Here is a 72,089-nt window from a genome sequence, read left to right on the forward strand (position 1 = left end):
CAACAAAATGCCATTGACCCACAAACTCAACAACGTTTTGGGTGAGAGGGTTCCAGGTTTCCATTACCCTTTGAGTGAAGAAGTGCTTCCTGACATCACCCCTGAACAGTCTAGCTCTGATTATATGGTTATGTCCCATTCTTCTGGACTCTGCTACCTGAGGAGATAAGGTAGATAGAAACTATTAAATCTTTTAATCAACTTAAACACCTCCATTAGATCACCCCTAATCTTCTATGCTTGAAGGACTACAATCCTATGCTATGCAACTTGTCTTTATAATTTGATCCTTTTAACCTTGACCTGCCCCACATACGCAAGTCAGCCCCGGCAGCTGATCCTGCCACCTAACAGGTATCAGCGAGCAACCTCCAGGCCTCATGATTTTCTGCAGCTTCCTTCCATACAGTCAGTCAATGGGATTCAAATAAGGTTTGGAAATTAAAATTGCACAGGCCTCATTACTGAAGCAACAGGTGAGCTCCTTACTCATGTGAAACAGGGTTTCTGGTAAAGTCATGGCTTTCGGGTAGGGCAGCTCCCCAGAAATTCCTTGCCAGATTGTTTTTATTGATTATTTTTTTTTCCACTTTTTAAAAAAGGGGCCTGTCTTCAGGCTTGGTGATATTTGAGCAATGTACGTCTGAACAGAGGTGCGCAAGGATTGCCAGGAATTGGTCCTTAGGCCTTTTGGCATATTCAGGATGAGCTGCTGGTGCCTGTCACACCTCCACAGGTAGATAACCTGACAGGAATACCCGAGTTTGGGCCTCACCAGAACCAGCCCTCAGGTTAAGTGCTGGGGTGGGGTGTTGGAGTGGGCTTCTGGGGAAACAATTGTGACCTAGGGATGGAGGGCAGGGCTATTACTATTGCTTCCCCTGGCTCCATCTGAAGGTTTTTCTTTAAAAAGAAAAGTTTTGAATAAAACCTACCTTTCATTGGCCATGGGGCCCACCAAAGAAGTTTGAACAGGGATGGCCCGAAGACTGCTCTTCCGCTAATACTAAACTAATGTTGACACGGGGTCCTACAGCGGTTATTAGGTCCCTCATGAACCTAGACAAGCGGCCTAATTCCTGCTTTAGGCAACCACCCAAGACACCTAAAAAAAACGTCCGACAAATTTAGCAGCCAGCCAAACTAGACTTGACAAATTTGGGTGGACATATTTCTGGAAGTGTTATCACATGACCTCTTTCCTCCAACTACCCCGGCCCCACACTCCTGCCATTGGTCACCCAACACAAATATCCTCATAGCGAACCACCCTTCCACATCAATCAAGAAGCAAATGGACTTCGTTACCTGATAGGATGATCCTTGACTCAATCTAACAGCACTTTCTCGCCATGTCAAATATTTTTATAACTAATAAAAGTGCTCAAAGAAGATTTTCAGAAAATACAATTTTTTAATCACCCCTATGATTTTTCTCCCGGGTTGCTAGTGGCAGTATCCTGGAGATCAACCTTTAATTCCTGAGACTCCAGGGAAATCCTGGAGGGTTGCCAACCTTAGGCCGAATGCCTGCATTGATGGTGTACAGGCCATTCCACTGCTAAATTGATTTATTTTGTGCACATTTCCTGCCTGAGAAACAGGCCCAACAGCCAACACAGAGTAAATCCTACTCCAAAATATTCTTGTTAAAAGTTCTGACACAGAAAAAATTTAATGCAACATTTTCCACAGCAGTAGTCATTAGTAAAATAATTATTAAAGGGATGACACTGTAATTGTAACATTCAGTATGGAAGTAGATGAGATCCTTGAATTTGATTGAGGCAATTAGGGAAATTTGCTCAATTACCTAATGAAGCAACTGACACATCCTATTATTAATTGAACTGTGGCTGTATGTAAGTCTAATGTCTTAGTTTGATGGGCTATAATTGGTCATATTATAGAAAGCTGAACTGTGATTGAACTGCATTACAGGATTTTATGTGATGATTTATTTAGTTCATAGATGATTGTAATTAAGGTTGAGGAGCACCAGAAGGAAAGGGTTGGATGAATCCTTTGCTATCAACTTAGAAATGGGACCAGAGAAAAAGCATGACTTAAATGGAATGAGTTTATTCCTAATTTGTAATGATCTACTCGCTAATATTACCTCTGTTAATCTGTTAGCGGAATACATTTGATTATGAGTCACTGCTCTGCTTGATTGTTCAAGTGGTAAATTGCCCCACGTTGTGTTAATCTAAGCCACACAGGCCGGAAAGAGCCCAGGCTCAATCCTGCTGATCTCAGCCAAGCCAAGGCAATTGGTCTCAGAGCCACCTTCCACCCCCCACCCTCTGTAAACTTCAGCTCATCTAAAACTCTGCTGCCCATATCCTAATGCAAACCAAGTCCCATTCACCCATTAACCCAGTGCTCACTGACCTATATTAGTTCCCGGTCTACCAACACCTAAAACTTAAAATTCTCAACCTCAAGTTCCAATTCCTCCATGGCCTCGACTCTTCCTATGTCTATAACCTCTTACAGCCCTACAACCCTTTGAGATCTCTGCATTCTTTCAATTCTGGCCTCCAGTGCATCCCTGATTTTCTTTGCCCCACCATGCCTTCAGCTGTCTAGATTCTAAGTTCTGAAATTCCCTCCCTAAATCCCTTTGCCTTTCTAACTCTCTCCTCCTTAGAAGCACCTTAAAACATACCTTTGATCAAGCTTTTGATCACCTTCCCTAATATTGCATTACGTGAGTCAGTGTCAAACTTTTGTCGAATTGCACTCCTGAGAAGCACCTCGGGATGTTTTACTATGTAAAGATGCTACATTGAAACAAGTTGTTGTTGCTGTAAGAATGAGAGTTCATAGTATTGCTGCTGATATCCCATAATCTCCACCTTTGCGTTGGGGGAGGAGAAGAAAATTGGCCCTTTCATCTTAACAGTTTTGCATTGTGGGCCAGTGCCCAGCATAATAATTAAGGATGTGACTCCCAATTCATTCCATGCAGGCCTCCTGCAGTCCACAGAAAATGGAAGCTTTTGTCCCTTCAGTCCTGGTTGGATTTGCACTCAAGTGCCAGAGCTGAACAAAGAACACAGTTTAGTACTTCTCAATAGCAGCAGTCCTAAGTCAAAGTTTATGGTCCATGTCTAAAGCTTTCTTAATTTAAAAGCTTTAAATGTCAGCTATGGCTCAGTGGGCCCCACTCTCACCTTGGAGTCAGAAAATCATAGGTTCCAATCCCACACCAGAGACTTGGCTCAATAGTTGAGGCTGACACTGTCTTGCAGTGTTGAAGGAATGCTGCACTGTCAGAGGTGATGCCTCCCAGATAAGATGTTAAACTGAAGCCCAGCTGTCCTCTCATACGAATGTAAAAGATCCCATAGCATAATTTTGAAGAGCAAGGGATTCCTTCCTGGTTCCCTGGCCAATATTTATCCCTCAGCCCCTGTGCTGGCATCCTTCCATCTATGAAAGATGTTGGACACGCAGCAAACAATCCATCTAGGTGGAGTGTCTTCTCTTGGTGCACCTTTGCTGATGGTTGTGAAGGCCAATCCTTGAGAGGTAGGTTCTGGCACAAGTGCCACACATAAAGCTGACTCTGTGAGTTGTTGTTTTCGGCATTGGCGGCTGTTGTCAAGCTGCTCTAGCACTGAACCAACATGACTAAGAACCAGATATCTGGTTCACTTTGCATTGAAGTTTGTGGGAGCTTGTTGTGCTGCTGCATTTCCTACATTGCAACAGTGACCACACTTCAAAAGTACTTAATTGGCTGTAAAGTGCTTTGGGACATTCTGAGGTTGTGAAAGGCACTATATAAATACAAGACTCTCTTCCTAATTACACTTAGCAACTGTAACTACAGAAGATATTGCAGAATAGGTAGCCGTTCCCTTTCCATGAGGCTCATGGACTTCTCTTTCCTTTCAAATCTGTATTTTGTTCTAATTTTACATCCTCAAAACAATTTTTCATTGCCATGTCCAATTCAAAGCCATTCAGAGCAGTTATACATAATCAATATCTCAATGTAGAAATCGATCCAAAGTAAATTGTCTCCCAGTCTTGTGAATAGATTCTTTAGTGCGCCAATTCATTGAAAGGCTGCTTCAAATTCTATGAGGCCTTCGTGGTTGAAACATATCTTTTGTCATCTTGATGCAGTCATTTCAAATGATTCATAGTGTTAGAGACAGGAGACCCACTTTACACACCCATAATGGCCATTGTTATTATAGATGTCTGCAAGCAGTTAGTGTAGCTGCACAGTAACTATCGATGGACTAAAAAAGAAAAAGGTACCATTCACAACCTTGGGTCATCCCAAAGTGCTTTACAACCAATGGAGTACATTTTAAATGTTGTCACTGTTGTAATATAGGTAACACAGCAGCCAATGTACACAGTGAAAAAATCCACAAACTGCAAGGTGATAACAAAAACAACTTGCATTTTATATATAGCCTTTATGTAGTAAAACGTCAGAGGGTGTTTCACTGAAGTGTTAACAAGCAAAGTTTGACACCGAGCCACATATTTGGACAGATGACCAAAAGCTTGGTCAAAGAGGTAGATTTTAAGGAGCATCTTAAATGAGGAGACAGAGGTAGAGAGGTTTATGAAGGGAATTCCAGAACTTCGGACCTAAGCAGCTGAAGACATGGCCAATGGTGGTGCAGCAATTCAAATCAGGGAGGTGCAAAAGGCCAGACGTGGAGAAGTGCAGAGATCTTGGAGGTTTGTTTGGTGGAGGAGGTTATAGAGATAGGGAGGAGTGAGGCCAAGAAGGGATTTGAAAATAACGATGAGAATTTTAAAATTGATGCATTGCAGGACTGGGGACCAATGTAAGTCAGTGAGTATAGGGGCAATGCTTCTGCTAAGCTGGGCATGGCAGCCTGGAAGGTACCATGCAGGCAGGCCTTGTTCTATGTTAAGCACCAAGTGTGTGCTGCCACACATAAAGATGTAAAGATACCGTGCATTGAAAAAGCTGGCCACACACAGCAACAACATTTTAAAGGGAACATTGGCGATGGGTGAACAGTTTGGATATGGACAGCAGAGTTTTGGATGAGCTTACGTTTACAATAGGTGATAGGTGCAAGATGGCAGGCCAGCCAGGAAGGCATTAGAGTATAAAGGTATCAAAGTCATGGAGGAGAGTTTCAGCAGAAGATGGGCTGAGGCACGAGTGATATTACGGACTTGGAAGTAGGCAGTCTTGATGATGGTGTGGATGTGTGGTTGATAGTTCATTTCAGGGTCAAGTAGGACACTAAGGTTGTGAACAATCTGGTTTGACCTCAGACAGGGATGGAGTCAGTGGCTAGAACAGAGAGTTTGTGGCAAGCTTCAGTCTTCTGAATACATAGTTAGAGGAAATTTCTGCTCAACCAGTACTGGATATCAGACAAATCACTGTGACAAATCAGGGACAGTGGAGGGGTTGAGTCCAGATAATCTGCTTTTAGTGATGTTGGTTGAGGGATAAATGTTGACCAGGACACCAGCGAGAACTCCTCGGCTCTTCTTTGAAATTATGCAGTAGGATCTTTACTTGCACCTGAGAGGGCAGATGTGGTCTCATTTTAATATCTCATCCAAAAGACAGCACCTCACTTCTACACTAGCTTTTGTGTTTAAATCCATAACCTTCCTGATTCAGAGCCAAGAGCAATACCACTGAGCTATAGCTTCAGTGAAAGTGTTAGGTGATATTTGCAAGAATTTCCTGTAAAAACAAATACCTATGAGAATAAATAACTGACTCTTAAATATCCATTGTAAGGCTGTCGGGCAATGCTTCTCATATAAGTTTTTGCCCAGGGATTCTGTTAGAGATTAAGATTAAGAAATAGTTAAGAACTCCATTTACACGTACTCAGGAAAATTTTAACTCACTGTCCTGTTCATATTCACTGTCAAGTTTCATGGTTCACAGTTCGTAGTCACTGCCCACATTAACACTCAGCGATAGCCCACTTACGCTCACTTGCCAAAAATTTCCTCAATGGTTTTCCCAATCGCATAATGTTGGGGAAGATTGGCAGAAACCCCCTGAACAGACGAGTAAAAGGGGTTTCCACCAAACTTACAACAGCCAATCAAGAGAACCCAACAGGAAAGTCCAGCCAACTGTTCAGTTCAATGTGGCAAAGATTGCTTGGAGGTGCCAGAGGGCAGTTGTCACCAGTACAAATGCATTCCAGTGCTTTCAGAAGGAAAGTGGAAAAAGATACAAAGGGGGAAGAACCGTTTGCTCGAAGCAACCATATGACACCAGAGGAAAGGCCATATTTTCCGATATGCCCCAATGATTGGTGAACCCCCAGGCAGCTACTTTTGTAAATAAATTATTTGTGCACAACATTCATGAGCACCCAGGGAAGGAAACTAATGGGCTTCAAATTGCTCCCACTCCATGACAGCCTCAATTTGTGTTATCCATTGAAAACAATTTGGTGGTACAGTTGAACCTGAGAAATTGTGTTCCTTGAGAAATATCATGCCAAGCAAGAACTCCTATATTGTTCATTATATTAAAAAAAGACTTTTTATTATGTATTGACTTTTAAGAAAGAAAGTACTTACATTTATATTGCGCCTTTCATGACCTCAGGGCATCCCAAAGCACTTCAGTCAATGAAATTGTTTTTCAAGTGCAGTCACTGATGTAATATAAAAAATTAAGCAGACAATTTGTGCACAGCAAGGCTCCACAAACACCAATTTGCTTTTGTGATGTTGGTTGCAGGATAAATATTGGCCAGGACACTGGAGATAACTCCCCGCTCTTCTTTGAAATAGTGTCATGGGATCTTTTACATCGACCTGAGAGGGCAGACAGGGATAAAATTGATTTAAAGTTTCATCCAAAAGACAGTACCTCCAACAGTGCAGCACCAGCCTAAATTTTATAATCTAGTGACTGGTGTGGGGCTTGAAACCACAACCTGCTGTTTCAGAGGCAGGAATGCTACCAACTACGCCCTAGCAGATAGTGCCCACATGGGGCAATGACTGGTGCACAACCCATTCACACATGTGCAGCAGGCATGTAACAAAAGCTGTGGTGGCACATGAACTGTGATAGAGCAAACCATTGGCATGCTGAAACGATGCTTCCACTGCCTGGAACACTCTGGAGGAGCCCTCTGGTACTCAGCAGAGCAGATGTCAAGATTCGTCATGGTCTACTGTATGCTGCACATCATGATAGGACAGCTCTTTCTACCAGCTACACAGTGAGCAACTCAGGAACATAAGAAGGAAGGAAAGCTGAGGAATAGAGGAGGCAACCTAAACCTTTTTGGTTGTGCTGTCCATGAAGAACTCATCAAATGTGATACCTGTAACTGTAACACCTATTCCCCATTTGCCAACAGTCCCATACCTTACTCTCCCTCTGTCACTGACCATCACAGCATCTACTTGACCACAAGACAAAAATAAAAGGCACCCAAAATAAACATTCCAAAACAAATTTATAAATGAAATCATTGCATAAAAGTCAACTAATCACCCTTGTGCATTCCCTTAGGACCTGACTTCCATGTGCCTTTGCCTGTCCTAGTGCTCCAATGCAGTGCTACCCCAGTGGCTGCAGAATGGCTGGTGGAAAAATGCTGACTTTCAGTTGAAGAGACTGAAGGTGGCATTGGAGGATGGCTTCGAGCAGCTTTGGGCATAGAAGGCCCAGCTGCAGACGGCTTCATCTCAGCCTGGACCCCTAGCAGTCTGGGCTGACTGGCTGATGGAAAACAGCAAAGGCAATAGCAGTTTCTTGTGGGTCAGAGAACGAATGCTGCCATCCTGAGAAAGGATAGTAGGTTCATGCTCCATGAAGTCCCTGCCACTATCCCGGGGCAGACATCAGCAATTCCAGTAATCTGTTGGGAAAGCTGTAATTCATAGACATGATGGCAGCAATCTGAGCTTGCATGACTTCAGCCTGAGCTTCCACTGTAGCACTCAGACTTCTGGTAGAAGCTGTTTGTGCAGCCATGGAAGCTGAGGCATTGGGGCCATCAGACGTTATATCCTGGTCCACAGATGTACAAATGGAGTTGGCCACCACTTCCATGCTGGAAAAGATGGGCTGCAAGCTCTGTGAAAAGCCCTGTGTTAATTTGATGCTGGACTCCTCCATGCTCTTTGACATTGACCGCAAGCTTTCTGGCTTCTCCATGCACAAAACCAACTGCTTCCTCTGTAGGCTGTTCCATCACTCATTAGTCGTCTGGTGAGCTGGCACCTGCGTTACTCTTGCCCCCTGCCCTGGCTGAAGACCATTCGTGCCTGGTGTCTTCCCACATGCAGATCTCACCTCTATATTTTTTTAATCATTTCTGGGATGTGAGCATCTTTGGCAAGGCCAGCATTTGCTGCCCATCCCTAGTTGCCCTTGAGAAGGTGATGCTGAGCCACCTTCTTGAACTGCTACAGTCCATCTCACATAGGTACTTCAGCAGTGCTGTTTGGAAGGGAGTTTGGCCCAGTGTGTGACTTGGAAGGGAAATTGCAGGTGGTGGTGTTCACATGCATCTACTGCCCTTGTCCTTCTAGGTGGTAGAGGCCATGGGTTTGAAAGGTGCTGTCGAAGGAGCCTTGGTGATTTTCTGCCGTGCATCTTGTAGATGTCACTGTGTGCTGCCACTGTGTGCTGGTGATGGAGGGAGTGAATGTTTAAGCTAGTAGGCAGATGCTGATCAAATGGGCTGCTTTGTCCCAGATGGTGTTGAGCTTCTTGACTGTTGTTGGGGCTGCACTCATCCAGGTAAGTGGAGATGATTCCATCACACTCCTGACTTGTATCTTATAGATGGTGGACAGGCTTTGGGAGTCAGGAGATGAGTCACTCGCCACAGAATTTCCAGTCTCTGACCTGTGCTTATAGTCACAGTATTTATATGGCCGGTGCACGTAAATTTCTGATCAGTGATTTTGATGGTGGGATATTATGTGATGGTAATGCTGTTGGATTTCACAGGGAGATGGTTAGATTTTCTCTCATTGGAGATGGTCATTTCCTGGTACTTGTGTAGAATGAATGCCATTTGCCACTTAGCAGCCCAAGCCTGAACATTGTCCAGATCTTGCTGCATATGGACACAGACTGCTTCAGTATCTGAGTAGTCATGAATGGTACTGAACATTGTGCAATCATCAGCAAACATCCCCACTTCTGGCCTTATGATGGAGGGAAGGTCATTGATGAAGCAGCTCAAGATTGTTCGGCCTAGGACACTACCCTGAGGAACTCCTGCAGCGATGTCCTGGGGTTGAGATGATTGACCTCCAACAACCACAACCAGCTTCCTTTGTGCTAAGTATAACTCCAAGCGGTGGAGAATTTTCCCCCGATACCCATTTTCTTCAATTTTTCTAGTGCTCCTTGATGCCACACTTAGTCAAATGCTGCCTGATGTCAAGGGCACTCACTCTCACCTCACCTCTTTAATTCAGCTCTTTTATTTGTTTGGACCAAGGCTGTAATGAGGTCAGGAGCTGAGTGGCCCTGGTGGAACCCAAACTGAGCATCAGTGAGCAGGTTATTACTGAACAAGTGTCGCTTGATAGCACTGTTGACGATACCTTCCAACACTCTACTGATGATCGAGAGTAGACTGATAGGGCAGTAACTGACCAGATTGGATTTGTCCTGCTTTTTGTAGACAGGACATACCTGGGCAATTTTCTACATTGTCAAGTAGATGCCAGTGTTGTAGTTGTACTGGAACAGCTTGGCTAGGAGCACAGCTAGTTCTGGAGTACATCTTCAGTACCACATCTTCATCTTCAGCTGGGATGTTGTTAGGGCACATAGTCTTTGCTGTGTGCAGTGCTTACAGCCGTTTCTTGACATCACGTGAAGTGAATCAAATTGGCTGAAGACTGGCAAATGTGATGATGGGCACCTCAGGAGGTGGCCGAGATGGATTATCCACTTGGCACTTCTGGCTTATCCTCTAAATTACGTTCAGTGCTAGTATCTGAGTTCACAGCTGTGATTGTGAAATCAGCACTCTCTTCTTGCTGTTGCTTCACTGCCTGTCCAGTCTTGGAAGGAAAAAGGAACAAGGGTAAAATTGTGATGCAGGGAGGAGGAGGAAATAAAAGATGCATATTTACACCACTTGCAGCTTGTAAATCAGAAGAGATTGTGGGATGACGGGGAGGTGGGATGTGAGAAAGAAGATTAGATATGAGGGTATCATCAACTTTGACTTCAGCTCCTCCACTGGCCAGGCCTCAGCAATGGGTTCCCCAATAATGGCCAGCACTGTCTCCTCCATGGGAGTCAGGACATGCAGGCACACTTGTCCCTCTCCACTTAGTTCCTGCTGCATCCGGTTGTGCACCGTCTTGCCCTGCAAGAGTGTCGTGCGATATGTTTGGGTGATGTAGCTGTCATGGTCAAATAATGGGCAGTGTGTGCAAACTGTGAGATGTGGGTGTGAGGCTTGCAGCGTTGATAAGTTTATGAGGGTGCAGTGGAGCATAAGATTGTCAGGTATGAGTCCTGATTGATAAAGATTGAGTGATTGGAGTGTGGTGCATTGAGCAGTGTGTGGGGCTACTGGTGCAGTTGGTACGATATGACATTTAAAGATGAATTCACTGACCTTGACCACTTGTGTGCGGTCAATGCGCTTCTTGTGGCACTGCATCTTGGTCCTTGGGGCTTGACTTCTGGCCTTGACCTCCATGCTATCTGCTCTCACTGCCTTCTGAGCTTGTGTCTGGAGGGCCTCTTGGCCCCCTGTGGATAAAGGACATCTCTCTTCCTTTGCACCTCCTCCACCAAGGCTTCCAGTGTAGCATCTGAAAACCTTGGAGCCTGCTCTCTACTATATTGTGCCATTAATTCATGTTTTCCAGGTCAGACTCAGGTCACAAAGAACTCCCAGCACCTACTCCAGCCACAATGCACCTCCCCTTTAAGAGGTGCAGACTAGCTTTAACTGGTACTAGCCACTCACGATATTGGCCTCCCAGCTCAGGCATCCAGCCAGTCAATAGCGCGGTTAGTGCTGGCCGGACGGTGCAATCATTTAAAACAGCAGATAACACAAGGTTAACGTGCTTCCTGAGTTGCAGTCAATGGAAACAGGTTAATTGTGCACCCTGATCCCTGCACCCGATTTCAGGGGCTCCCTAATTTAACCCCCACTATCTTTTGGGCACTAAATTTGTGGCAGGGTTGAACTTTAAAATTGATGGAGAATAAAATCCCTCAGTCGGTTATAGTATGGAAAAGATGGTCCACTGTTTAACCTTCCACCCATTGTTAGTGGCACTATGAAAGAAATGTGCCTAGTACGATGCCATTACCATTCATGTTTTAGATCCTTGTTTATTCTAAGAGATCGTCTGTGGTGTTATTCAGAGTGAATAAGAGAATACACTAAAATGTAACACTAAAAGTGTAATGTCGGAAATGACAGGAATTAAGAAATTCATGGAGTGAACTATATTCACGTGTTTTAAACATTAAAGGTAAATATGTTTTTATTATTAGAGTGTATGAGTATCTCTTGGGACTGGAGTGTGGTTTAGTCTAAGATATGTGAGGCAGAGATTGAAACAGAAGCAGCAAGCTGTTGTTTATTCTCTGTTTTACTTTCATTTTCCCTTTGCTAGCATGTGTGTTCTGCAGCAGCCTGTAGAGTATGCAATGCACAATGTAATTGCAATTTCAAAACACAACAACACTACAATTATCACATTGCTGTTTGTGGGAGCTTGCTGTGTGCATCTTGACTGCCACATTTCCTATATTACAACAGTGACTACACTTCTAAAAGTACTTAATTGGCTGTAAAGCGCTTTGAGACATCCTGTGGTCATGAAAAGTGCTATATAAGTGCAAGTTTTTTTTTTCTTTTCTCCCAGGAGATTACATGGCTCCGACTTGGGGGTGGGGGGTGGAGGGGGGGGTGGGGGGGTGCCTTTATTATGAGGAATAAGGCATCACACCTATGTGGGACTGGCTCAATGAACCAGTAGATCTTTTCCTACCCATCATTTTGCTATGTTCTGGACTCAACAATATGGGCACCATCCATTGGCACCCTTAATCTCAGATTCATATATAAAAGGAGTGGAGATACTACAGTTTCTCTGGTAAATGATTATTTAGACATAGAACTCACAAAAGCAATGCATAAAATAGATTTTTCTATTTAGGTACATTCAATCTACAGGGTCAGTCTCATGCTGGTACAAGTGCTTGTAGGCATTTGAACATTTAAGCCTCTGTGACATGGAAAGAAAGCCAATGAACATATTTTAAAGAAACTTTTCAGAGCCTGAAGACATAAATCTGATTCTTAATCACAGAAAGGACATTATTATTCTTGGGAGGCTGTGGTGGTGAGCAGTGAAGATGTAACAAGAGATTAGAAATCCTAGAATGTTGCAACTCAGAAACAGGCCATCTGTCCATCAAATCTGTTTTTCTCCACATTAGCCACCTCCTCTAATTCCATTCTCCTTGCTCATTTTAATATTCCTCTTTTTCAAACAGCTATCAAATCACCTTTTAAAGGAATTTATCAACTCTATTTTAACAATGGTTTGTGGCAGAGTTTTAAATGCAGAACAAAGCAGCCCAGCCACCACCTTAAATGCCCACCGCCTCCATCACCAACTCTGCCATGGTTGCACTGTGTACCATCTACAGGATGCACAGCAGCAACTCACCAAGGCTTCTTCAACAGCACCTTACAAAACCATGACCTCATTGAAGGACAAGGGCAGCACCCATACATGGGAACACCATCACCTTCAAATTTCCGTCCAAGTCACACACAGTCCCGACTTAGACCTACATCACCATTCCTTCATCGCCAGTAGTAACGGGTAAAGTCCTGCTACCCAGCCCGAGCCTGACGGAACCCAATGGCATGTGTCGGGTTTGGGTCAGGTCGGGTTGCACTTCCGGGTCTGGCATTTGGGCTCAGGTCAGGTCGGGCTGGATCGGACACCCTCTATCACCACCTCAGGTAAGTGACTCTCATGTTAATTTACTTTTTGGACTTTAAAGGTGGTTTTCTTACAGTTATTTGAAGCTTGTGCAGGTAAGGAACAAAGTGAAAAACGGAAGGTAAGTTAACTGATGGTCAGGTTGGGTGCGGGAAAAAAAATGGAAGGACTTGGGCCGGGGCGGGCTAGGGCTTGGATGGGGTTCTGTCGGGCTCATTTGCAGATCCGAGTAGGCCTTTAGTAACAGGACAGTAAGGCAACTGACCCCATTTGGAGGCAGTTACTGCATTTTTAATGCCAGGTAAGGGCAGTAAAAGTTGACCCCCATCTGTTTTAATGAACAGGCTGATATTGCCAAGAAAGCTCTTTATATTTTGACTTATTGAATAAATAATGTTTTTGCTGCTTTAGGACTTCAGAGTGGTGTGTATATACACATTGAGTTATTAGTACTGTGTCACTCTTTCCCCTTTATGAGTTATGGCTTATTTGAAGGCACATGAGGGAAATAACCACAGGACTCCTTAACATCTGCTGAAATCTCTCGCTTGGCCTTTTCCTGAGACTGTTTCCCTATCACAGAGTACCAATCTCCCCTCTGTCCTTGCTCCATGCCACCTAGAAAAAACAGAGAAATGCCATAGTCAGACCAATGCCCTCCTTCTCCTATTCCTGTATCATCATTCATCATGACCATATTTGGTATCGCTGTTCATCCACCTACTGCAGAACTGATCTGCTCCACAAGAGCCTCCTCCCACCCTAATTCATCTAGCAATATCAGCATAATCTTCTATTACTTTATCCCTCATGTACCTCATAAAATCATAGAATCATAGAATGATTACAGCACAGAAGGAGGCCATTTGGCCCATCATGTCCGTGCCAGCTCTCTGCAAGAGCAGCTCCCCTGGTGCCACTACATCACCCTTTCCCCATGGCCCTGCAATTTCTTTCTCTTCAGATAATTATCCAATTCCCTTTCACATCCTTCCTGAAGTGTGGCGCCCAGAATTGGACACAATACCCCAATTAAGGCCGAACCAATGTCTTCTAAAGGTTCACTATAACTTCCTTTCTTTTGTACTCTGTGCCTCTATTTATAAAGCTCAAGATCCTGCATGCTTTATTAGCCACTTTCTCAACTTCCTCTGCCACCTTCGACAATTTGTGTACATACATTCCCAGGTCACTCTGCTCCTGCACCCTTTTTAGAATTGTAACCTTGAACTTATATCGTCTCTCCTCATTCTTCCTCGCAAACTGTATCAATTCATACATCTCTGCATTACATTTCATCTGCCGCGTGTTCGCTGATTCCACCAGCCTGTCTATGTCCTCTTGAAGTGTATCATTATGTTCCTTACAGTTCACAATACTTCAAAGCTTTGTGTCATCTGCAAATTTTGAAATTGTGTCCTGCACACCCAAGTCTAGGTCATTAATATATATCAAGTAAAGCAATGATCCTAATACTGACCCGTGGGGAACTTTCCTCCAGTCCCAAAACAACCGTTCACCACTACTCTCTGTTCCTTGTCACTCTGCCAACTTTGTATCCATGCTGTTATTGTCCCTTTTATTCCATGGGCTTTGACTTTGCTGACGAGCCTGTTACGTGACAATTTATCACATGCCTGTTGGAAGTCCATGTACACCACATCAATCGCAATACCCTCATCAACGCTCTCTGTCACCTCATCCAAAGACTCAATGATATTCTTTGTGTAGTATGTAGACCAGAACTATGCACAGTACTTTGTGTGGTCTAACCAAGGTTCTGTTTAACATAACTTCTCTGCTTTCCAAATCAGTTCATGTAGAAATGAATACAGTGCTTTGTTTGAACTTTTTAGAGCTTTGTTAACTTGAAGTGCTAGCCAATTACCAGTTCCCAACAAGACAGACTTCCTCCATCTTAACTATGGCAATAAACAACAACTACATTTATATAAAACCTTTAATGCAATAAAATATCCCAAGGAATTTCACAAGAGTATTATCTAATGAAATATGACACCGAACCACATAAGGAGATAGTAGCACAAGAGCTTGGTCAAAGAGGTCGGCATTTAGGAGCATCTGAAAGGAAGAGAGGCAGAGATGGGAGGGAATTCCAGAGTTTTTTTTTATTGTTTCACGGGACCTTGGCATCACTGGCAAGGCTAGTATTTGTTGCCCATCCCTAATTGCCCTTGAAAAGGTGGTGGTGAGCAGTTTTCTTGAACCACTGTAGTCCTTGGGATGTAGGTACACCAACAGTGCTATTAGAGAGAGAGTTCCTGGATTTTGACAGTGAAGAAAGAGCAATATAGTTCCAAGTGTGGCTTGGAGGGGAACACGCAGATGGTGGTGTTCCCATGTGTCTGCTGCCCTTGTCCTTCGAGATGGTAGAGGTTGTGGGTTTGGAAGGTGCTGTTGAAGGAGGCTTGGTGAGTTGTTGCAGTGCATCTTGTCAATGGTACACAGTACTGCTACAGTGTGCCAGTGGTGGAGGGAGTGAATGTTTAATGTGGTGGATAGGGTGCCAATCAAGCAGGCTGCTTTGACCTCTATGATGTTGAACTTCTTGAGTGCTGTCGGAGCTGCACTCATCATGGTAAGTAGAGAGTATTCCATCACACTCCTGACTTTGTGCCTTATAGTTGGTGGATAGGATTTGGGAAGTCAGGTGGTGAGTTACTTGCCACACAATTCCCAGCCTCTGACATGCTGTTGTAGCCACAGTATTTATAAGGCTGGTCCAGTTCAGTTTCTAGTCAATGGTAACCGCCAGAATATTGATCGTGGGGATTCAGCAATGCTAATGCCATTTAACGTCAAGGGGAGATGGTTAGATTCTTTGTTGCTATAGATGGTCATTGCCGAGCACTTGTGTGGCATGAATGTTACTTGTCACTTATCAGCCCAGGCTGAATGTTGTCCAGTTCTTGCTGCATGAGGGATGGAGTGCATCAGTATCAGAGGAGTTGCGAATGGTACTGAACACTGAGCAATCATTAGCAAACATTCCCACTTCTGACCTTATGGTGGCGGGAAGGTCATTGATGAAGCAGCTAAAGATGGTTGGGCCTCGGACACTGTCCTGAGGAACTCCTGCGGCGATGTCCTGGAGCTGAGATGATTGTCCTCCATCAACCACAACCATCTTCCTTTGTGCTCGGTATGACTCTAACAAGTAGACAGTTTTCCCCCGATTCCCATTGACTACAATTTTGCCTGGGCTTCTTAATGCCACAGTCAGTCAAATGCTGCCTTGATGTCAAGGCAGTCACTCTCACCTCCCCTCGAGTTAGCTCTTTTGTCCATGTTTGGACCAAAACTGAAATGAGGTCAGGAGCCGAGTGGCCCTGGTGGAACCCAAACTGAGTGGCAGTAAATAGGTTATTGGTGAGTAAAAGCTGCTTGAAAGCACTGTCGATGATGCCTTCCATCACTTTGCTGGTGATTGAGAGTTGACAGATAGGGCGGTAATTGTCTTGATTGGATTGTCCTACTTGGTGTACAGGACATACCTGGGCAATTTTCCACATTGTCAGGTAGATGCCAGTGTTGTAGCTGTACTGAAACAGTTTGGCTTAGTGGCATGTTTAGTCCTGGAGCACAAATCCTCAGTACTACTGCCATGATGTTGTCAGGGCCCATAATCTTTGCTGTGTCCCGTGCATTTAGCCATTTCTTGATATATCATGAAATGAATCGAATGTGCTGAAAACTGACATCTATGATGCTAGGGACTTCAGGAGGAGACCAAGATGAATCATCGATGAGACATTTCTGGCTGAAGGTGGTTGCAAATGCTTCAGTCTTGTCTTTTGCCTTGATGTGGTGGGCTTCGCCATCCTTGAGGATGGGGATGTTTGTGGAGCCTCCTCCTTCAGTTCGTTGCTTTATTGTCCACCACCATTCACGAATGGATGTAGCAGGACTGCAGAGCTTTGACCTGATCTGTTGGTTGTAGAATCACCTGGCTGTGCTTGTTGCATGCTGCTTCTACTGTTTAGCATGTATGTAGTCCTGTGTTGTGGCTTCACCAGCTTGGAACTTCATTTTTAGGTTTGCCTTGTGCTGCTCCTGGCATGCTTTTCAACACTTCTCATTGAACCAGGGTTGGTCCCCTGGCTTAATGGTAATGGTAGAGTGGAGGATATGCTAGGCCATGAGGTTACAAATTGTAGTTGAATACAATTCTGCTGCTGCTGATGGCCCACAGCATCTCATGGATGCCCAATTTTGAGCTGCTGAGCTGTTCTGAATCTATCCCATTTAGCACAGTGGTAGTGCAACAACATGATGGAGGGTGTTCATACTATGAAGATGGGACTTCATCTCTTCAAGGACTGTGCAATGGTCACTCCTACCAATGCTGTCATGAACAGATGCATCTGGGACAGGTTGAATGGTGAGGATAAGTTCAAGTAGGTTTTCTGTCTTGTTGGCCCTCTCTCCACCTGCCACAGGCCCAGTCTGGCAGGTACATCCTTCAGGACCTGACCAACTCTGTCAGTACGGGTGCTGCAAGCCATTTTTGGTGATGCACATTGAAGTCTCTACCCAGAGTACATTCTGTGCTTCTTCCAAGTGATGTTCAACATGAAGGAGTACTGATTCATCAGTTGAAGGAGGGTGGTCATTGCTAATCAGCAGGAGGTTTCCTTGTCCATGTTTGATCTGGTGCCATGAGACTTCATGTGGTCCGGAGTCTGTTGTGTGTGTATGCCTTTAAGAGGTGTGGGTATTGTCATGCAGGCCTCCGCCTGCCAAGAATGAGGCATGGACATTACATTTTTAAATTGTTGCTGGGAAGAAAAGAAGGCCTATTGCAAGGGGTTGCCAAGCCCCTGGCTGGAAAGACATGTTTTTCATACTAGCAGACAGTGTTGGAACAAAGGAACCAGTCCCTGCCCCAATACACAGAAGAGACCTGGTCAAACCAGTCGGTCACGTGACCACATGCTGACCAACTAGGGGAGTTTTAAATTGGAAAAACGGAATTCGAACAGAGAAAAGCTGTTTGTTCCTGGACTGAAAAGACCTCTCATGACTGGCTTGCTGCCTCTCTCCTGTCTGCTCCCATCTCTCTCACCAGCTTCAGAAACCATTGAAGACATTTGAACCCCAAGAGAGAAGAGTCTCCTACAGTGAACAAGGTTTAAGAAGAATACTGGGCCCCAACGAAAAGCAAGATCTAGCAACAAGCAAGGACTACAGTGAGCTTGAAGCACAGTAACAAAAACCCCTCTTCAGAGATTGCCTCAAACCTCTCTACTTTATTTGTCTTCTGCTCTTTTCTGTCTCTATTTGCATATCACGTATGCATGCTAGTGTGGGGCGCAGCATGTATCCGTAGGCATTAACCGAATTAGAGTTTAAGTTTTAATAAATTTCACCTTTCTTCTTTAAACCTAAGAAAGCCTGTTTATGCTATTTTCTTCACCTTATAATTGGAAAGAGGTTAACAAGGATTCACCAAGGGGGAGCTCGAAACACGGTGTGTTTAACATAAAACTCTGTTACAGTAAGACCAAATGAAGGCTGAGAAAGACCCCTAGACACCTTTCTCACTTGGTCGTAACAGTAAGCTATCACGCCAGCAGAGTAAGAGCTGTGATGTAACACACCATGTGACCTCTGGGTTGGGGGCAGTCTCAAGTAAGTACCTATACAGTGAAGCGCTGTCTGTGTATACAGAACCATCCTTAAGTAATGAGTCTATGTTACTGATCCCATCTGGAGTGGTCAATACTTTGTGTATAGTAGCAGCTAACACAGAGGTTAAGACAACACGCAACAGAATCAATGTTGCACACTCCCAGGGCTGCTGACTGTATTCCACTCTGCCGCTCCCTTTGCTGGGTCTGTCCTGTCAGCGGTAGAGACATAGCCAGGAATGATAAGGGAGGCAGCTGGGAATTTGGCTATAAGCTTTGTTAAGTATGACTATGTCAGGCTGTTGGGGCAGCTCTCCTAAATTTGACATAAGTCCCAGATGTAAGTGAGGAGGATGTTGCAGGGTCAACTGGGCAATGTGTGCCTTTGTCATTTCTGGGGCCTAGGTCAATGCTGGGTGGTCGGTCCGGTTTTATTCTGGTTCACTGTTCTCTAGCAGTTTAATCCAATTGAGTGGCTTGCTAGGCCATTCCAGAGAGCTCTGAGTCTGGAGTCACATGTAGGCCAGTTGGGTGATGGCAGCTTTCCTTCCCTGAAGGGCTTTTGTAAACCAGATGGGTTTTTATGCTTTCATGATTACTGAGACCAGTTTTTTAACTCTAATGCTTTAAAATAATTAATTGAATTTAAATTCCTACAGCTGCCATGTCTCTGGAGCTTTAGTCAAGATTGCTTGATTATTAGCCCAGTAATATTACCACTGTGCTACTGTCCCTTGCAGCTGGAGTCATGGCTGCCAATGACAGGGTGACGGAAATCAGGGATAGACAAGATGCCAGAATTGGAGGAGCTAGAGATCTTAGATCTTGGAGATCGCAGAGGGTTGTAAGGTTGGAGGAGGATACAGAGATATCAAGAGACGAGACTCTCCCCAAAACAGCCACTCATAATTATTCCCAAAGTGCACCTTCAAATGTGCACACCAAAAGGTGCCCCCCCCCCCACAATGTGCCCACATGGCAGCTCCTTTATTTAAATTTGGCCTGAGGGCTGGCAGAGCTCACCAGTAGCTCGCTCCGTGCTACCAGATTACCACTGATTTGCTCCTGAAATTGCAACAACACCATCCGAACCTGTAGGATAAAGACCGCAGGTGCATGGTGTCATGCTAGGCCCCCACTTGCCAAGAATGAGGTGCATTAATTTTGTCATGAACATTGATTTTAAACTGTTGCTGGAGCGAGGAAATGACTTGTTAAACAGATCAACCGTGGCTGGAAAAGATATTTACATATTAACAGACAGTGCTTAGAAGGACAAAGGACCATTCCCTGACATATTCAACCCACAATGGACCATGATCACCAGGTATTACGTGTAAGAGGAGCATTCCAGAGACTGCTTAGTTGATACAATCAAGGACTGGTTAGGCCTGCTGGTCACATGACTAACTGGCTGTTACAGGGTCTTTTGAACTAGCCACAGAGAGTTTGAACTGAGAAAGACTGTTTGCTCCTGGACCGAGAAGATCTCTCCTGTCTGCTCCCATCACTTTCTCACAAGCCTTTGAATTCACTGAAGAACATGAACCCCAAGAGAGAAAAGTCTCCTGCAGCGAACAAGGTTTAAGAAGAATACTGGGCCCCAACGAAAAGCAATATCTACTTACAATCAGAGACTCTACAGTGAGCTTGAAGAACCATAACAAAACCTCTACAGATATTGCCTCAACCTTTTCCACTTTATTTTTTTCTTCTGCTCTTTTCTGTTTCTATTTGCATATGTGTATCACATAGACATGATTACATGGGCACCTCGTATATCCAAATTAGAGTTTAAGCTTAATAAAATTTCAACTTTTCTTCTTTAAACCTAAGAAAACCTGTTTGTGCTGGTTCCTTTGCCTTATAATTGGAAATGGGTGAACAAGGATTCACCAAGGGGGAGCTAAAAACACAGTGTGTTTAAAATTAAACCCTGTTATGGTAAGACCAGGTGAAGGCTGAGAGAGACCCCCAGACACCTTTCTCACCTGGTCGTAACAATGGGGACACCATCAGCTCCAGGTGCGCAGCCAAGTCACACACCATCCTGACTTGAACGTATATCACTGTTCCGTCATCAGCGTTGGGTCAAATTCCTGGAACTCCCCACCTAACAGCACTGTTGGAGCACCTTCGGCACATGGGCTGCAGCAGTTCAAGAAGGCGGCCCACCAACAACCTTGCAAGGGTAACTGGTATTGGGCAATAATGCCACCCTTACCAGCATTGACCACATCCCAAGAATGAAATAATTACCTTCTGAAATTTACCATAAAATAGTTTCATAGTTGTCAGAGACAGGTTTGAGATAGAAACCCAGGAAGCTGGCTGAACTCACTGTGCAGAACTGTTCCACATCCCGTTTGGTAGAAGTTCTCCCTGGAAGAAACTGGTGAAGTTGAGATTTTTCCTCCTTAAGCAGAGAAGATTAGGAGAGACTTCATCGAGGTGTTCAAAATTATGAGGGATTTTGTTAAGCGTAAATAAAGAGAAATGGTTTCCACTGGCAAGAGGGTCAGCAGCCAGAGGGCACTGATTTAAGATAACTGGCAAAAGAATAAGAGGAGATAAGGAGAATTTGTTTTCAGCAGCGAGTTGTGATATGGAATGCATTGTCTGAAAGGGTGGTGGAAGCAGATTCAGTGGTGACTTTCAAAAGACACTTGAATATATCTTTAAAAGAAAAGAAAATGCAAAGCTATGGGGAAACAGCAGGAAAGTGGGATTAATTTCAAAGAGCTGGCACCAGCACAATGAGCTGAATTACCTCCTTCTGTGCTGTAAGCATCTATGGTTCATTGGCTTATACCTTAGCAAAATACAAGTGGTGATTTATGTAAGTTTGAGCAGTTTCCTTCCACAGTCCCCAAAAAATGAGAGCCCATAGTGTAACTACTGCGTTTTGTGTCTCCTGAAACAGGGAATACAACTCACCTGGGCCCAGGTTTAAGATGCATTTTGGGCAGAAATGAAAGGGACCTTTGTATTAACCACTGACCCCACACAGATATAACTATTACCACCTCTAGATCTGACACTTCAATGCAATATTGAGTGAGTGCTGCACTTTCGGAGGTGCCGTCTTTCAGAGAAGATGTTAAACGGAGGTCCTATCTGACCATTCAGGTGGATGTAAAAGATCCCACAGCAATGTTTGAAGAAGAGCAGGAGAGTTCTCCCTAGTGTCCAGGCCAATATGCATCCTTCAACCAACATCACTAAAAACAGATTTTCTGGTGATTATCACATTGCTGTTTGTGGGACCTTGCTGAGTGTAAATTGGCTGCCATGTTTCCTATATTACAATAGTCACAAACCTCAGAAATACTTCATTGGCGATAAAGCCTTTTGGCACACCCTGAAGTCATGAATAGCGCTATTTTTAATTCTGTCACGGGATGTGGGCATCACTGGAAAGGCCAGCGTTTTTACTCATCCCTAATTGCCCTTGACAACTGAGTGGCTGGCTAGGCCATTTCAGAGGGCAGTTAAGAGTCAACCAAATTGCTGCGTGTCTGGAGTCACATGCAGGTCAGACCAGATAAGGACAGCAGACTTCCTTCCCAAAAGGACATTAGTGAACTAGATGGGTTTTCACACCAATTGATAGTTTCATGGCACCATTACTGAGATTAGCTTTCACTTGCAGATTTAAAAAAATTAATTACTTGAATTTATTAATTCATTGAATTTAAATTCCACCAGCTGCCATGGTGGGATTTAAACCATGTCCTCAGACCATTCACCTGGGCTTCTGAATTACTAGTTCAGCAACATTACCACTATACGCCATCTCCCCCTTAAATAATGATTCCTATATAAATGTATAAATGCAAGTCTTTGTTTCCAGTCAACACCAAGATCAGGTATTGAGCACTCAGCTATTGCCATCTCTCATCTTAAGAGCACTATAGAGAAAACAGTTTTTTTTTTAAAAATTGGATGCTGAATATAGTGAGAGAATGAAAGGGAATATTATAATCGTCATAGTCAGAGTTAGATATTTGTGCCTGCTTTATATAGAGCTGTCTCCTCCAATTACTGTTAATATTCATTTTATGACTCCTTCACATCCTGTCAGCTCAGAACTCATCCTCCCAGCGATGAAGGGATTACATTTAACGAAATGACTGGGAGGAATTACAAAGGCCTAACCACCAAATTTATTAATAAAAAGCGAAATAAACTCTCCATGCTTCATTGTGCGAATAGGATGAATATTGATGGAAGTGCAAAATCATGCAGAATTCCATTAACTCTATAAGTAACCTATAGTCAGTTAACATTTCACAGAGAGTAAATCATGACAGGGCCCATTATAAAGTAATGCTCTACACCAGACATATCAACAACAACAACTTATATTTGTATAGCACCTTCATCGTAATAAAACATCCGAAGACCTTTCACAGGAGCATTATAAAACAAAATCTGACACCAAGCCACATAAGGAGATATTAGGTCAGATGACCAAACGCTTGGTCAAAGAGGTAGAATTTGAGCCGTGTCTTCAAAGAGGAAAGCGAGGTGGAGAGGCGGAGAGGTTTAGGAAGGGTATTCCAGAGCTTAGAGCCTAGGCAGCTGAATGTACGGCTGCCAAAGGTGAAGCAATTAAAACTGGGGATGCTCGAGAGGCCAGAATTAGAGGAGCACAGATATTTTGGAGGGTTGTGGGACTGGAGGAGATTACAGAGATAGGGAAAGACGAGGCCATGGAGGGATTTGAAAACAAGGATGAGAATTCTAAAATCAAGATGTTGCAATGTAGGTCAGTGAGAACAGGAGTGATAGGTGAAGGGAATTGGTGTAAGTTAAGACACAGGCAGCAGAATTTTGTGTGACCTTAAGTTTACAAAGAGTAGTATGTGGGAGACCAGCCAGGGGTAAATTGGAATAGTCAAGTGTAGAGGTAATGAAGCCATGAATGAGGGTTTCAGCAGCACATGAACTGAGGCAGGATGAAGTCGGGCATTGTTACGGAGGTGGAAATAGGTGGTCTTATTGATGGCATGATTATGAGGTCGGAAGCTCATTTCGTTAAATGTGACACTGAGGTTGCGCAGCCTGGCTTATTCTCAGACTGTTGCCAGGGAGAAGGAAGGAGTCAGTAGTTAGGAAACGGAGTTTGGTGCGGGGAATGAAAACAATGGCCGATGGTACAAGCTCCACGGTGTTCCTGACGGTGGAACCGGAAGTTGGTGTAGCTTCCACTTGCATCATTTTTTGGGTTTTGCACGCATTTTTATATGTAAATGAACCATGCAGCTACGGGCATGGGAGACACATGAGATTATGTGGCGGGGACGGCCTTGCATTGGTGGAACCCCCCGCCCCCCCCACCGTCACTGGGCTAAGCACTATGATCGCCACAAATATAAAGCATTCTGTGCTTGCAGCCTCAAGGATCAGCAGCCTTCCTGTCATGTAAGTCTCTGCATAAGAACCTGAAGTATAGCTTGTACTTAATTCAAAATGCTTTTGTCTTCCTTAATTTTTGAAATCCAGCACCAACTTCGCATCATTTATTTTTCTCTGCAGCAAGAGCAAAACAAATGTCAGTGAGAAGGTAGCGGCCCACCCCACAGTTCAGTGATGCCTCCCTGCAGGTTCTCCTCCAGGCCTTCAGGGAAAGGCGGGAGGTCCTCTTCCCTGCAGATGGAGTCAGAAGACCCTCCTATCTGACTGAGGCAGCCTGGATGGAGGTAGCAGAGGAGGTGTTGAACCATGGAGTGATGTGGCGAACCTGGGTTGTTGCAAGCGCATCAATGACTTGCTCAGATCGATGAGGGTAAGTGGTCTTAGCAAAGCTGCTCCAATGCTCCTGCTCCAAGAGTGGCGCAGTGATTAGCACCACAGCCTCACAGCTCTCGGGACCCGGGTTCAATTCTGGGTACTGCCTGTGTGGAGTTTGCAAGTTCTCCCTGTGGGTTTTCGCCGGGTGTTCTGGTTTCCTCCCACAGCCAGAGACTTGCAGGTTGATAGGTAAATTGGCCATTATAAATTGCCCCTAGTGTAGGTAGGTGGTAGGGAATATGGGATTACTGTAGGGTTAGTATAAATGGGTGGTTGTTGGTCGGCACAGACACGAAGGGCCTGTTTCAGTGCTGTAGCGCTAAATAAATAAACGTTTTCTCCCTGACTCCATCTCTTTAAGACAGAGGGCAAACAAGGCATACAGTGGAATGTGTGAGCAGCCTTGGTGCTATCATGAAAACTCTACATGCCAAAGGGGAAATATTAATTTCATCAGTTGGAACCTTACGTTAGACTTTTAATGGAAAAATCTTACAACTTTTTAAAAAACTGGCAGCCAAGATGGCCACTGCAATTTACATTTGAAACACCAGATTAAAACTGAAGATGAAATGTCTCACCTAGCCTAGCCAGAACAATGGTTGGTTCAGTGTTTGAATTAACTAGAATGGCCTTATCAACATGGTCATCAGGGCCATCTACACCCATTGACTTTGAAAGAGCCAACCCCCCTCCAAGTGTGACTAGACATCCTGAGGCATGTAGCACCTTGAATCTCAGAGAAGATTCCAGAAAAAAACTGCACTAAAAAACAAAGGGGGCTTGATAGAGTCATGTGACTGCCTGCACAGCTCTGTAGAAAGTGTAAGCTTTATCCTTCTTTTTCTTAGGCAATCCCTCGAGAACAAGGATGACTTTCTTCCTCTCCAAGGTTGTGGGTCCTTAGATGACTGAATAGTCCAATTCTGGACCCGGACAATGCCACAGGTGAGGCAGGTGGTGTTTGGTGAGGCGAGTGAATGGGGTACTCGAATTTCCGAATGTTCCTTCCGCTGTTTGCACTTGGTCGCTGCCTGGGCATGTTGACATTGTTCGAACTGGCTGGCACCTTCATGGATGCTTCTTGTCTATTTTGGGCGGTCTCGGGCAAGAGATTCCCCATGAATTGGTGGAGATGTCGCATTTTTTCATGGAAGCTTTAAGGACATCCTTGTAGTGTTTCCTTTGCCCTCTTTGAAGCCGTGATGGAGCACGGAATAGAAAGCTTATTTTGGGAGTCTTGTGCACACAGAAAGTAGAGAGCAGTAACTGAAAAGCCATCAACGAAGCAGGCTGTCTGTCTCTATCTCTCTCTCTCCCCAGCAAGTATCAAGAGAAGATCCAACTGTGACTGGAAACCCTCACAAGCCTACAGACCATCACAGTCAGCAACCAGGGGACAAGAATCAACCACCTCTTCTGCCTTCAGGAGCCCTGAGCAAAGCAAGCCCACCACGATGCACATGGCCCAACGACGACTTCAGGAATACAATACCAGCTAAGGACTGTTGAACTCACAAACTGTATTCGAATTCTATTTATTCCGGACTTTAATCCAACCACCAAATCTGATTTTCCTCTGTAATCTATTTGTGTGTGTGTGACTCTCATGTGAATGTGTGTGTGAATGTGTTCACAGAATCACAGAATAATACAGTACAGAAGAGGCCCTTCGGCCCATCAAGTCTGCATCGATGCATTAAAGACACAAAGTGTTGCATATTTTTAGTAATTTTTAACCGGGTTAGTGTGTTAAGAGTAATAAACTTACATCTTTCTTGGTAAACTCAAGAAAACCTGTCTGATTGGTTCTTTTGCTATCACATTAGAGGAACAGGAGCAGGTGCTCACTGAGGTGGTAGGTTCAACCACTGTATTTTAAAAAAAAGGATAAACCCTGTTGTGGTCAAATGAGAGAAGAGGCAAAAGGGGAGCCTGAGACCCCTCTCCTCACCTGGCCAAACACTAAATGATAGCGCGCAAAGTTAACGATTGGCATTGTTGATGTGCCTGGACATGTATTGCGAAAGCCAGTCCTGAATGAGTGATGCTGATGCATGTTTACAATGGTTGTGATTCATCTTTTGACATGTCATTAAATCTGCACAGTCTCCTGAAGGACAAATGCACTCACAACCAGCGTGAGCACACAAAGATAGGTGGAGATGTTCCAGACATCAGAATCCTGACACCAGCTGGAGAGGAGGCTGCAGAAATTGCGAGAGAGGAGGGAGGCAGGGCAATAGCAGATGGTGAGGCAAGAGCCTCAAGGCGTAAGGGTGAAGTGTCATCTTCAGTCTTGCAGCCATATGTGCACACACCAAAGTCAAGTGTGTGAACTCATGCTCAGCTGTTGCTTAGAGTGCCTCTACTTGTGTCTCCACTGTAGGTGCCACACTTGAGTAGCAGAACGCTGTGTGGCCCGAGATTCCTCCTCTGGGGAGGAAGAAAAAGCCAATGCCCCAGAGGGTGCACCGTCACCTGTCGCTTCTTCCACCTCCACCCGTGCAGATACATCCACACGATCCGCGGGGGGTTTAAGATTAGAATCAGGGTCGCAAGCTGGTGTGCACGACACAGACACATCCCAGCAGTTGAGGGAGCATGTTCCAGCCAGGTCCCCTTACAGAGGACTGTTGGAGATCAGGCCCCTGCTCAGCCCCATGCTCAGGATGATCTTCAGTGAGACGTCTGCTGGATGTGCAGCAAAACCATGTGGAAAATATGTCGAGATGCCTGAGGTCATGCATGGCTTAGTGCGTGCCATGGAGGAGTTCATGCAAGCCATGAATTTGAGTGTATGGATTCCTCAGTCGAGAGTCTGGCGAGCTCTGTTTAAAAAGTTTGAACTCAAATAAGATATCCATGGCCTTCCAGTTGATGCTGAGAAATTTGGTATCCATCCTCCTGCTGTTCTTTTGCTTAAAATTTGCTTTAAGACTTGTTGCATTTGTATGACTCTGCACTGTTTCTCCTTTCATCACTTGAGCTGATCTGTTTTCACAGTTGTTCCATAGGCAGTTCAGTTGCATTTTTTAGAGTTATTTTTGCAGCACTTAAGCTGGTCTGTTTACACAGCTGTTCACTAAACAGTTCAATTGCTTTTTTTTTGCTAGGGTTTGCATATGTTATTCACGCTCGAGTGGTTTAATTTTTTTATTAGCTGTGGCTTCACGAATGGAAGCTTCTCTTCACACACAAGTGATTTAATGAGTTTTTTTTTAACTTTGGCTGTGTGAAGAGAGATTTTGCAGTGATTAGGGTTTTCCTGTGCTTTTTGCAATCAGATGCCTCTTGTAATGGCGCTAAGCTCGTTCAGCCTGGGAGGGTCTTCCCCATTATTTTCTTATAGAGCCTTTGAAAAAAAAAACTTTATAAGAACTTCAAAGCTTGTTTTTTTAAACTGAGATCTCTCGCCCGTCGGCATACTGACTCACCTGATTTACATGCAGCCTGTCGTTCTGTGCTCTGTCTTCTACAGCTGGAGGTAAATACTTTTTTTTACGGTTTGAGCTAGTATTTTTTGAACTTTCTCTCTAGTGGCTGGAGGGAGGATCATTTTCAAAGCTGTTTTACCTGTGGTCTTCAACTTAGACTTTGTCTTCTCACTACTGCTGCCACCATATAATGAGTTCATTATGATGTCTGGTGCAACATAAATGAAATGCGTGGAGTTCAGTTATGCTGAAGATCTCAAACTGGTTTATTACAGCTATATACAGTACAGAGCAAACTATTTACAGAACAACCTTTCTAGGTGTTACAAATTGCAGAGTGACTCTGGCTTGGAGTCACATGACTACATCCTGGTACTTAGCTCCTTAGCATACTAAGATCTTAAAGGGACATCACTCTTTTAAAGGTAATCATACAACAGGTGTTGTAAATACTGTGCACATATTCCATAAGTTTAAATATATCTTTATTTACTTTAATATTTGATGCACTCTTGTAAATCATTTGCTTGGTTTAAGATGAAAAGGAAAATGTTCACTGGAGGCCAATGGCAGGGATTCGTTGATGCTTGTAAAGCATTTCATAAAATGTCCAGTGTCCCTTTCTCATTGCTGTTTGTGCCTTCAGTATTCGATGATGGCTGTTTGTCATTTGTTGATTATTCACTTTTTCACTACCAGCATGCCTTACATTTGTGTTTCTGTGGTCACACCCTTACTTTCCTTGTAGCAGTGTGCTTTCAGTTCCCTTATAGCGCAGAGAAGGTTTCATCTGCTGGTCACGTCAAAGTACAGCAAAGTTGTAGCTTCCTATGTGTGTGGGTTAATGCCTTGATGCAGGTCAATTGTTTCATTGGAGCTGCAAGTCTCTTCTCATGAAGGTGATAGCATACAGGCCATCAGGCACAACTCCACTGCAGGTTCATGTGCTGTTGTCAGATGAGCCCTTCTTTTAGATTACAGCAACGAATAAGACCTCAGGCGTATGCAGGGATAGGCACCAACATGTTGCACCATGGACATTTGACAAAATTATTGACTCAGCCACGAACATGGGCAACTAATCTGTATATAAAGTGCATAGCCAATCTAATACCATCAAAACACAGTCCGTCCAATTTGAAACACATTTCTCCCTACAAATAAAGTAGCTAAGCAAACAAACATCAATGTAGAGCAGCACAACTGTATTAGCCAGCTAGCAAGCAAATTAGTATGCAGTGCCAATGCAAATTACTTTTGTTGACAGAATACAGCTAGCTACACCATATCACAGCATGATAGATGGAACTTATCGACTAACCTGTGTGGATTTACACTGTATCAGGAGTGCAAATTCATCCAATAAAACATGAAACTCAAGGAGAGAATTGTTATTGTGGTCGCTGAGGTGAGGCAGTAGGAAAATCAGCAATAGGAAGATGGGGCATTTTTTACACTGCTGTTGTCACAAGATAATTTAACTGGTGATAGTCAATGTTTGTGCAATTTCACCTATTTGTAATATGGGTCTGAAGACAAGGCATCAACAAAAGGGAAGTGATCTCCAAATCAGGAGAATTTTATAGGATGAAACAGATAGTACTTCACAAGAGTCATGTAAAACAGAAAAGCTGAGTGGGACAGGAAGGGACAGAGAGTTTAACGGTAGGTAGCCAAGACCAGTTTATTTATCTTGACAGGCTGTTAAACTAGGTCCTGGATCCTAACATAAAGAAACAACAGAATCTCTCATGGACAAAATGTCATTTGCTCACCAAAGCCAGTGGCAAAATTAGATAAACACAATTACAAATAAAGAGCACCCTTCAGTTCCTACAATAAAGTAATTCTCTTAAATTCACTTATGTCTATCACTATTGATTCCAATTCAGCTCTGACAAGATAATTAACAAAAAGCTATTCTGCAAAAAGTTGAGCGGCTGTTACTGCATATATTATTCAGTTACAAAATGTTTAGTCACTATCTGTAAGATTGTACTCCAGACTAACCAATTTAAGTCCAAGCCAAATCTATTACCTGTTAGCAAAGGTACACTTTTAAACTAATGTAATTATATGATACAGACAACTTTTAAATGACATTGGACACTCAGGTTATCTGCCCTCAGCCTGGATAGTAAATGATGCACATTGAATTATTGATCTTTGGCATACTTGTAAAACTTGTCCTTTAATCCAATTCACAGCAAAAAAAATCAGTTAATGATTGTTTCGAACATGGCCATTGAAACATAATACATTTTTACTATGTCTTCCCTAACAGTTTTTACAATTGCAAATACAGCATAGATTTTGTCAAGGAATCGTTAACAGTTAATCATAGATTAAAGTTTATTAAAGCTATCCATTACATTGAATTTACTAACTATTGTATATAGGTCAGCAGTATCGTGTTTTTGTCAATATCACTCAACCCCATTACATCGTACTCTTGTATTCGTGAGGTACTTACAGTGCTGGCTTCAGGTGATCCTTTGGATTTTCTTGCTTATTTTCCCCTCAATACAAGTTCTGGAATAATGTGATTCAAAATGGATAGCATCGGATTTTTGACATTTATATTGAAGTAAAAGTCTAGCAACTTTCAACATGTCACTGAGTTTGTGTCCCAGGTGAAAGTAATGCGTGCCAGAGCATAGAAATCAAAACATTCCCTAAGTAACTTTTGCCATTTTAAAATGAGTTTACATAACACAAGCCTTTAAAATTATGTTTTAAAATAACCTTTCTGCGAGATTATTTTAAAACACAAGGTTAAAGGCTTGAAGCAAGGTTATCCAACCTTGTTGCATGGTGGGCCACATTACAATTTTTGTTTTAACATAGGGGGCCGGTGAAACAATTTCAGAAAGATAAAGGTATTAAAAAATTATCTTACTATTAATCAAAACAACAACAAAGGTGCATTTTGTGATGAAGCTGTAAATGAGAAGGCTGATTTATTGACTTACTTTCTGGTCACTATGTTGGACACTGATTAATGATATCTGGCATTTTTTTGCTTGCAAAAGTAGACAATGTGTGCCTGTACACTTGTTGTAGTGATGTGGAGTATTCTGGATAGATGTCCATCTATCAGGAGTGATCCTGATCGTTCTCTCTCCCACCTCTCTCTCTGTCTCTCTCTCTCTCTCTCTGTCTCTCTCTCCCCCTCCCTCTTTGTTGTCCCCCCTCTCTGTGCCCCCCCATGTTGTTCCCCCTCTCTGCGACATCCCCCCTTTCTCTTTATCTCCCTCTGTCCCTCTCTCTCTCTCTGTCCCTCTCTCTGTGTTGTAGACTGCAAAATGCCACGTATGTCGCCCTGGAAGGCTCCGCTAGCAAAATAAATAGAGTGCAGCAGTAACCTTGAGGGCAACTGGCATAGGATTCCCACTGAAGCCGAGCGACTGCAGGTCATGCTGCAGGATCCTACAAATTTCTGTGACCATTTCACGTGACGTCCTTAGACATCTCTAGCATTGCCTCTCTGACATTTGAAGGTAACCTGACCTTGTCCTGAGGATGTTATGATGTGCCAGTGCCTGTCTTCGATTATGCTGTTCCTGAATGTTATCATTCAGAGCATCATCACCTCCTTGTTCTGCCTGTTGCTTGTGTTCAGGCATCATGCATTGCGGGAAAAGAGCCCTCCTTAGTCACTCCCTCTTCTCTTCTTCCCATGGTACTAGACAAATTGAGTGTATAAGACCCATGTAGCTGCAGTTTTTTTAAATAATAAATAAGCAGAGCGTTGCTACTCAGCCCTCTGTTGTCAATCAGCTGAAGCATAGAGGCAAAGAGCAGTTCATTTTTATGTGCCTTAGAATTGCATCCAGATGAAAGACACACCACTATCATTTGTCTCCTCTCTTCATACTCCTTGCAATCCTTGAATGGTCACGTGGTTTGCATTATTGTTGGAGAAAATGGTGAATGTAGAATTTAGGGAAAGTCTCCCCGCCTTCCAACCTCCTCCTGCAACTTTACAGCCTGAACCTATCACTCTTGAACCACCCAATGAAACTGTAATCCTTCCCTCTGTTGCCACTGAACCTCCCCCTATTGCCGTTGTTAACGTCAAGTGAGGAGGGATCAAAGGGCTTTTGTCTTTTCTCTCTCCTTGTTTGGCCATAACAGGTTTAATTCTTTTTTAAAGTGGATGTACCGGCCAATTCAATATGTGTTTGATTACATACTTGCTATGATCATAACAAGAACCAATGGTTTATTGTACCTAAACTGAACTAATGAAAATAATAAACTACACGCCAACTTTCACTCTATGACACACATACGAGAGGTTTACACACACACAAATAGGTTACAGAGTCAGGAAATGTAGATTGGCTGAGTTATAGTCCATAGAAAAAAAGGGGTTTACAGTCTGTGGAGCTTGGTGATTCAGCTGGCTTCTAGCTGAATTTGGTGATCCTGAGACTTTTAATTTGAAGAGGTAGATGACTGGTTCAGTGAGTCTCTTGGAGACAGTGATGCAGATGATTTCCTCCAATGGGGTTTCAGATTGTAGCCAGACTTTTCAAAGCTGGTCAGTCAACAGCAGGATTTGAAGCTTGCAAGCTGGAATGGAGAGAAAGGGACCCCCACTTGGATCTGCACTTGTCAGAGTCTAGAAGCTTCTCCTTTCGGCTGCAAAGAAACACCAGCTTAAAACCATAGATGGAGCTTGTCACATGACAGTCACCCAGCGATTCAAACATGGCAGTACGGTTTCTCTTTTTGCTAAAAAGAATAGGTAGTTCCCTTAAAATTCCTAGGTCTTGGTTCTTGCTGGGATGAACAGTCATTTTGTCTCCACCTCACAGGCCTTGCAATGTAGAATACAGTGTTACAAATAAAGCTGCCAGCAAAGTCATCCTTCATCTGTTCTCTCTTACATTTCTTCAAAAAAATATAAGTTCAGATCTCCAGTCAGTGGATTAAAGAAAATTATCATTCAACAAAGTAAGTTGGCATGACATTGTGCACAGTGTCATAATCAATTGATTCATGCCATCCCTCCCCCAGTTCCTACTCCCATTACCATCGACATGCTGACTCTGACCCTTGATCCTCCTCAAATCAACCTTAATATTGTTACTGAGTCCCATTCCCCTCCCTATGATATTGTAGAATACCCAACCATAACTCTTGACCTTCTCCCCTACAGAATCCATTTGCTCCCACTGACTGTGACCACTCCCTCTGCCAGCCAGTAGCCTAAATTCGCCCCACAAGTCCCTGACGGTGACAGCACTCATCCCTCCCTTTAGGCCCCTCATGATCATCTGTTGACGGTAAACCTCAAATCAACTCACCATCACCACAGGTGCCCACATCTAGCTTCAGCAGCAATGACAACAAATACACACCCTGGACCCTCCTCTGCTGCTCTATGCACGATCACCTCATCCTCTCCTCGCCTTCTCCCATCCCTTCTCCTGTATGTACACACCCCCATGCCTTCACATTCATCCCCTGACAAGAATCGCCCTTGATGGTGCTGAGCCTGGAGGCAAACATCCATTCCATTGCTGATGAGTTAAAGAGAGAAAAACACTGACCTGAGTCTCAACTGCTCAAAGCCGACTGTTGCATGCCACGTTGAAACAAGTGTCTACCGGGCGGCACGGGAATAGAGCTCAACGTTCACTTAATCTGGCAGGTAGGACTGAATTGTAACTAAGTGTAGGGTAATGAGTATTCATAGCATGTAAATGAATACAAAGCTGCAATCCGCCACCCTGCGTGGGGAACCCTGGGTTGGCGCAAACATGCTGTCGACTTAATTTCTCTAAAATATCCCGTCGTCGGGAATCCGTGAAAAACACCTCCCACCTCATTAACTCACCCAGCATACCATGAAATCCGTTCTTGCATGGCCCATAAAATCACCCAATGGCTTCAATCTTCCCAATATTTATATGAAGCATCAGTACTATGTGGGCGCATTCGGCTTGCTGTATTTCTTGTATTCCTTCCATATAGCAGAATTGTTCCTACTTGAAGAGATTCTGCCTGGACTCCTGGTGCCCTAGAATCTGCCCCATTTATACTGCAGGGTGGTTTCCAGAGCATTTTCAGCAATGGAGAAACAATGGGATCCATGTTTGTCTAAAAGTGACAACCTGTTCTAAGTTAGTTTGCATAGTGGTTACGTTGCTGTACGAGGAATCCAGAGACCTGAACTAATGATCCAGCGACATGAGTTCAAATCCCACCATAGCAGCTGGGACCTTAAATTCAGAATAAAAAGTTAGTATCACTAGTGTGACCATGTAACCACCGGATTATTGTAAAATTCCATCTGGTTCACTAATGTTCTTCAGGAAAGGAAATCTGCTATCCTTACCTGGTCCAGCCTTTTTGTGATTCCAGACCCACAGCAATGTGGTTGGCTCTTAAATGCCCTCTGAAATGGTCTACCAAACCACTCAGTTGTCAAGAAGGTGGCTCACCAGCACCTTTTCAAGGGCAATTAGATATAGCCAATAAATGTTGGCCTTGTCAATGATGCCCACATCTTACTGATGAATTTAAAAAGCCCCACCCTTGACATTCAACAGCATTACCATCGCTGATTCCTACCATCATCAACATTCTGGGGCTCACCATTGACCAGAAACACAACTGGACCAGCCACATAAAAGCCATGGCTGCAAGAGGAGGTCAGAGGCTGGGTATTCTGTGGTGAGTGACTCACTTCCTGACTCCCCAAAACCAATGAGGCTCTTTACACCTTGTTATTCTACATTCAAACAATGACAGACAAGAAGTCCCACTGGTCGATTCATGCAACTGTCATGTCATCCCATCCAGAAACCATGTGATCTCCCGGAGGAGAAAAAACATAGATAAAACTGAGGCCAGTTGGGGGAAAAAATCTGGAAAATTCCTCTCCCACTCTGACTCTGATATTAAGGAATCATATCTCACCCGCTGTCTTGCTGAGAGAGACACTAGATACCAATGTAAATGCAGCCAATTCACATTTATTCTTAATAAATATCCACTAACTATAGGCATCATGACAAATCTGTTTGGTATTGCCTGGCAGTCTGTGATTCCAAATTTTTTGGATGTTGTATTATCTAATGGGATAAATCCACACAATTATGTTATTAAACAATGAATGTGCAGTTACATATCAGGACTAGTCCTGAAGCACAGAGAGATGATGGAAGCAGGGAGAAGGGTGGGATCACAACTTGAGATCTCAGGGTTAGTTCAACGCTGGTTAAGATAAACCACAACACTGTACACAGATTCTCTGATCCGATTTGAAACAAGTGTAAGGTAGACCGGAATCGAAGTGTAGTATTTGTCACCAGGTATCTGAGCTCAGCTCCACCTTATAACTATGTACTGCTCCAGGTGTAGATTTAAATATGGTGCACACTGTCTGGTGTCTCTGTGTATTAACACTTTCCTGTACTGTCTGGTGTCTCTGTGTATTAACACTCTCCTGTACTGTCTGGTGTCTCTGTACATTAACATTTTCCTGTACTGTCTGGTGTCACTGTATATTAACACTCTCCTGTCTGGTGTCACTGTATATTAACACTCTCCTCTACTGTCTGGTGTCACTGTATATTAACACTCTCCTCTACTGTCTGGTGTCACTGTATATTAACACTCTCCTCTACTGTCTGGTGTCTCTGTACATTAACACTTTCCTGTACTGTCTGGTGTCTCTGTATATTAACACTCTCCTCTACTGTCTGGTGTCTCTGTACATTAACACTTTCCTGTACTGTCTGGTGTCTCAGTACATTAACACTTTTCTGTACTGTCTGGTTTCACTGTATATTAACACTCTCCTCTACTGTCTGGTGTCTCTGTACATTAACACTTTCCTGTACTGTCTGGTGTCTCTGTATATTAACACTCTCCTCTACTGTCTGGTGTCTCTGTACATTAACACTTTCCTGTACTGTCTGGTGTCTCTGTATATTAACACTCTCCTCTACTGTCTGGTGTCTCTGTACATTAACACTTTCCTGTACTGTCTGGTGTCACTGTATATTAACACTCTCCTGTCTGGTGTCACTGTATATTAACACTCTCCTCTACTGTCTGGTGTCACTGTATATTAACACTCTCCTCTACTGTCTGGTGTCTCTGTACATTAACACTTTCCTGTACTGTCTGGTGTCTCTGTATATTAACACTCTCCTCTACTGTCTGGTGTCTCAGTACATTAACACTTTCCTGTACTGTCTGGTTTCACTGTATATTAACACTCTCCTGTACTGTAGTGTTGTTGTGGTTCGAAATAGCAATTGCATTGTGCATTCTGTACTCTAGACACTGCTATAGAACACACATGCTCGCAAAGTGAAAGTGAAACTAAAACAGAATAAAAGAGAAGCCCTTATCTTCAGATGTTGCCGCCTTTGTCTCTCTGTCTTTACATAGTACCTTATACTAAACTTGCTAAACCTCATTCCAGTCCTGAGGACATCACAGTGGCAATGTGGTAAACGGAAAAAGGATGGGAACCGGAAACATTGCTTTTAGGTATAAAAATTTTGGAAGCTTTAGTCTACTTTCACAGACAGCATTTTAACTTGGAGTCAGTATTAGGCACACACAGGAGGCTAGTATAGTGCATGCTCACACACTGATCTCTCCAAAATAACCATCCAATCAAAAAAACATATAATCTCAGATCACTGCAGAGATGTTACCTCTGAAAGCAGTGCAATCCCTGATCCCTTACCACTGCATTGCTAATCAGCATGGCATAACACGATGCCCAATCTACCACCTTTTGATGTACATTCAGAGCCTTCATCCATATGCCCACATTGACAAAGTGGCTGCGATGTTTTGAAGGCACAGTGGCAGGGTTCGCAATCACAGACACAAGGAAAAAGGCCTTACTTCTACACTGTGGAGGTGAAGAATTAGAAGATATCTTTGAGACACTTATGCCTGAGCAAAATGACTACAACTCAGCAAAAAATGCGCTGACAACCTACTTCACGCCCAAGAAAAACACCACATACGAAACCATTGTCTCCCGACGCAATAAGCAAAAAGCATACAAGACAATTGACCAATATTGCATACAATTGAGGCAACTAGCAACCAGATGTGACGTCGGTGATGCTGAACATGTTGAACGGGCAATCAAAACACAAATAGTCGAAGGCTGTCTCTCTAGTCGACTAACCGAAAAGCACTCGAGACAGATCAAAATCTGTCTGAGCTACTGGAGTTAGCAAGATCACTATTGATGTCAGAGTTTACAGCTACTGACGTTGAGGCGAATGATAACTACCACACTCCAAGTTCAACTCCTGTGAACACTGTTCATCGCTCGCCTGCCAGGAACCCACCTGCAAAGCAACAACAGCCGTCTCACAAACAGACCTGTGACTTATCCAAAGAATGTTTCCACCGTGGCTGTGCTTTCCCACATCGGACAGAGTGTCCTGCTACTGGTAAACAGTGTAAAGCTTGTGGAAAACCCAGACACTTTACTTGTGTTTGTTGCTCATCTGTAAAATCAAGCACTAAGACCAATACCAACAGAAAGGTGCCACGCATGCATAACACAGTAAAAGGGCAAAAGAATCTAACTAAAGTAGAGGTGGATGACCATGAACATATTTTTTTCCTCTCCCTTAGACACAGCAAACAGCCGCATGCGGCAGTGACCATTGGCTGCTCAGACGCAGATGCGCTCATAGACACAGAAGCGTCCGTCAGTGTCATGGGAGACAAAACATTCAACAAACTTCAAGATTGCCCCATTCTATGCAAACCTGGGAATACGACAATAGTGACAAACTGCTGAAGATTCTTGGAATTTTTGAAACACTACTCTCATTCAAAGGCATTAAAAAAAAAAGCAGTTAGCCCAATGCTTGACCAGATCTTTGCCTTGTTTGGAATCCCTCAAATGGTAATGAGTGACAATGGGACCCCATTCAACAGCGATGATTTCAGCAAATTTACAAACTACCTAGGGTTCACTCATAGGAAGTCACACCCCATTGGCCAAGCGCTAATAGTGAACTCGCGAGACTTATGCGAACCTTGAAATAAGTGATACGTACAGCAACAGCTGGGAACAAGTCCTGGAAGCAAGAGCTATATCACTTTGTAATTACAGAGCGACTCCTCACTCGACTACTGGAAAACCGCCTGCTATACTCATCTTTGCACACGCTAAACGCACATCTTTCTGAGTTACCCTGTAGAGATAATGATGAACATGTACATGAATGCAAACAAGAACAGAAGGATTGAATGAAAGTAATTGCAAAGTGAAACATGAAATTTAGAGCTACACCACTAAAGCCAGTGATAAAGTACTTGTGAAACATGATGGTCAGGTTGGAAAATAAACAACCCCTTGTGACATCCAACCATTTGTTGTGACCAACACAAAAGGGTCAATGATCACTGCTCAGCGCGGTTCACAAACCATCACAAGAAACGTGTCATTCTTCAAAGTACTGAAAACATCACTCGTAAGCATTGAATCCAATTCTGACATCAACACCTCAGATGAAGAACATGAGTTAAATGAGACTACATCTGATGTCAGATGATATCCTACTCATGAGAGAAAACGCCCACCATGCTTAAGTGACTATGGTACAAGATGAACTATTTACGTTTAATTTTATAGTTTACATTTTGGAAACAAATCATTGAAACATGCTATGACTCTCATTTATTAAGAAAGGGAGGGATGCAGTGTTGTAGTGTTTTGAAATTGCAATGCAATTATGTATTGCATACTCTAGAGGTTGCTCATTCCATGACAATATGAAAGGCACAATTCAACATGGTGGCTCCTCATCAGAGCCCTTTCCTATCCTGAGTGGTGTGAAACAGGGCTGTGTTCTCGCACCCACACTTTTTGGGATTTTCTTCTCCCTGCTGCTTTCACATGCGTTCAAATCCTCTGAAGAAGGAATTTTCCTCCACACAAGATCAGGGGGCAGGTTGTTCAACCTTGCCCGTCTAAGAGCGAAGTCCAAAGTACGGAAAGTCCTCATCAGAGAACTCCTCTTTGCTGACGATGCTGCTTTAACATCTCACACTGAAGAATGCCTGCAGAGTCTCATCGACAGGTTTGCGTCTGCCTGCAATGAATTTGGCCTAACCATCAGCCTCAAGAAAACGAACATCATGGGGCAGGATGTCAGAAATGCTCCATCCATCAATATTGGCGACCACGCTCTGGAAGCGGGCAGCCATAAAGACAGGGCTAAATTGTGGCGAGTCGAAGAGACTTAGTAGTTGGCAGGAAAAAAGACAGAGGCGCAAGGGGAGAGCCAACTGTGCAACAGCCCCAACAAACAAATTTCTCTGCAGCACCTGTGGAAGAGCCTGTCACTCCAGAATTGGCCTTTATAGCCACTCCAGGCGCTGCTTCACAAACCACTGACCACCTCCAGGCGCGTATCCATTGTCTCTCGAGATAAGGAGGCCCAAAAGAAGAACTCTAGAGGTTGCGGTAGAACATACATGCCAGCAAAGTGAAACTAAAACTGAATAAAAGAGAAGCCTTTATGTTCAGCTGCTGCAGTCTTTGTCTCTCTGTCTCTACCTCATACCTTATACTAAACTGGGCTAAACCTCACTCCAGTCCGGAAAGCATCACATGTACTGTCTGGTGTCTCTGTTTATTCATACCCTCCTGTACAGTCTGGTGTCGCTGTATATTGAAACTCTCCTGTACTGTCTGGTGTGCCTGTATAGCTTGTATTGCGGGTTGTGACCATGCACTGAGAATGGCCCAGACCACCAATCCAGCAGTTCCAATATCCATCCCTCAGTGCTTACCATCTGCTCAACAGCTAAACTCATGATTCTTGGAAAAACTGCTGCTGATATTTCTGACTTGCTTCTTTTCCTGTTTGTATTTTGTCAGGCTGGATGTTGTATAGGGATCCTGTTCGTGCTGTTGTGGTTGTCAAATACTAAATCCAAAGACAAGGATCTGTTGGTATCATCAACTTGGGATATAAGCAGATCCATAGGAACATGAACTGTAATAAGATGTGCCACCCCACCCCACCCCCCACAGGCATCTGTGGCTAAAGGAGACAAAAAAGCTTTGGACACCCTGAAAACACAATTGATACAACCAGCAATTTATTTTTTTGAGAGCTTCCAACTTACCTTGAGAAGAAGCAATTCCAATTTCTGTCCCCCAGTCATCTGGGCCAGTTCCTGCTTACATTTCCTCTCCGTGCTTATTGCTTGTTATGGTGCACACTCCATCATCTAAAGGAGCCTGTCACCAGTGGGACTATAAATCATCCTGGCATCCTGAGGCTGAGACTTTCATAGATAGCAAGTTTCTGCATGTAGTCACCCCGCAGCTTAAGGGTGTGCAGGGAGAGAGGGAATGGGTGAGCGGTTGGCAGTCAAGGAGGACCTGTCAGGTAGTGCAGGAGTCCCCTGAGTGCATCTTGCTTTCCAACCAGTATTCAGTTCTGAATACTGGTGAGAGTGATGGTTCCTCTGGGAGTGCAGCCGGAGTCAAGTCCACAGCACCATGTGTGGCTCAGCTGTACAGCAGGCAGGGGGAAGAATGGGAAAGTGATAGTGATAGGGGATTCCATAATTAGGAGAATAGACAGGCATTTCCTCAGACACAGAAGTGAATCGAGTATGGCATATTGCCTCCATGATGCCAGGGTCAAGGATGTCACTGAATGGCTACAGAGCACTCTGGGCGTGAGGGGGTGGGGTGAACAGCCAGCGATCGTGGTCCATATCAGTACCAATGAGATAGGTTCGAAAGAGGGATGAGGTCCTGCAGGCAGATTTTAGGAGCTAGGAAGGAGACTAGCAAGCAGGACGCAAAGGTAGTAATCTCCGGATTATTGCCTGTGCCACACGCTAGTGAATATAGATATAGGGGATTAGAACAGAAGAATGCGTGGCTGGAGAGATGGTGCAGGAGGTAGGGCTATAGACTTTTGGGGTATTGGGACCAGTTTGGGGGGATGTGGAATGTGTACTGGCCAGATAGATTGCACCTAAACAGGGTCGGGACCAGTGTTCTAGTGACGGGCTTTTTCTGTCCAATTTAGGGCACCACGCTTTAGGAAGTATGTGAAGGCTTTAGAGAGAGTTCAGAAAAGATTTCCAAAAATGGTTCCAGGACTGAGGGACTTTAGTTATGTGGATAGATTGGAGAAGCTGGAGTTGTTCTCCTCAGAGAGAGAAGGTTGAGAGGAGATTTGATAGAGGTGTTCAAAATCAAGAGGGGTCTAGACAGAGTAGATAGAGAGAAACTGTTCTCACTGGTGGAAGGGTTGTGAACCAGAAGACACCGATTTAAGGTGAATGGCAAAAGAAGCAATGGCGGCATGAGAAAGAACCTTTTTATACAGCAAGTGGTCAGGATCTGGAATGCACTGCCTGAGAGTGTGGTGGAGGCAGGTTCAATAATGGCTTCCAAAAGGGAATTGGATATTTATCTGAAAATAAAAAAAAAATTGCAGGATTATGGTTTAAGGGCAAGAGAATGGGTCTAGCTGAGTTACTCTTACAGAGAGTCAGCACAGACACGATGGGCCAAATGGTTTCCTTCTGTACTAGAACCGTATCATTCTATGATTTTATGTACAGACACCAGGTTAAATTCTTTGGCCCTCACCATCCTGCAGCAAGCATAAAAGATGTAACTGCTTATATAGTTCTCTGCATAGCATGGCTCACTGAAATGTCTTTATTACAGGAATTGCTCAACAATGGGAGTTCTGGCAGTAAGATGCAGTTATTATCATACTTTTAACTCCCTCTGCACTGCCTCATGAGGACAAGTGTAGATACAGCATGAATCACGTTGCAAAGAATTTACGGCACAGAAACAGCCCAGCTGGTCTATCCCGGTGTTTATACTCCACATGAGCTGTCTGTCATCTCCCTTCATCTAACCCTATGAGCACAACCTTCTATTCCTTTCTATTCCTTTCTACCTCATGCACCAATTTGGTTTCCCCTTTACTGTAACAATGCTATTCTCCTCAAACACTCTATGGGTAAAGAAGTTTCTCCTGAATTCACTGTTAGTTTTATTGGTGATTAATTTTTATATTTAATATTTTAATATTTATAAACCCTAATTTTGGACTTCCCCACAAGTGGAAACATCCTCTCTGTCTATCTTATCAAGCTCTTCTATAATCATAAAGACCTCTGACAAGATCACCTCTCAGCCTTCTCTTTTCCAGAGAAAAGAGTCCCAGTCTGTTCAGTCTTTCCTGATAGTGATAAGCTTTCAGTTCTGGTAACATCTCTGTAAATCTTTTTTCCACCTTCTCCAATGCCTCTCTGTATCTGGTATGTCCAAAATAATCCTCTGTGACCTGCAAGTCTTGGCTACCTGGTCCATGAGGTCTGAATGGATCAGTTTCTTTCTGCATTCCTGTTTCTTCCTTTGCTGGGTTCACTTGTTTGAGGCTGATAGGCCAGCTAGTCTGGTCAAATCATTCTTCCCTCAATTGAAGCAAAATTCAATATCCAGTGAACAGGTGGCAGCACTGTGCAAAGCCCCTTCCAAACAAAGAAATTTAAACAAGCCAGCTGTTCCGGACAAGAAATAAAAGTACCCATGAGTGACAGAGAGTGGGAGCAGCATCATTGGGAATGTGGAAGCAGCCATTGTTGGGAAAGTGGGAGCAGCATCATTGGGAATGTGGGAGCATCATCAATGGGAATGTGGGAGCAGCCATTGTTGGGAGAGTTTAGGGCCGCAAATTTAGTCATGTAGCACCCATACTTTAGGCACTCCAGGTCCTGTTTCGGCTCTGAAATGGTGTCCATGCCGTGCCTGCACACTTCTGTGGCTTGCCACACTGGATGCCATTTTGGTGATGTCATTAGCACGGGCACAGGAAACACAAGTTGGAAGTAACTGGAGTGGGCAGATCATGACGTCAGTCAATGTGTAACATTGAATTGATTCTAGTGGTGCCATTTTCAACCTCAACATTGCAGCTAACGCCCTCACTTAATCTTGGGCAGATGAACATGCGTTCAGAAGCAGGAAGAATCTCCCACCGGCTCTATTTAAAGGGATCATCAACCACTTTCATGTTAGTTGCTGATTGATTTCTACTGGCCATTGTTTAGTTAGTAGAAGTGTTTGGAGGTTTGTACAGCTACTTAAAGTTGCTGAAGTCTACGGAGAGTGGTGTGCACATGGTGAAGGTCTTGCTTCTCACTTTAAGGGTTCTGCTCACACCTCTTGCTCCCAGTCATGGATACTGTAGTTTTTAACCCCATCAGCCTGCTCATGACATGGAGAATGAGCAGAGGTGATGTAGAGGAGGCAAGCTTCTCAAAAAGAGAGGAAGAGATGGGGGGAGAAGAGGTCTCAGCAGGAGGCCAAATCCACCAGGGTCTTCAGGGACTAATTCTCTTACCTCAACCGCAGTGAGGGACAGTGTTCACGATGTCTCTGTTTCATTAAGAAGGTACTCACGGAAATATGTCACCTGTAGCAGGTAGAGCTACAGCCTCAGAGCAGGGCAAAGACAGTATTGCCAGTGGCTTTGAAGGTGACCATGGCCAAGAACATCTTCGTGCCGGGTCCTTCCAGGCTACAGCAGGTGCCTTCTCCAACATCTCGCAGTTGTTTAAGGGAGGTCACTGATGATTTATATGCAAAGAGAGCTGAGTACCTTTCATTCTCTCTTTCCAGAAAGAAGCAGGCAGAACCAGCACACGGTTTTGCCAGGATCGCGGGCTTCCCCATGATGTAGTGTGTCTTTGATACACACAATTTGCTTTGGGGGCATTGCATGCCAATTCAGAGATATACTGCAACCACAATGGGTTGCACTCCCTCAATGTCCAGTTGTTGTACGACCATACTCAGCGCATCTTGCAGATCAATGCCCGCTATCCTGGCAACAGTCATGCTGCCTTTATTCTGTGCCAATCCACTGCATCATCAGCATTTGGGCCACTATGAGAAACCAGAGGGTGGCTACTGGGCAACTATCTGCATGACTCCAGTGAGCAATCCATGCAAATGTGGGCAGCATAATGAGAGCCATGCCGCCACTCGAAATGTCATTGAGAAGATCATTGGGATACTTAAGAAGCACTTCCACTGCCTGGACCGCTCTGGAGGAGTCCTGTAGTACTTTCTCGAGCACGCGTTATGATTCAGCTTTCAGCTGCATAGCCTGCATAACTTCACCATCATGAAGGCACAGCGTTTGCCACCAGATATATGGTGAGCGGCTGGGAAGGAAGAGGAAGGGAGGAGGCAACCAACACAGTCCCTTTCTGGCCAGGCTGCTCGTGTTTGGCTTATTTGACTGCGTTACCAATAAACATAATCCACAACTTGCCTTCCCTCTGTCACCAACTATCACAGTATCCTCTTGGCCACAATGCTGAAAGAAATTAAGCCAACACAAAACGAACATTCCAACCAACATTACTAATAATCACTGCCTGGCCAGGTAATAGTTCTTGGGCATCTGAAAGGAGAAAGGCACCAGGGTAGAGTTGCTGTGAGGGGAGGGTGGAAAGCAAGAGGTGAATGCTGACACCAACTTGTCAATCAAAAGAGATTGTGGGATGAGGGGGAAGTGGGATGGGAGAAGGAGGGTTAGGTATGAGGATAGCATCATCTTCGATGTTTTCAGCCCTGCCACCATCCATAAACTCTGTCATGGCCACTCCAATGATGGAGAGCACCATCTCCTCCATCAGGGTGAGGACGTGCAGGCATGCCTGTCCCCAACCAGTTAGTTCCTGCTTCCTCTGCTTTTGTGCCACTTTGTCCTGCAAGACAATGGGAAGTGCGTCGGTGAGTGTAGTGCAATGCGTTTAGGTGATGTAGCTGCCATGGTTGAATAGCTGGCAATGTGTGCAAGCTTTGAGATTTGAATGTGAGGTTAACAGCAGTGCTAAGTGTGTGAGGGTGATGTGAAGCTATGAATGTGAGGTATGTTGTGATTGATGGAGATTGTTGGTAGGTGAGTGAAAGGAGGGTGTGGTGCATTGAGCAGCATGTGAGGTGAGTGATGCAGTTGGTGGGATATGGCATTTAAAATGCATTCACTGTCCTTGACGTGTGCAGTCATTTTAACTTCTTGCAGCACTGCATCCAGGTCCATGCGGCTACACTGCTGGCATTGTTTGTGATGGATATCTGGCCCTATTGCCTTTGCAGAGTCTGTCTGGAGGGTCTCCTGGTCCACTGTGGATAGAGGACCTCCCTCCTCTTGTCCACTTCCTGCATCGGAGAACCTTGGAGCCCACTCTCTTTCTCTCTCTCTGTTGTGCCATAGTTACTCCACATGCAGGTCAGACACTCTCCCAAGCCAATTCCAGCACCTGCTCCAGCCAAAATGCACCTCCCTTTAAAAGGTGCAGGCTGGCTTTAAAGAAGCGTGAACTGGCTTGAACTCACACTCGTCTCTCTCGATTTTGTGCTCAGGTGTGCAGCACTAACTGGTGCTTAGTGCTGGCTGTATACTGCAACCATGTAAATGAGCAGGCAGCACAAAGCTTGCATGGTGCCTGCATATCAGAAGCAATGGGTGTGAGAATCCCCCACCCTTTATCGGGCCTTGTCAAATTCCACAGCCAAGATGTAAGCATCATTGGGAGAGAGTGGGAACATAGGAAATAGGAGCAGGCATAGGCCATTTGGCCCCTTGAGCCTGCCGCACCATTCAACTAGATCATGGTTGACCTTCTATCTCAACACTATTTTCCGCATATCCCTTGAGATCTTTAATATAAAGAAATCTATCGATCTCTGTTTTGAACATACTCAACGACTGAGACTCCACAGCTCTCTGGGCAGAGAATTCCACAGATTCACCACCTGCTGAGTGAAGAAATTTCTCCTCATCTCAGTCCTATATGACCTGCCTCTTATGCTGAGACTGTGTTCCCTGGTTCTAGACTCTCAACCAGCAGAAACATCCGTCCTGCATCTACCCTGTTGAGCGCTGTAAGAATTTTGTATGCTTCAATGAAATCACCTCTCATTCTTCTAAACTCTAGTGAATACAGGCCCAGTCTCCTCAATCTCTCCTCATATGATAATCCTGCCATCCCAGGAATCAGTCTGCTGAACATTCGCTGCACTCCCTCTTTGGCAAGTATATCCTTTCTTAGATAAGGAGACCAAAATTGTACACAACACTCCAGGTGCGGTCTCACCAAGGCTCTATGCAATTGCAGCAAGACTACTTTACTCCTGTACTCAAAGTCACTTGCAATGAAGGCCAACATAAGATTTGCCTTCCTAATTGCTGGGAGCAGCCATCATTGACAGAGAGTGGGAGAAGGCAGTTAGCAAAGCTTAGGGACAAGTGGCAGGAGAAGGCCAGTCTTGCAGGAGAGTGAGAGCCACTAGTCAGCAACCCTGGGGAACATCCCTAACCAAAATTACAAATGGCATTCCCTGTGGCTGTGACCATTCTGCATTATTTCTCCCCATCTTTTCTGCAGTCTTTGATACAGGTGATCACACCACCTTCCTCCAATGCTGCTTTCCATTTGTCCAGCTCAATGGGATTACCTTTGCCCAGTTCTATTCATACCTATTGAATAATAACCAAAGTTTCTATACCAATGGCTCTTCCTCCAGCCCTCAAACCATCGCCACCAGAGTGCCCCAAGGTGGCTCCCTCCTCTTCTTCATCTTATATGATGCGCCTTGCTGACATCAAACAGATGTATGCTCATGACACCCAGCTCTAAATCTCCCCCAACTCTCTCGACCGCTCGGTTGCCTCTGTGCTGTCAGATGGCTCATTCAACATCCAGTCTTGGATGAGCCATAATTTCTATCAGCTAAACATTGGAAAGACCATACCTATTGACTTAGTGCCCAACACAAACCCTGAAACTTTGTCAAAGACTTCAACCCCTCCCTAGCCACTTTCTCAGGCTAAAGCAGACTGTTTGCAACCTTGATATTTTATTCAAGCTGAGTTTGCAACTGCTTATTTTCTTCATCATAAATTCAGTCTAATTCTAGCGCTGTAAAATTGCTCGTCCTCACCCTACCTCTTTGTGGAACCTTGCTGTGTGCAAATTAGTTACTGCAATACCTACAACAGTGAGTGTATTTCAAAAGTATTTCATTGGCTGTAAAGTGATTTGAGGCACCCTGGCATCATGAAAGGCTCTATATAAATGCAAGATCCTCCTTCAGGGAAGGCGGTGGGATAGTGGTAATGTCACTGGACTAGCAAACCAGAGGCCCAGGCTAATGCCCTGAGGACACAGATTCAAATCCCACCATGGAAGCTGTGGAAGTTAAATTCAATTAATAAATCTGGAATTAAAAAGCTAGTCTCAGTAATAGTGACCATGAAACCATTGTCGATTGTCGGAAAAACCCATCTGGTTCACTAATGTCCTTTAGGAAAGAAAATCTGCTGTCCTTACCTGGTCTGGCCGACATGTGACACCAGACCCACAGCAATGTGGTTGATTCTTAAATGCCCTCTAAAATGGCCTAGCAAGCCACTCAGTTGTACTAAACCAGAGAAAAGTCTAAATGGATTGAAACCAGAGAGACCACCTGGCATCAACCTAGGCACCAGAAATGACAATGACACACCCAGCCTGTCGACCCCGCAAAGTCCTCCTTACTTACATCTGGGGGCTTGTGCCAAAATTGGGAGAGCTGTCCCACAGATAGTCAAGCAACAGCCTGACATAGTCATACTCACAAAACCATACCTCACAATGTCCCAGACATCACCATCAGCATTCCTGTTAAGACAGAACAGACTCACAGGAGGTGGCGGCAGAGTGGTATACAGTCAGGAGGGAGTTGCCCTGGGAGTCCTCAACATTGACTTCAAACCCCATGAATCTCATGGCATCAGGCCAAACATGGGCAAGGAACCTCCTGCTGATTACAACCTACTACATCTCCTCCCTCAGCTGATGAATCAGTACTCCTCCATGTTGAACACCAATTGGAAGAAGCACCGATGGTAGCAAGGGCACAGAATGTACTCTGTATGGACGACTTCAATGCCCACCACCAAGAGTGGCTCGGTAGCACCACTGCTGACTGATCTGGCTGAGCCTTAAAGGACATTGCTGCTAGACTGGGTCTGCAGCAGGTGGTGAGGGAACCAACAAGAGGGAAAAACTTACTTGACCTCGTCCTCACCAATCTACAGGTCGCAGATGCATCTTTCGTTAACAGTATTGGTAGGGGTAACCACCAGACAGTCCTTGTGGAGACGAAGTCCTGTCTTCACATTTAGGATACCCTCCATCGTGTTGTGTGGCACTACCACCGTGCTAAATGGGATAGATTTCGAACAGATCTAGCAACTCAAAACTTGGCATCCATGAGGCACTGTGGGCCATCAGCAGCAGCAGAATTGTATTCAACTACAATCTGTAACGCCATGGCCTGGCATATCCCCCACTCTATCATTACCATCAAGCCGAGGGATCAACCATGGTTCAGTGAAGAGTGCAGGTGGGCATGCCAGGAGCAGTAATGGTATACCTCAAAATGAGGTGTCAACCTGGTGAAGCACAACACAGGACTACATGCATGTCAAACAGCAGAAGCAGCATGCAATAGACAGAGCTAAGCGATCCCACAACCAACGGATCAGATCTAAGCTCTGCAGTTCTGCCACATCCCGTCATGAATGGTGATGGACAATTAAACAACTAACAGGAGGAGGAGACTCCACAAATATCCCCATCCTCAATGCTGGGGGAGTCCAGCACATTAGTGCGAAAGATAAGGTTGAAGCATTTGCAACAATCTTCAGTCAGAAGTACCAAATTGTTGATCCATCTTGGACTCCTCCTGAGGTCCCCAGCATCACAGATGCCAGTCTTCAGCAAATTTGATTCACTCCACATGACATCAAGAAATGACTGAAGGCACTGGATACTGCAAAGGCTATGGGCCCTGACAACATTCCAGCAATAGTACTGAAGATTTGTGGTCCGCAACTGGTCACGTCCCAAGCCAAACTGTTCCAGTACAGCTACAACACTGGCATCTACCTGACTATGTAGAAAATTGCCCTGTGCACAAAAAGCAGGACAAATCCAACCCAGCCAATTACCGCCCCCTTAGTCTACTCTCAATCATCAGCAAAGTGATGGAAGGTGTCATCAATAGTGCTATCAAGCGGCACTTACTCAGCAATAACCTGCTCACTAGCGCTCAGTTTGGGTTTCGCCAGGGCCACTCAGCTTCTGACCTCATTACAGCTTTGGTCCAAACATGGACAAAAGAGCTGAACCCAGGAAGTGAGGTGAGAGTGACTGCCCTTGGCATCACAAAACTGGAGTCAATGGGAATCAGCAGGAAATCTCTCTGCTGGTTGGAATCATACCTAGTGCAAAGGAAGATGGCTGTGGTTGTTGGAGGTCAAGCATCTAGCTCCAGGACATCACTGCAGGAACTCCTCAGGGCTGTGTCCTGGGCCCAACCATCTTCAGCTGCTTCATTAATGACCTTCCCTCCATTATAAGATCAGCAGTGGGGATGTTCGCTGATGATTGCACAATGTTCAGCACCATTTGCGACTCCTCAGGTACTGAAACAGTCCGTGTAGAAATGCAGCAAGATCTGGATGACATTCAGGCTTGGGCTGATAAGTGGCAAGTTACACTCGCGCCACAGAAGTGCCAGGCAATGACCATCTCCAAAAAGAGAGAATCCAACCATCTCCTCTTATCTTTCAATGGCATTACCATCGCTGAATCCCCTGCTTTCAATATCCTGGGGGTTAGCATTGACCAGAAACTGAACTGGAGCAGCCACATAATTGCTGTGGCTACAAGAGAAGGTCAGAGGCTGGGAATTCTGCGGTAACTCACCTCCTGTCTCCCCAATGCCTGTCCATCATCTACAAGGCACAAGTCAGAAGTGTGATGAAATACCCTCCACTTGCCTGAATGAGTGCCGCTCCAACAACGCTCAAGAAGCTTGACAAAATCCAGGACAAAGCAGCCCGCTTGATTGGCACCCCATCCACCACCTTCAACATTCACTCCCTCCACCACCAACGCACGGTGCCAGCAGTGTGTACCATCTACAAGATGCACTGCAGCAACTCCCCAAGGCTCCTTCGACAGCACCTACCAGACCTGCGACCTCTACCACCTAGAAGGACAAGGGCAGCAGATGCATGGGAACACAACCACCTGTAAGTTCCCCTCCAAGCCACACACCATCCTGACTTGGAACTATATCGCTGATCCTTCACTGTCACTGGGTCAAAATCCTGGATCTCATTTCCTAGTAGCACTGTTGGTGTACCTACACCACATGGATTGCAGCGGTTCAAGAAAGCGGCTCATCACCACTTTCTCAAGGGCAATTAGGGATGGGCAATAAATGCTTTCCTAGCCAGTGATGTTCACATCCCATGAGAGAATTAAAAAATATATGTATTTTCTAAAGAGGCAAATTATATTAATAGTTTTATCCAGGTACTTGAATTGCTATCCAGTCAGCACATGTGGGACAAAAAACAATGGGTCAGTCAACTGGTAGCATTACTAAAGCAGAAAGGCCCTCACCTGCCAATTATATGAAATATTATGATATTGCAAGGCATGCCTTTCTTGGGGATCACAGATTCGGTCTCAGCTGGAGTATTGGGTTGGATTCTGGCCACCATGCTTTAGTGAGGATGTCAAGGTGTTGGAGAGGATGCAGAGGAAAATTACTAGAATGGTATAAGAATGCGAGACTTCAGTTATGTTGGGAACCTAGAGAAGTTGCGATTGTTCTCCTTAGTGAAGAGAAGGTTAAGGGGAGATTGGATAGAGGCATTCAAAATCTTGGTAGGTTTTGAAAGAGCAAATAGGGAGAAACTGTTTTCACTGGCAGCACTGGCAGGAGGGTCCGTAACCAGAATGGCACAAATTTAAGATAATTGACAATTTTTCCCAAGGAAAGGGTCCCTGGCATTTTCCCTGACTATGTGGTGACTCAGTCCATGGCCAAACAAGCTACCTCAGAGGAAGCTGAACTGGCACTGCAGCCAGATGACCTTACTGTCTAATTATCTGAAACCTTCTTTGGGAAGTTAGAGAACCCAAAGGGTGGGTTAAACAGATCTTCCCTAGTTGACGCTCAGCAAGCCGACCCAATATTAAAGAAGTTAGCACAGACTGCCCAAACAAAAATGGAAGAAAAGGGTGCCACAGAGTACTACTATTTAAAGAATGAGGTGCTGATGAGCAAGTGGAGACCTCCTCACAGACCTGCAGCCGAAGAGTGGACAGTGGTTCACCAGATAGCGGTGCCGCCGAGGTACCGCAAAAAAATACTAAGAATGGCCCATGAACTTCCAATGGCTGGACATGTCGGTATACCAAAAACCCAAGCCAGCATAAGACAGCATTTTGGCTGGCCAAAACTCCACAAAGATGTGGTGGAGTTCTGTAAAACTTGCCACACATGCCAGGTTGTGGGGAAGCCTCAACCTGCAGCAGAACCTGCATCCCTAATTCCCATTCCGGCTTTTGGGGAACCCTTTAACAGAGTGCTGGTGGATTGTGTGGGACACCTGCCAAAAACAAAAGGGGGCTACCAGTATCTTCTCACCATTATGAATGTGGCTACCCGATTCCCAGAGGCCATTCCCCTAAGAACTATCTCTGCAAAGGTAGTGGTGGAGGGGCTAACACAATTCTTTACCTGATACGGGCTGGCTGCCGAGATTCAAATAGATCAGGGCATGAGTTTCATATATCTTTCAAAAAGACATGGGAAATCTGGGCATAACCCAGCTAAAGTCCTCAGCTTATCACCCACAGTCACAAGGGCCTTTGGAATGGTACCACCAGACCCTAAAGACAATGATCAGGGAATACTGCTATGAGTGCCCCCATGACTGGGACAAAGGGCTGGGATTTCTCCTGTTTGCCACCAGGGACCCTCACCCAATGAGTCCACTGGCTTTAGTCCCTTTGAACAAGGTGAGAGGTCCTCTTAAACTAGTCAAGTAGAAGTTTTTGGAGCACAGGGATGAGTCTTCCATGTTAGACTACATTTCCATGTTCCAGGAACAGCTCACGAGAGCCTGCGCAGTGGCTCAAGAACACCTAAGGACCTCCCAGGCAGCTATGAAAAGGCAAGCAGACAAACACGCCAAGGCCAGAACATTTTGGCCTGGAGACCATGTATTTGTATTACTCCCGATTCAGGGTGAACTCCTGAAAGCCTGGTTCAGTGGCCCATACTGAGTGGCAAAAAGAATTAACCAGGTAAATTATTTAATTGACACCCCAGACCAAAGGAAAAAACAAAGGCTGTGCCACATTAACATGTTAAAACAATATCACAGCCGGGAAGGGGACAGATAAACACAGGTCTGTCAAACAGTCAGGAAGGAATGGGGAAGGAAGAGACAGTGAGGATGGGCTAGAGGAAGACTCTGCATTGATTACAGGAAGGTTAATGCAGTGACCAGAACTGATTCCCTATCCCATTCCCCGCCTGTAAGACTGTATTGATAGAGTAGGGAATGCCACCTACATAACAAAAATAGACTTGCTAAAAGGATATTGGCAGGTTTCCTTAACACCCCGAGCCAAAGAGATCTCAGCTTTTGTCACCCCAGATGGCCTATTCCAGTGCCGAGTGACGCCCTTTGGTTTAAGAAATGCCCCGGCCACCTTCCAAAGGCTGATAAACCAGGTAGTGGCTGGCCTACCCAACTGTGTAGTATACGTAGATGATTGGCTGGTATACAGTGAGACCTGGGGGGACCACTTAGGCCAATTTGACGCCTTCTACCAACGGTTACTGTCAGCTAGCCTGGTAGTAAACCTTGCAAAAAGCGAATTTGCTAAAGCCCAAGTGACCTACCTCGGACATATTGTAATCAGGGGCGAGTGCTGCCCAGGGCAGCAAAAGTACAAGCACTGACGGATTTTCCTGTCCCCACGACAAAAAGGGAAATCATGCGTTTTCTGGGAATGTGCGGGTTTTACCGCATGTTTGTTCCAAACCTCAGCACTATAGCCGCCTCACTGACAGACTTATTGCAGAAAAAAGCCAAGGTAGTTTGGTCAGAGAGGTACCAACCCACTTTTGAGAGGTTAAAAGCCATATTAAGAAACAAACCAGTTCTGGCAGCTCCCAACTTTAATAAACCCTTTAAAGTGATAGTTGACGCTAGTGACCTAGGAGTAGGTGCTGTCCTGCTTCAAGACAATGAGGCAGGCATTGAGAAACCAGTAGGATACTTCTCCAAAATGTTAAACCGACACCAAAAGAGATATTCCATTGTGGAAAAAGAGACGCTGGGAATGTTGCTAGCTCTCCAGCATTTTGACATCAATGTTCAAAATGGATATAGGGAGACCGTCATTTAAACTGATCACAATCCTCTAATTTTTGTGGAGTAATTCAAAAATCAAAATGTCAGGCTATTTCGATGGAGCCTACTCTTACAACTCTACCATTTAAAAATTACCCACATTGCAGGGAAAAACAATGTAATCGCTGATGCATTGTCCAGGGTCTAACCCAACACATAACCATCCCAGACAAAACTCCAAAAGAAAAGAAAATTGAATCAGCATTGGTGTTGCAGAAAATGCCAGCTGCAGAAATTTCAAGATTAATGAGTGAATTTGAGGAGTGAGTGAGATTGAATATTTGTTTTCTTCTTTTTCATTTCCACCCCTTTAAGGAAACGTTCCTATCGTCACATTTCATTTCGCATGGTACAGAGGTGTCAAGGAAACCAATGCCAAATGAGAAATATCAATTTCATTGGTTGGAAACTTACATTAAACTTTTAATGGAGAAAAACCTGAAGCAGCCATGTGACCATCTGTCCATCTCAGGGGAAGCTAGTTTTGTTTCCTTTGGACAAAAAGACAATCAGAAACTGAGTGTGTAGCAGCAGAGAAAGCTGCATGCTTCCCTTTCTCTCTCCCCAGAAAACATCAAGTTTGAAAACTGTCTGCAACTGTGGACCCTCCAAGCCTACAGACTGCCACAGCCAGAGACCAGAGGAAGAGAGCCAACTACAAGTCTACCTTCAAGAAAACCCTGAGCAAAGCAGGCCAACCACAAAGTGCACTTTGATCAGCGAGGACCTCAAGAATACAGCTTCAGCCGGAGGACTACCGGATCATCCATTTCACAGACTGTGTACTTAAATTCCATTTATTCTGGACTTTAATCCAACCACCAAATCTATTTTTCCCTCTGTAATCTACTTGTGTGTGTGTGATTCTCGTGTGAATGGGTGCGTGAATGTGCAGCATATTTTTTAGTATTTTTAAATTGAGATTAGAGTGTTAAGTATAATAAACTTACCTCTTTCTTGTTTAAAATCAAGAAAACCTGTTCGATTGGTTCTTTCACAGTCACAGTAAAGGTAAAAGATAAAATACTCACTGAGGTGATAAGCACAACCACTGTTTAAAAAGGAATAAACCCTGTTGCGGTCAAACAAAATAGCCGAGGGGCGGGGGATGAGGAGAACTTTTTTCACACAGCGAGTCATTATGATCGGGAATACATTGCCTGAAAGGGTGTTGGAAGTGATGCGATAGTTATTCTCAAAAGGGAATTTGATAAATTCTTGAAGGAGGGAAAATTACAGGGCTGTGGGAAAAGTGGTGGGGAGTGGGACTGTTGGATAGCTCTTCAAAGAGCTGGCACATGTAAGATGGGCCGAATAACTGTAAATTCTGTGCTGTAATATTCTACGACATAATGCCTAACGTGTGCAGACAGAAATTTAGGCAAGTACAAAAGACAGCAATTACAGAGAAACGGTCATGCAGCACAATAAAAAGGAGCAGGTGTGGCTGAAAAATGTGGGTATAACAAACTATGGAAGATTATTGCTATTTCGTGCTCAGAGACATTTTCTGGAGATACTTCTGGGCAATGTAGGAAGCTGGTTATTTGGGCAGGTCTGTAAAACTCTTGAGGAGCTAGGTCTGCGTGCAGTCATTTTTCGGCCTCACAAATACCGGCAGTTCTGCTCTGTCAGAGGTGCTATTTTTCAGATAAGATGTAAAAGATCCCACAGCATTATTCGAAGAAGAACAGGGGATTTCTCTCCATGTCCTGGCCAATATTGATCCCACAACCAATATCACTAAAAGTAGGTGATCTGGTCATTTATCCAATAGTGGGAGCTCCTGTGTGCAAATTGTCTGCCATGGTTCCTACATTACAATAGTGACTATGCTTCAAAAGTATTTCATTGGCTGTAAAGAACTTTTTGGATTTCTTGAGGTTGTGAAAGGCAATATATGAATGCAGGTTCTTCATCCTGAGTTATGATTTGCATGAAACCACTCGCATCCTGCTGACAGATCCTCAAGTCACTTCTTTTGTTTTTCAGCCTCATTTCTACAAGGAAATGAAGCATTCCAAGATCACTTGAGCTTAGAAGATTAAGGTTGATCTGGTCGAGGTGCTTAAATTATTATTTAATTTGTTAGGGGAGATAGAGATGATTTAATCTGGTGGGGGGAATCCAGAACAAGGGGCCACAATCTTAAATTTAGAGCTGGGTCATTCGGGGTGATGTCAGGAAGCACTTTTTTCAGACAAAGGATACCGGAAATCTGGAATGCCTTCCCCAGAAGGCTGTGGATGCTGTGAGGTAATTGCAGCTTACAAGACTGAGATTGATATATTTTTATTGAGTGGGGCATCAAAGGATATGAAGCAAAAAATCTGGTTAAATGGAGCTGAGGTACAGATCAGCCATGATCTAATTGAATGGCAGAACAGGTTTCAGGGGCTGAATGGCTCCTGCTATTCCTATGTTCACCAGCAGAGGCACCAAGGCCTGGAACTTCCTCCGTGGTTCTCCAAAAACTTGGCATAAGATCAGCAACCACACCTTTCCCAGAGAAACGGTGAATACGGCCAAAAGCAGCCATTGCTCCCAATGAGCAAACTCCCAACGCACTGACAGGAGGAAATCGGGAGAACCCCCTGGAAATTCTTCACGCTCCCCTCCAAATTATTCAATTACATTGGCAGAAAATGCCCCTTGCAGCAGGGCAAATGTGGAAAATCAGGCCCTGGCAATGTCTGATAAATAGTCTGCATTTCAATTTCTGCCCCTGCTTCCCTTTAGTTCTCCTTTTCTGCCCCCCACCATCCCCCCGCCCACAACCCCCGGTTCCCACCCCATTCCTGGCAGTTGGAGCAGTAATGGTATCAATTTATCATTTGTGCTTTCGGGGACATATTTTGCTTGACTGTTGGTAATGTGTAAATATAAATCATCTATCAGAGGTCCCTACTCCAGAACCGAGGCAATTATCCCTTCAACAATCAACTGCATCAAACTGTTTTGAATAATGGAGGGAGGGTTGCTATGAGACCTCCTTTATCCCTGCATATTAACCGGCACATCAGTAACATCAGAACTGGAGACACAGAGCGGCTTGTAGTTGCAGAGGTTAAAGTTTACAGATGACAACACTCACAGCAACATGTTAGATGCAACTGCTGGGTTTAATTGGTGTTTTGTTTTTTTAAATTTTCTACCATTTCCTTAGCTCGACAAATATATAGACTCATTTGTCTGTCTGCCTGTTGTTCACACAAATAATAGATGTAAAATCTAACCTTCATCCATTAATTTTGATAACATTAATGAAAAATGGTTTAGTCAGCAATCTAGCTCTGGGAATACTGACATTGAGGCACACATACTTAATACTACACAGGTGTGAATTCTCCTACACCCAATATGTACTGCACATGTACAGGAGCTGACACTGTGGCACTCATTAATATGGGAGGTGGGGAGGGTGCGGGAAGAGCAAAAACAGCTAAAGACTGTGATGGGGTTTGGCGGAGAGGAGGCTGCTGATCAGGATGGGGGTGGGGGGTGAGAGGTTGGCAATCGGAATGGACAGAGGAGGCTGCTGGTCGGGTGGGATGAGGCAGAAGGCATCCATGGAAGACGTAAATTTGTACTAACAGAGGCTGTCATTTCAGCAAAATTGTCCCCTCAGTTTCCCTCAGACCTGTCAGAAACACTTTTATTCTCCACGGTGGTTTCCCTGTCAGCACAGACAAGTCATTTTAATTTTTTAAATTGCTTTTTAAGAATCGGTTATTACTCATGTCTGAATAATTTCAAATTATATCAAGGGATCAAATCACTGAAGGTCATTGCTTGTGACTTTTGCACAGTCAAATGGTTTATCAGGAGCCTCCTTGGGAACAACCTTAACCCTGGGATTTTCTACAACAAACACTGGATATGCTTGCTTATTACGCATTGGAAGAAAGAAAGAAATTTATATAGTGCCTTTCATAGCCTCAGGGTTCACAACCAGTTAAGTACTTTTGAAGTGTAGTCACTGTTGTAATGTAGGAAATGTGCCAGCCAATTTGTGCACAGCAAGCTCCCACAAACAGCAATATGATAATGACTAGTTAATTTGTTTTTATTGATGTTGGTTGAGGGATAAATATTGTGAGGAAAACAGGAAGAAATCCCCTGTTCTTCTTTGAAATAGTGCCATACGTATGTTTATGTCCACATGAGAAAGCAGACAGCGCCTATGTTCAACATTGCATCCAAAAGACAGCACCTCCAAAAGTGCAGCACTCCCTTAATTCTGCAATGGAGTGTTAGCCTGGAAAATGTGCTCAAGTCCCTGGAGTGGGGCTTCAGCCTGCAACCTTCTGACTTAGAGTCATGAGTGCAACCAATGGGCCAATCTGTTGATATACTATATGTTGGCTTCTATGATACAAGTTTGTGGTTTTAACTAATGGATACCAGTAAGTGGAGGCATTCCATGTGTAGTTCCAGCCCACAAATGGGGTACATGAATTATGGATAGAATTTGCCACTTATTATGCTGTTGAGATGGAGTTTCATGCTGGAGTAAGAGAGGGAGTTTGGCAAAAAAGGGTAAATTGTTGACCTTTGCACGTTGCACTGCCAGCAGGGATTTTTATTGACCATCTGATACATTGGACTTCAGGTACACTCAGCACATGGTTTTCCAACCATTTAAATTAATGGTAAGGATCCATGCTGGGAATGTAAAATTAGAACATTGCCCCAATGATGATAGCACCCAAAGTGCACTGCTGCTATTCCACACCCAGGAGTGCCAATTCATTTACATAGGACATTGTCATGCAGGCCCCCACCTGCAAGCATGAGGCATATTCATTTCGCCACATGGACATTAAATTTCAAACTGCTGCTGAAGTGAAGAAAGGACTTGCTTTAAAAAATTGCCAGATCTTGGCTGGAAAGACACTTGCATAGAAAACAGATCATGTTTGGAAGGACAAAGCAGCCATTCCCTGACACTTTTGATCACCAGACTTTGAAGGTGGGGGAGCTCTTATTCCAGGTTGACTGCTAAGCTGGCCGAATATACAAACAGACATGGTCAAAGCAGCTAGTCACATGACTAACCTGCTGGGCAACCTGAGTTTTTTTGAATTTGTACAGTTTGGACAGAGAAAGTCTCTATGCTCCTGAACTGAGAAGATCTCTCCTGTCTGCTCCCATCTGTTTCTCACAAGCCTCTGAATCCACTGAAGACACATGAACCCCAAGGGAGAAAAGTCTCCTACTGTGAACAAGGTTTAAGAAGAATACTGGGCCCCAACGAAAAGCAAGATCTACCTACAATGAAGGACTCTACAGTGAGCTCGAAGAACTGTAACACAAACTCTTCAGATATTGCCTCAAACTTTTCTCTTTATTTTTCTTAGGTTCTTTTCTGTCTCTATTTGCATGTGTGTATCGCGTATGCATGCTAGTGTGGGTGCGTCGTGTATCCGTACGCATCAACTGAATTAGAGTTTAAGTTTAATAAATTTCAACTTTTCATCTGAAGAAACCTAAGAAAGCCTGTTTGTGCTGGTTTCTTTGCCTTATAATTGGAAAGTGGTGAACAAGGATTCACCAAGGGAGAACTAAAAACACAGTGTGTTTAAAATTAAGCCCTGTTACGGTAAGACCAGGTCAAGGCGGAGAGAGACCCCTGGACACCTTTCTCACCTGGTCATAACAACATCATCTGAATAACTGCCGTGTGAATGTGCCTACTGCAGGTGCAGGCCCAGTCCCACTCTCACAATGCTGAGGAAGTCCCTGGAAATCCCATAGCGCAGTAACATGGACAGACACTTGGCGACACAGAACTTTGGACCTTTCACAATGAGGTCAGGTGAGGTTAGAACCTTTGTTCCAAGCTCATCCTTTGTTTTTTATTCTTTTCTTTGTTCATTCAGCCCATTCCACATGGGCATTCCCTACAGCACTGCAGCACTAACCAGTAAAATATCTTGTCATGTAAGCAGGGTTTCAACGGATGTCTTTCTTCTAGCATTTTGAATTCTGTTCTCTGTCTCCACTCGATGCTCAAGTGGTGGAGGTGGGAAAACCCAACGTCCAGCCTCACAGGGCCCTTGTCCACTTCTACAGTTGCAAGACTGGGCACCAAGACATCTAATCCTTGGGGGTCAGTTGGTGAGTTTCACGAGCAAGACTTGTAGAAGCACAGGGAATAGATTAGGAGCAGCAACTGCAGATGGAACTGGAAGTTCAGCACGTTGATGGTCAAATCCCTGGAGTGCGACTTGAACCCACATTCTTCTGAGTCATAGGCTGTTGCTTTAAGAATGATGTCCCTTTAAGAACATAGTATCTAATGAGCTAAGGACCATGATGTAGTCATGTGACTAGAAGCCATAGTCTCTCCGCACTGTAACACCCTGGACAACAGTTCTGTACATAGTTTGCTCTGTATTGTGTGTATTAGTTTAGTTGTAAATAAACCTTCTAGAGATCTTCAAGGAACTGGAATCCACATACCTCATTGTGTTGCTTAAGATAACACAAAGAGACTCATGATATGGTGGCAGCGGTGTTGAAAAGACAAGATATAAGCTTGAAGACCATGGGGAAAACAGCAAACAAAATTTAACAGCAATGCAGAAAACAGAAGGCAAAATTTGAAGCAAAAGTGAAGAAACTTTAAAACAAGTTCTTGAAAACAGTGAAAGAAAGCTACACACCTTAGTAGACTGAGAAAAGCTCCCTAGAACGGAAGCGTGGCTGAAAGGCAAACAATCAGGTGAGTCTTATGCTGATGATCGAGCAATCTCAGTTAAGAATAAAGCCTTAGAAGAGTATTTTTAAAAACTAATTTTCTAAAGGCTCTGTGGGGCGAGAAAAAATGGGAGAAACCCTGAAAAGCAGGCAAACTAAAAAAAAAAGTACAATAGTGCAGAAAAGCATGATAAATCCCAGAGTCTCCAGTAAAGCAGTCAAGCTCGTCCGTATTTACCATGGAGAAGGTCATGGAAGCAAGTGAGTTCAAGGGAGGGAACACCGATATTCTGGAGCATATCAACATTACAAAGGAGGAGGTTTTGAAGCGCATGAAGGTGGATAAATCCCCAGGGCCTGACTAGGTGTATCCTAGGATGTTATGGGAAGCAAGGGAGGAGATTTCTGGGGCCCTAGCAGAGATTTTTGTATCATCGTTAGCCATGGTGAGGTACCGGAAGACTGGAGGATACCTAATGTTGTGCCTTTATTTAAGAACGGCAGCAGGGATAAGCCAGGGAGCTACAGGCCGGTGAGCCTTACATCAGTGATGGAAAAGTTATGGGAAGGGATTCTGAGAGACAGGATTTATACGCATCTGGAAAGGCATGGTCTGATTAGGGATAGTCAGCATGGCTTTGTGCGTGGGATATCATGTCTCACGAATTAGATTGAATTTTTCGAGGAGATGACCAAGAGGATTGACGAGGGCAGGGCGATGGACATTGTCTACATGGACTTTAGCAAGGCCTTTGACAAGGTCCCACATGGTAAGCTGGTCCAGAAGGTTTGATCACATGGGATCCAGGGTGAGCTAGCAAATTGGATACAAAATTGGCTTGGTGATAGAAAGGCAGAGGGTGGTAATGGAGGGTTGTTTTTCAGATTGGAGGCCAGTGACCAGTGGTGTGCCACAGGGATCAATGCTGGGCCCTCTGTTGTTTGTCATATATATTAATGGCTTGGATGTGAATGTAAGGGGCATGATTAGTAAGTTTGCAGATGATACCAAAATTGGTGGTATAGTGGACAGTGAAGAAGGTTGTCTAAGGTTACAACAGGATATAGATCAACTGGGAAAGTGGGCAAGGGAGTGGCAAATGGAATTTAACGCAGACAAGTGTGAAGTGATGCATTTTGGGAAGTTAAACCAGGGCAGGACATATACAGTGAATGGCAGGGCCCTGGGGAATGTTCTTGAGCAGAGAGACCTTGGGGTGCAAGTACATAGTTCCCTGAAAGTGGCAACACAGGTAGACAGGGTGGTGAAGTATACGTATGGCATGCTTGCCTTCATCGGTCGAGGCATTGAGTACAAGAGTTGGGACGTCGTGTACATAACGTTGATTAGGCCGCATTTGGAGTACTGTGTGCAGTTCTGTTTGCCGCACTACAGGAAAGATGTGATTAAGCTAGAGAGGGTGCAGAAAAGATTCACAAGGATGTTGCCTGGTTTGGAGGGCTTGAGTTATAAAGAGAGATTGGATAGGCTGGGTCTGTTTTCCCTGGAGTGAAGGAGGCTGAGAGGGGACATGATAGAGGTATATAAAATTATGAGAGGCATAGATAGGGTAGATAGCCAGAGTCTGTTCCCCATGGTAGGGGTGACTAAAACTAGAGGGCATAGATTTAAGGTGTGAGGGAGGAGGTTTAAAGGGGATCATAGGGGTAAATTGTTGACGCAATGAATAGTGGGTATCTGGAATGAGCTGCCTGAGGAGGTGGTGGAGGCAGGAACAGTAGCGACATTTAAGAGGCATCTGGACAGGTACTTGAATGAGCAAGGCATAGAGGGATAAGGAATTAGTGCAGGCAGGTGGGATTAATATAGATAGGCATTATGGTCGACATGGACGCAGTGTGCCGAAGGGCCTGTTTCTATGCTGTACGACTCTATGACACGAAGCTGAAAAAATCATTAAACCAGTCAAGGGTGAAGAACACAAATAAACTTGCAAAATAATGCAAAAGAAAAAAACCCTTGAACTGTCTATCAAACAACTGTGTAAACATACATGTGAAGGCTGAAAGAGAAAAAACAGAGAACATTGTCAAGCACCTGTTACAATCCATCAAAACAGCTAGCTTAACAAAAAGAATTTCTTGAAGGGGAAAAGCGCAGAATTAATAGAACAAGTTTTAAAACGGGTTTTAGCCACTAATCGAAAACACAATGCTGAAGGCACACACAGAGCTGAACAAAGTTAAATATGGAGCAGAAAGCAAAAGAACAGCAAAAGGATGGATATCAAATTTCCCAGCCTGAACTGGAAGGCCATTGATATCCTATCCGAGTTCGAACTTTTTATACAAAGAATGCAGTTATGCTTCATTGACCAAGCGGTTATAGAATCAGAGAAGCAGGCTGTGAAAATACTGATAGCAGTTGTAAATGAGGGGTTATGCAGAATCAATACCACTGGCTTATCTGAAGAGGACCAGAAAGATCCTGCAAAGATATGGAAAGTGCTAGAACTTCAGCTTCAGCTAAGAGTAAATTTTAGAATTCATCGCCTGAATTGATGTCCTGCGGGCAAGAGCCAGAGGAAGTAATAGATCAATTTGTCAGTAGATGCCGTAGTAAGGGCAATGAATGCAATTTTTCAGAAACTGAGCTGTTGGAGCCAATAATGGAGCTGATGATTGTCTCAGCACCAGTTGAAGCGCTTCAAAAAGACTCTTGGGGAAAAAGAAGGGTCACATCATTGCTATGCTGCAAGAAAATGGCAGGAAATATGAAGCCATTGTAGCTGGACAACAGCATTTGCAAGCACTAGGTGCAGCCATCAGTATCAGTGCAGTAACCAGGTCAAAAAAAGCAAGCAAGCTGTGTGGTAAGTGTGGTTTGTCCCACTCACTGCAAAGTTGTCCTGCATTTCAAGATCTGTGCGAGGCGTGCAGTGTAAAAGGACACTGGGCCCACCCTGTGCAGGAAATCTGGCTCCAAAGACACAGCCAGAAGTTACAATAGGACAAAACAAAGACAGGTGCAGTAGCATGGCAACAGCAGCAAGGAGAGTGCCAGAGACCTGTGTAAACGCAAGCCAATACACAAAGTCCACAGCAAAATAGACCTGAGACAACACTCAGAGTGGAGCGATTCTCAGCTAGAAGACGAGCAATTGTTTCACATTGTGACCCTGACACATTGTGTTAATGAAGTCAAACAACTAGAAACCTTTGTTACTATTAGTATCACGTGCCCAAAGAAATCTGGCAAACACAAACATTGACAAGGGAGCTAGTGCAAATATCCTACCAGTCCAAGTCCTGAAGGATGCGTACCAGGGTCATTGGAAAGTAATGATAAAACCGATGACTGCAAAGTTAACTGCATACAATGGGTCACCCATCCCTTGCAGTGGCACACTAACAATACAATGCAGCTATTGCAAGTCGACATGGAAGCCACAAATGTTTTACCTGGTAGACACAAGTGGACCATCAGTGGCAGGACTACCAGCGTGTAAGGACCTCAACATCGTGACTATTCACGAGATCGCCAAGGTACCCATTACAGCAGAAGAGACCAACGATACCCAAATTGAGTTAGTCCAGGACTTATCATAAATGTATCTGGAAAGGTTCGACACCATAGGAGATTTCAAAGGTGATGCTGTACTGCACCTCAGAGAGGATGCACTCATGTATCCAGCCACCTGATGTTTGAGATTGAGCCACAGTTCTTCCAGGATCTCAGTGTTTCTGGTTTGGAGAGTATCAACCCCTTCTCAGAAATGCTACATCAAGAGAAAGCAGATCCAAACTCAGATGGTAAAAGTTCTTTGTCAACAGACAGGGTTTCTTCGCGCTCCAGCGACTTAGAAGAAGAGATCGGCGTTGTAACCATTGAGAAGCAAAGGCTGGCAGTGGAGAGCATTGCCAAGGGGAAATCTCCAAGGACTGGAACCCGCTCGCAGACTCTGGCCAGCATCAAACGGTGCAGTCTGGAAATCCAGCAACAGCATGACTATGACACGCCTTCACTTCTGCTGTCTAGAGAGCTGCCAACACCAAAACAAGACAGAATTGACAGATACTTCCATGAGGCCAAGTACTCCTCCCCCAACAAGTCCTTGACCTTGAGCTCCAGGCCTTCAGACGGAGAGGATGAGGAGAGGTGAAGGACACACACTGTTCTGAAGGGGGAGAGGAGGATTTAGTTGAAGCATTGTCTGATGGCCCTTTAAGATAAAGTACCGTAACCTTCCAAGAATGACAAGGCCACAATAGTGGTCATCCTGAGAAAAGCAACAGAGTATGCTAGCAGACCAAAGGCAGAGCAACAGAAACTGAATGCAGCGAGGGAGAAACTTCAAAGAAAACAACAACAGCTTAGACGCACATTCTCCGAGATGCAGGAAACACTGCTCAAAACACAAGGGAGAATGAAGATGGTGCATGACCGACATGCAGTGACAGAACAACAGGACAACAACCAACACATTGACAACATGCCTATAAACAAAAAACAGCCAAGAGTGAAATCCACATCCCCAGAAGGTTATACCATAACAAGATCTGGAAGAGTTGTCAAACCACCAAAATGATATATGGATTCTTAAGTTTCTGCATTTGTAAATTTATACTAAATCTATACTTATCTTTATACTTGTACATTTTATAAGCTCTATCCCTGTAAAATTAATTCTGATATTATCCAATCTAATGTGTTTTTACTTGTAACGTAAGAGACATCTTTGGAAAGAAAGGGAATGTTGTATGATCGTTTGAAGATTGATATCCCTTCAAGAACTCAGTATGCGATTGAGCTAAGTACCAGGATGTAGTCATGTGACTAGAAACCATAGTCACTCTGTAACACCCTGAACAAAGATTCTGTATATAGTTTGCTCTGTCTTGTATGTATTAGTTCAGCTGTTTATAAACCCTCTAGAGATCTTCAAGGAACTGGAATCCACATGCCTTATTGCGTTGCTTCAAGTGACACAAAGCGACTTATGACAAGTGCTACCACTGAGCCATAGCTATTACCTACTTTTTAAACACTGGTCCCTTCTTTTATTGTCACATTCAAGTTGCTTCCTTTGCTGTCAGCAGTGGACTAATTTTCTGGCAATGTCATAGGCTGAGCCTCAGTCATTACCCGTATACAAGACATGAAATCATCCAGCGCCATTAATATGAAGGAGAGAGGAAGAGAGCTGTCTACTTTTATCAAAATGTAGCTAGAGCCATCAGACGACAGAGCCCCCGTTGTCCAGGGTTGTGTTGGGGGTGCCCGGAAAATGCTTCCAGGAGAGGCCCGCCACAAGCCTCGACGCTGGGAAGGTCCGGCCCCATATTGCCAGTGGCGGCGAGGCCTCGTGGCGACCCCTCTGCCATTCAGCAATGGGAGGCTAATCTAAATATTTAAATTTATTAACATAAATGACTAAATACTTAACCGCTCCGACTGTCCGTCTACCTCCGATATTGTAGCTGGTGGCCAGCACTCCTGCATCTTCGGATTTCCATTCGGAGAACCGATGCGGGACACTGGTGGGGAGGGGCAGCAGGTAAATATTTCAGTGCGGGGGTGGGGGGTTGGGGAGCGGGCCCAAACTAATGTGATTGGTGGAGGGGATGGTGGGAAGGGGTAATGTTAAAAGTTTATGAACTTTGTTGGGGGGGTGGCGGGGGGTTGCTGGAAGGTCAGTTACACAAGATAAGTATTCTGGTGCGGGAGAGGGCAAGGAATGAGTGTATGGGTATTGGGTGGGGTGGGTGGGAGAGGGGCTGGAAACATGTATTTAGTTTTTTTCAATAAATTTTATTGAACTATCTCTTTAAAATTTTAAATTGTACTGATGGGGCGTGAAGCCCTTTAAAATGGCGTCAGCACCTGCGCAGCGGCGCCAGACGCTGTTACCGGGGACAGATCCCCTGTCCCTGCATGTCACTGGGGCGGTCCGCCCCAGCCATGTAAATGAGCTGGCGCATTTAATATCATGGCGTCTCCACGGAGGATATCCCACGCATGCGCGAGCTTGTAAAATGCAAATGTAAAGTGCTAAATTCTGTGAAATTTGCTTATCTGTAAAAAAGTGTTTTGTTCACTCATGTAAAGTTTTTTTTTATTCATTCATGGGATGTGGGCATCACTTGCTATGCCAGCATTTATTGCCCATCCCGAATTGCTCTTGAGAAGGTGGTGGTGAGCTGCCTTCTTGAACCGCTGCTGTTAATGTGAGGTAGGTACACCCACCATGCTATTAGGAAGGGAGTTCCAGGACTTTGACCCAGCGACAATGAAGGAACGGCAATATAGTTCCAAGTCAGGATGGTGTGTTACTTGGAGGGGAATCTGCAGGTGGTGATGTTCCCATGCATTTGCTGCTCTTGTCCTTCGAGGTGGTAGAGGTCACGGGTTTGGAAGGTGCTGTCTAAGGAGCCTTGGTGCGTTGCTGCAGTGTATCTTGTAGATGGTACACACTGCTGCCACTGTGCGTCAGTGCAGGAGGAAGTGAATGTTTGTAGATGGTGTGCCAATCAAATGGGCTGCTTTATTCTGGATGGTGTCGAGCTTCTTGAGTGTTGTTGGTGCTGCACCCATCCAGGCAAGTGGAGAGTATTCCATCACACTCCTGACCTATGCCTTGTAGATGGTGGACAGGCTTTGGGGAGTCAGGAGGTGAGTTACTCGCCTCAGGATTCCTAGCCTCTGACCTGCTCTTGTAGTCATGGTATTTATATGACTACTCCAGTTCAGTTTCTGGTCAATGGTAGTGCCTAGGATGTTGATAGTGGGGGATTCAGCGATGGTAATGCCATTGATTGTCAAGGGGAGATGGTTAGATTCTGTCTTGTTGGAGATGGTCATTGCCTGGCACTAGTGTGGCGCGAATGTTACTTGCCACTTATCAGCCAAGCCTGGATATTGTCCAGGTCTTGCTGCATTTCTACACGGACTGCTTCAGTATCTGAGGAGTCATGAATGGTGCTGAACATTGTGCAATCATTAGCGAGCATCCCCACTTCTGACCTTATGATTGAAGGAAGGTCATTGATGAAGCAGCTGAAGATGGTTGGGCTTAGTACGCTACCCTGAGGAACTCCTGCAATGATGTCCTGGAGCTCAGATGATTGACCTCCAACAACCACAGTCATCTTCCTTTGCGCTAAGTATGACTCCAACCAGCAGAGAGTTTTCCCCTTGATTCCCATTGACTCCAGTTTTGCTAGGGCTTCTTGATGCCATACTCAGTCAAATGCTGCCTTGATGTCAAGGGCAATCACTCTCACCTCACCTCTTGAGTTCAGCTCTTTTGTCCATGTTTGAACCAAGGCTGTAATGAGGTCAGGAGCTGAGTGGCCCTGGCGGAACCCAAACTGAGCATCACTGAGCAGGTTATTGCTAAGCAAGTGCCACTTGACGGCACTGTTGATGACACCTTCCATCACTTTACTGATGATTGAGAGTAGACTGATGGTGCAGTAATTGGCCGGGTTGGACTTGTCCTGCTTTTTGTGTACAGGACATACCTAGGCAATTTTCCACATTGCAGGGTAGATGCCAGTGTTGTAGCTATACTGGAACAGCTTGGCTAGGGGTGCGGCAAATTCTGGAGCACAGGTCTTCAGTACTATTGCTGGAATATTGTCAGGACCCATAGCCTTTGCAGTATCCAGTGCATTCAGTCGTTTCTTGATATCACATGGAGTGAATTGAATTGGCTGAAGTCTGGCATCTGTGATGCTGGGGACTTCAGGTGGGGGCCGAGATGGATCATCAACTCAGAACTTCTGGCTGAAGATTGTTGCAAATGCTCCTGCCTTATCTTTCGCACTGATGTGCTGGGCTCCCCATTATTGAGGATGGGGATATTTGTGGAGCTACCTCCTCCAGTTAGTTGTTTAATTGTCCACTGCCATTTACGACTGGATGTGGCAGGACTGCAGAGCTTAGATCTGATCCGTTGGTTATGGGATCGCTTAGCTCTGTCTATCGCATGCTGCTTACGCAGTTTGGCACGCAAGTAGTCCTGTGTTGTAGCTTCACCAGGTTGACACTTCATTTTGAGGTATGCCTGGTGCTGCTCCTGGCATGCCCTCCTGCACTCTTCATTGAACCAGGGTTGGTCTCCTGGCTTGATTGTCATGGTAGTGTGGGGGATATGCCGGGCCATGAGGTTACAGATTGTGGTTGAGTACAATTCTGCTGCTGCTGATGGCCCACAGCGCCTCATTGATGCCCAGTTTTGCATTGCCAGATCTGTTCAAAATCGATCCCATTGAGCACAGTGATAGTACCACACAACACGATGGACGGTATCCTCAATGTGAAGGCGGGACTTCGTCTCCACAACGACTGTGCGGTGGTCACTCCTACCACTACAGTCATGGACAGAAGCATCTGCGGCAGGCAGATTGGTGAGGACGAGGTCAAGTATGTTTATTTCTCGTGTTAGTTCCCCCACCACCTGCCGCAGACCCAGTCTAGCAGCTATGTCCTTTAGGACTCGGCCAGCTCGGTCAGTAGTGGTGCTACCGAACCACTCTTGGTGATGGACATTGAAGTCCCCCACCCAGAGTACATTCTGTGCCCTTGCCACACTCAGTGCTTCCTCCAAGTGGTGTTCAACATGGTGGAATACTGAGTCATCAGCTGGGGGAGGGCGGTAGGTGGTAATCAGTAGGAGGTTAACTTGCCCATGTTTGACCTGATGCCATGAGACATCATGGGGCCCGGAGTCGATGTTGAGGACTCCCAGGGCAACTCCCTCCCTACTGTATACCACTGTGTCACCACCTCTGGTGGGTTGGTCCTGCTGGTGGGACAGGACATACCCGGGGATGGTGGTTGCAGTGTCTGGGACATTGTCTGTAAGGTATGATTCCGTGAGTATGACTATGTCAGGCTGTTGCTTGACTAGTCTGTGGGACAGTTCTCCCAACTTTAGCACAAGCCCCCAGATGTTAGTAAGGAGGACTTTGCAGGGTCGACAGGGCTGGGTTTGCCATTGTTGTTTCCGGTGCCTAGGTCCTTGCCGGGTGGTCCGTCCGGTTTCATTCCTTTTTATTGACTTCATAGCGGTTAGGTGCAACTGAGTGGCTTGCTGGGCCATTTCAGAGGGCATGTAAGAGTTAACCACATTGCTGTGGGTCTGGAGTCACATGTAGGCCAGACCAGGTAAGAACAGCAGATTTCCTTCCCTAAAGGCCATTAGTGAACCAGATGGGTTTTTACAACAATCGACAATGGTTTCATGGCCATCATTAGACTAGCTTTTAATTCCAGATTTCTTAATTAAATTCAAATTCCACCTTCTGCTGTGGTGGGATTCGAACCCATGTCCCCAGAGAAATACCCTGGGTCTCTGGGTTACTAGTCCACTGATAATACCACTACGCCACCGCCTACCCGCTAACCATCCCCCCCTTGATGTTCAATAGCATTACCATTCACTGAATTCCCCCAGCATCAACATCCTGAGGGTCACTATTGACCAGAACTTTACTGCACCAGCCACATAAATACTGTGACTTCAAGACCTGGTCAGAGGCTGGGAATTCTGCAGCACATAACTCACGTCCTGACTTCATAAAGCCTGTCCACTGTCTACAAGGTACAAGACAGGGGTGTGATGGAACACTCTCCACTTGCTTGCATGGGTGTAGCGCCAACAACACTCAAGAAGCTCATCACCATCCAGGACAAAGCAGCCTATGTGATTTGCACCCTATCCACCACCTTCAACATTCACTTCCTTCACCACCCCAGTGCACAGTGACTGCAGTGTACCACAACTACAAGATGCACTGCAGCAACTCACCAAGGCTCCTTTTGACAGCATCTTCCAAACCCGTGACATCTACCACCTAGAAGGACAAGGGCAGCAGGTGCATGGGAATGCCAATGCCTGCAAGCTCCCCTCCAAGCCACACACCATCCTGACTTGGAAATATATCAGTGTTCCTTCATCATCATGGGCTCAAAATCCTGGAAATCCCTACCTGATGGTATTTCTTTCACCACACAGCCTGCAGTGGTTCAATAAGGCAGCACACCACCACTTTCTCAAGGGTAATTAGGGATTGGCAATAAACATCCATGAATGATTAAAAAATTCCCTTTAGAAAGTTAGTATTGAATCTCTTTTCACTGCCCTTTTAGGTAGTGTACTCCAGATCAAAACAACTCACTACAATTATCTTAAATCTGTCTTCTCTGTTTACAGATCCCTTGCCAATTAAAACTGTTTCTATTTATTTACTTTATAAAAACTCTTCATAATTTTGAACACCTTTATTAAATTATAAAATTATAAATTGCAGTTTCCATATTTTATAAATTGCAACAACAATTAATTTGAGTAATTGTAATGGATTATACAGTTAGACTAAAACAGAGTTAGAGCAGAATTTTTTTTCACATGTTCTGAGCTTCCAAATCTTGCAGATATGCTACAGGCAATTGCCATGCAGCATCATCAATTTATTATGGAAATTCTTTTAATGATTAATTGATGTTCAAGATGAATCTGATCACCTTATGCCTTTTAGATTTGCCTAGATGAGTCCATTAAGAAGCTAATGAGGTACAGTGCTGTCTTTTGAGACTGTGGCAGAATCATTTATACTGTGCCCTGTTCAAGTTAATTTAATAAATAAAGCTGTCAGAAACCAGGTTATGCGCACTGTAATATCAGTGACCTTTCACCTCTTGGATCCATGCTCCAATCCATTCTAGAATTACAGTCTCTATTCTCTTCTGGCTCCAAGGATACTAAGCGTAATATGAATGATTAAAAATACTTTAACTTGCCAAAAAAGTGGGGCAGAATTTTGCCTTTTGGGTCGGGGCCCCAACGGTGGGGTCAAATGCAGGTTCCTGACCCCACACTATGTCAGAAGCAGTCACCTGACATGGATTTTGCCTAGATTGGCCATTTAGTGGGCAGAGGGTATGCCCACCATCCAATTAAGGACAGCAGGTGGGCTCGCAAACCTGGAGGGCCAATAGGAGGCCCCCACCCCCAGCACAAAAGAAACTACGGCTTGCCAAAACAGGTAAGGGAGAGAGAGGGCACCTCCATCTTGAAGCACCCTCTCAGCAACTTCAAAGAATTTGAAATAAAAAATGGACACAGTTGCTGGGCCACCATTGTGGAGGGGGAAGCCCTTCACAGGGCTGCCTGTGGCCGCAGTTGTGGTCAGGTCGGCCGGTGTGGGGTGGGGGGGGCCTGAAAGGCATCGTGGACCACCACCTCCACCCACCCACCAATATTTCTTGTAACTGTGGTTTTTATATTCATCAGGTTAATTGATTAAGCTCGCTACCACTGAAAAGCAGCTTTTCAATCAGGTACGATAGCGACGTTTAAGAGGCATCTTGACAAATACATGAATAGGTTGGGAATAGAAGGATACAGTCCCCGGAAGGTTTTAGTTTAGACAGGCATCAAGATCGGCGCAGGCTTGGAGGGCCGAATGGCCTGTTCCTGTGCTGTTCTTTGTTCTTTGTTCTGATGCAAGGTCACAGACCAGAAACGTTAACTCTGCTTCTCTCTCCACAGATGCTGCCAGACCTGCTGAGTATTTCCAGCACTTCTTGTTTTTATTTCCAATTTACTTCTCTTACTCAGTATAGCCAATGGCTCTTAATGCTGTTGTGCTGCAATTCTTATATTTCTCTTGATCATTCTATATTGTCTCCTTTCCCTTCTTAGTTTCTTTGCTTATTTCCAACTTGGCTGCTTTGAAATGTTTACTTGTTATTTCTTCCTGTTCTCTATACATAATATTTTATTTTTAAATTTGAAAAATTTCAGTGAAAGGCCAAGGTTCACTGTGCAGGGTGGCAACAGAGTGGAAGAAAAATCAAAGCAAATTATGAACTGCTATTTGTGAGACAGGGAGCTTAAGCTTTAAAAGCCTGAAGATTGTAATGTTCACCATCATCCCACAGGTGGTAAAGTGACGGAACATGTTGTCAGCTCATTACCAAAATGGCTAATTTTCAATAACTGTTTTCTTTACATATGAACATACGAATTAGGAGCAGGAGTAGGCCACTCGGCCCTTCGAGCCTGCTCCGCCATTCAGTAACTTCATGGCTGAACTGATTACTCCACATTTCTGCCTACCTCCGATAACCTTCGACCCCCTTGCTTATCAAGAATCTATCTACCTCTGCCTTAAAAATAGTCAAAAACTCTGCTTCCACTGCCTTTTGAGGAAGAGAA

Source organism: Heterodontus francisci, chromosome 9, assembly GCF_036365525.1.
Source record: "Heterodontus francisci isolate sHetFra1 chromosome 9, sHetFra1.hap1, whole genome shotgun sequence".
Lineage (NCBI taxonomy): Eukaryota > Metazoa > Chordata > Chondrichthyes > Heterodontiformes > Heterodontidae > Heterodontus > Heterodontus francisci.